Genomic DNA, 72,089 nt, shown 5'->3' on the forward strand with positions numbered 1-72,089 from the left:
GTAACAGTTCTGTGTCCCTCAGTAACAATTCTGTGTCCCTCAGTAACAATTCTGTGTCTGTCCCTGAGTAACAGTTCTGTGTCCCTAAGTAACGATTCTGTGTCCCTAAAGTATCTGTGGCCCTAACTCTGTCCCTAATACAGAGAGGTCTGTCTCTCTTGAATGACCGGAGGCAAATGGAGAATTGTAAGATGGCCGCAATTTATAGCTCCACCATTACACAGTGCTGGCTGGCTGGCTGCTGATTGGCTAATGCGATCACATGTCATGAATGAATGCATTATGGGTCAGCGCGCCTTGTCTGCGCGCCTTCCCAGAGATCCCCGCTCCGTCGCCACACGTCGCCGCCATTTTTGGAAAAATTTCGACTCGCGCATCCGAAGTCTGCTAATTTTCGGATTCGGCGCGAATCAAATTTTTTCGAATATTCGAAACGAATTCCACTTCGCCAAGTTCGATTCGCTCATCTCTAATTGTGACATCACTGCCCAATCTCTCCACCGTGTCCATTCAAAGCCTGTGTTGACAGTGTAGTAGAGCAGTAGCTCAGCACAGTATGCGGAAACTAGTGAAGGTCACTGCCACATACAGTAGATACATACTTACTTTTGGTCCAAGCTTGATCAATGTATGTAAAAGCTGCCATACCATACTTTCTGCCTTAAATTTATATTCTGGTGAGTTTGTTCATCTACTTTAAGAAATGTTTTCCCCTTTTGAGATATATAGTATTTATCTGAAAAGAATTCAGGGTATTTTTTTTTTCTTTCCACTGGATCCAGAAAAAAATTCCAGACACAGAACTTTGTTAATCTCAAACACCTTAAATCAGAATTACTGGACGTAAAGAATTTAAACAACACATTCTTAAACCAATAAAGATTTTTTCAAAATTCTTAGTTTTGTCATTTTTTCTGTTACAACTGAACCTAGAAGTGCTTGCAATGGTCTCTTTGACATGGGTCAGGTTCTTGAATAGCCTCTTTGTAAGACCAGTGGCCACCCTTCCCTCTCCTTGACTGACCACTGGTTATGTCATTGCCCATCTATAGTTTATTCCAATCACCAGTGATGTGATTACACTGTTTTTGCTGTGGAATGTTCTGGGTTACCAATTGTCTCCTGATCTGCCCTGCCCTGCCCTGCTCATTCACAAGAGCATGACTTGTAAAAAGAGCTTGATGTAAACACCCACCTACAACCCTACCCATCGCCATCACTAATCCCAAAGCCTTATTGGACTTCAGTGATCCCTCCTCCCAGATGCTGTAAGTTTTAATTAACTAAATAAAATGAGCTGAGCACCCATACATAGCGCTCTTGAGCACAGCGCTCAACTCAGAAAAACTTTCATTGAAAGAAAACTATGTAACCAATGTAGCAAAAAAGATAACTGAGCAAAAGTAATAAATTGGAAACAAACTAAGTGTAAATAAATAAGTCTAGTGAAAAACATCAGAACAGCTGAACATATTTCACTAACATTGAAGTGTGCCGCTGCTAATAAAGGAACAGTGTATCCACCTGTGAGAATACAAAGAAGGGAAGGGGAAAACAGCGCAAGCACTATGGTGTCGTAATATTTCCTTGAAACGTGTTCTTGTTGCACTGTACAGTCTTCTGAAGTGGCCATTGGGCTGCATTCACACTTGAGTGATTTGTAGCTGGATGCTCGAAGCTCCAAAAATGCTCAAACTTAAAAAAAAAAAAAAAAAATCAATTGTTCTCTATGTTGCCTGCTAGCATGATCAGGTGTGAACAGGCACTATAGATAAAAATCGAGTGTTTAATTTTGGGAGTTTTTGGCGCTTCAAGGTAAAAATTGCTCAAGTGTGAATGCAGTATCAATGCGCAACAATCGTCTAGAGCAAGACCACACTGTCAGGATACCAAGTTGCTGCAGAGCTGCATCGTGGAGCTTTCATATACCCAGCAATCTGGACGCTGAGATTTTGGCAGCTCTCCTGACACGTGGAGAGTGAGCTGACAACCAGCCTGCTCCGCTGCATGTTACATTGCTCTGGATATTTTTCACTGTTGTGAGTAGGACCAATTTTTTTTTTTAACTGCTCAATGCTTTTGACTGGATTACTACACCATAGTAGTTGTGCTGTTTTCCCCCTTCTCTTCACTTGACACATGAAAAGATCAATTTTATAGAAAGTAAATAGCTTAGAAAAAGGACAAATGTTTTGCACATTGCACTATTAACCAAATTAAATACAAAATGATATTGCCCAATTGGCCATATAACATTCTGACCACTTACAGGTACATTTAATTACATTGATTAATTTCAATGGCATCTGAAAGCGGGTAGCATTTATTAAGCAGTAAGTCTCTGAAGATGATGTGTTGAAAGCAGATAAAATGGGCAAGTGTAAGGATTTGTGTGCCTTTGACAAGGGCCAATCTGGGTCAGAGCAACTCCAAAACTGCAGCTCTTGTGCAATGTTCCTGGACTTCAGTGGTCCAAGAAAGAAAAAACAATGGCAGAATCATGAGTGGCCAAGGCTCATTAATGCAGGTGAGGAGCAAAGGCTGTGTAGTCCAATCCAATAGAACAATGTTTCTCAACCTTTTTTCCCCAGTCAGGGCACCCTTTACAATTATAGACAGTCTTGAGGTACTCCATTCTAAAATATAAAAACTATTCTAATAGTTTTATATAACACAGCAAAATCCATACATGTAGGACACCAAACATTAGAGGTGATATTCTTCCACAGTAGATACATTTTTGCACCCTGGTACTGACTAGTATTCCTCAGGTTTTGTCCATCACTGAGCTAATGTGATCCCAGCACTGACTGAGAGGGACAGGGCAGGGTCAAACAAGGATGCCCTGAAGGCAATCAACATCTTCCTTATCAACTGATTTAATTTGTTGTCAGGACACCAGTGGCTAGAAGGTCATAATGATGCACAATGAAAACGTGGCTTTGTGTAATTAAAAGGCAGGCTTTTTTCCAGCCACTGGCTTGTATACATGTTTTAGACATTTTGCCAAGGCACCCCTGAAGAAACCTCAAGGCATTCTGGATGCAAAAGGCTGCAATAGAAGACACTGCTGTTGCTCAACTTGCTGAAGAGGTTATTGCTTGTTCGGAGAGAGAGGTGTCAGAATCAACAGAAGCGGCAACCTACCTTTTTATTTCTGCTAAGCAGACCATCGCTCAGACTTGGAGGACCCTGACTGCTGCCTTTCAGGGTGTCAGAACCTTTTTGACCACCCTGATGCTGAATGAACAAATGTCCAGCATACTGAAGGACTCACATTCTAAGTTCCTAAAAATCTGGGAACCTTGGATTAATTATTCCTTCCCTTCTGTTCACTTGGCCAGTTATGGCCATTTATGAGTTGCCTGTGACACTTCTGAGCCCTCAGCATTCCCTACTCATCATCCCCCCTCAGTCCCTTTCTGTTCTCTCTTTTTTTCCTTCAATTTTAGAGGGTTGCATATGCTACCACTTTTAGCCCGCCAACATTGTGACTACTGTTTAAGATGCTTTTTGTTTATTTGATGATCTTTACTTATTTTTATGTGCATGTGTTTTTGGTCCCTTTGTGGGTATACCATATGCCTGATTGTTCTATGTAAATAATAAATATTATTAAAACAAAAAGGTGAAAGAACACAGTTCTTGGCACATTGTTGTGAATGGGGCTGTGTAGTCGTAGACCAGTCAGGATGCCCAAGGTGATCCATGTCCACAGCCAAAAGCACCTACAATGGGCAAGTGAGCATCAGAACTGGACCATGGCGCAATGGACGAAGGTGGCCTGATTTGATCAATTCAAAAATTGGTTTGAGGAACACAGCGAAGTCTAGTGTTGTCTATGCCTCGATAGCTTACGGTTGGTAATCATAATGTTATGGTTGATAAACTGGTGATTTAGGCTTTCCCAGTGAGGAAAAGACACTACTTTGTTAGGAGGTAGCATGCATCAGATGGCACTCCATTTTTATTTAATTTTGTTAATTATCAAGAGGTTACATGAGACTTAATAAATTGTTTTAACCCTAGTCAAATTGACCCTCCTTTATTACTATAATGTAGGCTTAAAGCATCCTGTGCTGGCAGTATGTAGAAGAGTCTGACCCCCTGTTCACACACAAAGCAGTTGCCCGGCCCTCCAGCAGTTGGCCCTGCTGGGCTTGCTTGCTCTATATCCCTAATCAGCTCTAAAGACAGTTCAGCATGATAATCAGGCATTTGGCATTTCCAGAAGAGGCCAAAGTTTCCTTGTGTGGAAAGACCATTATAAACAAGCATTGTGACAATGCAGAATGATTTCTGTGTCACAACAGAACTGTGTAAGGCCTCAAGCACCTGGCGCTTTAAAAAAACACCACGTTCAGTTTTTTTTGTCTGTAAAATAACCTCTATACCAGCCTGTGTCCATGCATACACAGGCATTCACAGGAGCATTTACAGACAAAAAAAACACCAAAGGTAAGTTTTGAGGGGAGCTTTGGAGCAGAAAAAAAACATGTATGTGCATAAATGTATTTCAATGGCCAGAATAAATTAAAATTTACATTTTACACGCAAACACTATATGTACATACTGTAACTGTACATACATACAGTTGCAAGAAAAAGTATGTGAACCCCCTTGGGATTACGTGGAGTTTTGCATGAATTGGGCATAAAATGTGCTCTGAACATCATCTAAGTCACAACAATAGAAGAACACAGTCTGCTGAACATAATACTACACAAACATTAGATGTTGCCATGGTTTAATTGCACATAACATGGAAACATTCACAGTGCAGGGAGGAAAAAGTTTGTGAGGCCCTAGCTTAATGACTTCTCCCAGAGCTAATTGGAGCCAGGAGTGAGCCAACCTTGACTCCAATCAGTGTGATGATATTGGATGTGTTGCTGACAGCTGTCCTGCCCTTAAAAAACACACCTGTTTTGGGTTTACTGGTTTACAAGCCATTGCCGTCCAAAAAGAATATTGCAGCACATTTGAAGTTTGCAAAGGAGCACCTGGATGTTCCACAGCACTACTGGCAAAATATACTGTGGACAGATGAAACCAAGATTGTGTTGTTTGGGAAGAACACACAACACTGTGTGTGGAGAAAAAAAAGACACAGCACACCAACATCAAAACCTCATCCCCACTGTAAAACATGGTGGAGGGAGCATCATGGTTTGGGGCTGCCTCAGGGCCTGGACGGATTGTTGTCATTGATGGGAAAATGAATTCCAGAGTTTATCAAGACATTTTGCAGGAAAACGTACAACCATCTGTCCGCCAACTGAAGCTCCGCAGAGGATGGGTGATGCAACAGGACAATGACCCAAAGCATACAAGTAATTCAACAAAACAATGGCTGCAACAGCACAGAATACGCCTTCTGGAGTGGCCCAGTCAGAGTCCTGACCTCAACCCGATTGAAATGCTGTGGCATGACCTTAAGAGAGCGATTCACACCAGACATCCCAAGAATATTGCTACACTGAAACAGTTTTGTGAAGAGGAGTGGTCCAAAATTACTCCAGATCGTTGTGCAGGTCTGATCTGCAACTACAGGAAACGTTTGTTTGAGGTTATTGCTGCCAAAGGAGGGTCAACCAGTTAAGTCCAAACGTTCACATACTTTTTCCTCCCTGCACTGTGAATGTTTCCATGTTATGTGCAATTAAACCATGGCAACATCTAATGTTTGTGTAGTATAATGTTCAGCAGACTGTGTTCTTCTATTGTTGTGACTTAGATGACGTTCAGAGCACATTTTATGCCCAATTCATGCAAAACTCCACGTAATCCCAAGGGGTTCACATACTTTTTCTTGCGATATATACAGCAGGAAACATTTTATCTGCTGCTAATGTACTAATGGACCAAAAGTATTGGGACAATTGGCTTCTCAGCTGTTCCATGGCCAGGTGTGTGTTATTCCCTCATTATCCCAAACACAATGAGCAGATATAAGGTCCAGAGTTCATTTCAAGTGTTCTATTTGCATTTGGAATCTGTTGCTGTCAACTGTCAAGATGAGATCCAAAGAGCTGTCACTATCAGTGATGCAAGCCATCATTAGGCTGAAAAAACAAACCCATCAGAGAGATAGCAAAAACATTAGGCGTGGCCAAAACAACTGTTTGGAACATTCCTAAAAAGAAGGAACGTACCGGTGAGCTCAGCAACGCCAAAAGACCCGGAAGACCATGGAAAACAACTGTGGTGGATGACCGAAGAATTCTTTCCCTGGTGAAGAAAACACCCTTCACAACAGTTGGACAGATCAAGAACACTCTCCAGGAGGTAGGTGAATGTGTGTCAAAGTCAACAATCAAGAGAAGACTTCACCAGAGTGAATACAGAGGGTTCACCACAAGATGTAAACCATTGGTGAGCCTCAAAAACAGGAAGGCCAGATTAGAGTTTGCCAAACGACATCTAAAAAAGCCTTCACAGTTCTGGAACAACATCCTATGGACAGATGAGACCAAGATCTACTTGTACCAGAGTGATGGGAAGAGAAGAGTATGGAGAAGGAAAGGAACTGCTCATTATCCTAAGCATACCACCTCATCAGTGAAGCATGGTGGTGGTAGTGTCATGGCGTGGGCATGTATGGCTGCCAATGGAACTGCTTCTCTTGTATTTATTGATGATGTGACTGCTGACAAAAGCAGCAGGATGAATTCTGAAGTGTTTCGGGCAATATTATCTGCTCATATTCAGCCAAATGCTTCAGAACTCATTGGATGACGCTTCACAGTGCAGATGGACAATGACCCAAAGCATACTGCAAAAGCAACCAAAGAGTTTTTTAAGGGAAAGAAGTGGAATGTTATGCAATGGCCAAGTCAATCACCTGACCTGAATCCGATTGAGCATGCATTTCACTTGCTGAAGACAAAACTGAAGGGAAAATGTCCCAAGAACAAGCAGGAACTGAAGACAGTTGCAGTAGAGGCCTGGCAGAGCATCACCAGGGATGAAACCCAGCGTCTGGTGATGTCTATGCGTTCCAGACTTCAGGCTGTAATTGACTGCAAAGGATTTGCAACCAAGTATTAAAAAGTGAAAGTTTGATTTATTATTATTATTGTCCCATTATTTTTGGTCCCTTAACAAGTGGGAGGCACATATGCAAACTGTTGTAATTCCTACACCGTTCACCTGATTTGGATGTAAATACCCTCAAATTAAAGCTGACAGTCTGCAGTTAAAGCACATCTTGTTTGTTTCATTTCAAATCCATTGTGGTGGTGTATAGAGCCAAAAATGTTAGAATTGTGTCCATGTCCCAATATTTATGGACCTGACTGTAATTCCAAGGGGTTCACATATGTTTTCTTGCAACTGTAAAACCTGTTGCTGTTCCCCTTTAAATATATATGAACCAACAAAAGTGCAATAAACTACTAAAATATAGCATAACTCGATATATAATGTCTCAATAAATATATACTGGTCAATAAAAATGCATTCATCTAAAATAATGTCCCACAGTCCCAAAGTCCAGCCACAGGTGAAGAAGTGCTGACTTGAAATCACCCATGAACATCCCTGAGCGCCAACATCAAACATAGCCTTTAACATGAGGACTGAGTAACTGTCATATGTACCCCCACAGGCAGACATTACAACTCCTTAAACATCATACATGGACCATGGAGAGAGGAAAAGGACAGACTCATAGTGCAATACTGTCTCACAGTTTCGTCATAAGGCCCTTTTCACACTGATGCAGTGCAATGTACCCACGGGTTTGGTGCCAGTTAGCTGCACTTTCCTATTGACATCTATTATCTCCTACAGTTTTGGTGCACTCTGGTGTACTTTATGGATCAGTCTACCTCCAATCCACTCTGCTAAAAACAAATGGAAGAGAATCTGTCCTCCTCCAATTAGGCAGATTGAATCAGAGGTAGTCGGTTGTAAATGGACACCCGATCCATTTACACCCAACCGCCTATAGAGCAGAGTGGGCTTGGACCCTGTCAGCTCTGCAAAAGCTGAGCAGACACGAACCTGCCATTCGCCTGCTCTGCTTAGAAGGAAATCAGTGGACAGATCCCCTGCTGAACAAAGCGGATCCATCCTCTTTGAGAGGGGCCTAAAAGGATAGGTCCTTCCTTTTCTTTTTTTTCTTTTTTAATTCTGTTTATTACATTTTGAAGATTGAGATACAAAATAGAGCTTAGTGTGCATACTCTGCCTTAAGTAGGGCTCTCCTTTAGAGAAATTGCCAAGAAAACCAAGGTGTATGTGAGTACAGTTCCATACACCACCAAAAAGCACATGGAAACTGGAAGAAACTCTAACAGGAGGAGGTCTGGTAAACCCAAAGCCACAACAGAATTAAAAAAACAAGCTTCTGAGAGTCAACAGCTTGCATGACAGGCAGCTCACAAGACAACAGCTTCAAGCACAGCTTAGCACTGATCGAAGTAGGCAACTCTCAGTTTCAATTTTGAAGAGAAGACTGTAAGAAAGTCATTGCTAAGATGGCGAAGTAAGAAAAACAGGCTTGCCTGGGCCATGAAGCACTGCCAGTGGACTATTGAAGACTGGAAGATCTTATGGACTGATGAATCAAAATTTGAGATCTTTGGTTCATCACACAGTGTTTTTGTACAATGTCAAGTAGGTGTGTGATACCAAGGGGTAGATTTACGAAAACTGGTACAGCTGTGCATAGTAACCAATTAGCTTCTACGTTTTAGGCCCCTTTCACATGGACATTCCGATTGGGTCCGCCTGCCCATTTTTCAGGCGAACCCGATCGGAACCTCCATTCTCCTCCAAACCCAACATTCCATATTCCTGATATGTGCCTGATGTGCCATGTACTTGTATGAAAAAGTACCCCGTTCTCTTTGTACTGCTTCCATTGTATGAAATCCTTGGTTTCCCTGCCAGTCCCCCTGCTTTCCTTTTAAAAGCTGACCACATTAGGCAAGAGAACAGTTTGGTCAGTTTTTTGGCTGGGGCGGGAACTCTGCTCTCCTCCAATGATTAGATGTGTGCTGACATCAACCCCCTCCAATGCACAGCCATTTACTGAGATTAGCGTTCTGCTGTTTCTCCTCCCCCAGCTCTTATGCAGCTGAGAACAGAGATAATGTGATCACTTATTTTAAAAAAAAGGCGGAAAAGGGGTATTTACAATGTTCTTCTTCTACATCCATACATAAATGTTTTTAATTTCAATTTTAAACTGAATGGGTTGTTTTACAAGGTGGAGGTTCAAACCTTCTTAAAATCCAGATTTCAGTAAAAATGGGGGTGTTCTAAAACTTTTAACCAGTTGTACATACAGTGGATATAAAAAGTCTACATACCTGTTAAAATGTCAGGTTTCTGTGATGTAAAAAATTAGACAAAGATAATTTCAGAACTTTTTCCACCTTTAATGTGACCTATAAACTGTAGAACTCAGTTGAAAAACATACTGAAATCTTTTAGTGGAGGAAGTAAACATAAAAAACTAAAATAATGTGGTTGCATAAGTGTGCACACCCTCTTAACTGGGGATATAGCTGTGTTTAGAATTAAGCAATCACATTCAAAATCATGTTAAATAGGAGTCAGTACAAACCTGTCATCATTTAAAGTGCATCTGATTAACCACTTGGCAACCACGCTATAGCCAAATGACAGCTACAGCGCGGTTGTCCAGTTCTGGGAAGGCATCATATGACGCCCTCCCAGAACACACCCGGTGATCTCCTTGATCGCTGTGTCCTACGGACACAGCTGAACATGTGATGTAATAAAAGGGCAATCACAGCAGTCTTTTACCACATGATCAGCTGTGGCCAATGACACAGCAGATCACCGAGTAAATGCAGTTGCCGGTTATCGGCTGCACTTTCTTCACACTGTCACAGCATGAGGAAAGTACTGCCGATAACCTGCAATTGTCAGAAAACAGATCGGCCCTGATGATCAGTGCTTAGCAGTGTCCCCCCCATCAGTGGTGCCCAGCAGTGTCTCGCCATCAGTGCCATCATTGCTGCATCTCAGTGCAGCCTCATCAGTGCACATCAGTGAAGGAGAACAATTACCTGTTTGCAAAGTTTTATAATAGAAACAAAGAAAAACTTTTTTCTTTTTTTCTTGTTTATAGTGCAAAAAATAAAACTCCCAGTGGCGATTGAATACCACCAAAACAAAGCTATTTATGTGAAAAAGAAAAATGATAAAAGTTTCATATGGGTAACAGTGTTGCATGAGTGCACAATTGTCATTCAAAGTGAGACAGTGTTGAAAGCTGAAAATTGGCCTGGGCACGAAGGGGGTATAAGTGCCCAGTAGGCAAGTGGTTAACCCCAAATAAAGTTCAGCTGTTCTAGTAGGTCTTTCCTGAAATTTTCTTAGTCACATCCTACAGCAAAAGCCATGGTCCATAGAGAGCTTCCAAAGTATCAGAGGGATCTCATTGTTAAAAGGTATCAGTCAAGAGAAGGGTAAAAAAGAATTTCCAAGGCATTAGATATACCATGGAACACAGTGAAGACAGTCATCATCAAGTGGAGAAAATATGGCATAACAGTGACATTACCAAGAACTGGACGTCCCTCAAAAATTGATGAAAAGACAGGAAGAAAACTGGTCTGGGAGACTGCCAAGAGGCCTACAGCAACATTAAAGGAGCTTCAGGAATATCTGGCAAGTATTGGTTGGGTGGTACATGTGACAACAATCTCCTGTATTCTTCATATGTCTGGGCTACGGAGTAGAGTGGCAAGATGGAAGCCTTTCCTTATGAAGAAAAACATCCAAGCCCGGCTAAATTTAGCAAAACACATCTGAAGTCTCCCAAAAGCATGTGGGAAAATGTATTCTGGTCTGATGAAACCAAGATTGAATTTTTTTGCCATAACTCCAAAAGATATGTTTGGTGCAAAAACAACACTGCACATCACCAAAAGAACACCATACTCACAGTGAAGCATGGTGGTGGCAGCATCATGCTTTGGGGCTGTTTTTCTTCAGCTGGAACTGGGGCCTTAGTCAAGGTAGAGGGAATTATGAACAGTTCCAAATACCAGTCAATATTGGAACAAAACCTTCAGGCTTCTGCTAGAAAGCTGAACATGAAGAGGAACTTCATCTTTCAGCATGACAACAACCCAAAGCATACATCCAAATCAACAAAGGAATGGCTTCACCAGAAGAAGATTAAAGTTTTGAAATGGCCCAGCCAGAGGCCAGACCTGAATCCTATCGCAAATCTGTGGGGTGATCTGAAGAGGGCTGTGCACAGGAGATGCCCTCGCAATCTGACAGATTTGGAATGTTTTTAAAAGGAAGAGTGGGCAAATATTGCCAAGTCAAGATGTGCCATGCTGATAGACTCATACCCAAAAAGACTGAGTGCTGGAATCAAATCAAAAGGTGCTTCAACAAAGTATTAGTTTAAGGGTGTGCACACTTATGCAACCATATTATTTTAGTTTTTTATTTTTACTTCCCTCCACCTAAAAGATTTCAGTTTGTTGTTCAAGTTTATAGGTTTCATTAAAGGTGGAAAAAGTTCTGAAATGATTTATCATTGTCTTGTTTTTTTACTTCACAGAAACCTGACATTTTAATAGGGGTGTGTATACTTTTTATATCCACTGTATTATATATATGAAGCTATATCAACGTACATGAACAGTTATATTCAATGTATTAGTGCATTCAGCACTGTCCAGATCATGTCCACGTGACATCTGCAATCGGTGGCAAGAGAGATTCTAGAACTATAAAGGAGCCTTCCTGCACCTAGATATGCTAACTGATTTGTAACCATTGTCAGATAACACATGCCTGCAATAAAATGCCTGCACCCTGGCGGGTGCAAAAGCCGAAGGCACGAATGGCAAATCTATAAAGAGCTCTAGCTGCTTGACAACCACTGGATGAAAAAAAAGAGGCAAAAAGTGAAACAAAATGATCATCAGGAGATGCCCTGGCAATCTGACAGATTTGGAGTGTTTTTGCAAGGAAGAGTGGGCAAATATTGCCAAGTCAAGATGTACCATGCTGATAGACTCATACCCAAAAAGACTGAGTGCTGGAATCAAATCAAAAGGTGCTTCAACAAAGTATTAGTTTAAAGGTGTGCACACTTATGCAACCATATTATTTAGTTTTTTATTTTTTACTTCCCTCCACCTAAAAGATTTGTTTTTTGTTCAATTGAGTTGTACAGTTTATAGGTCACATCAAAGCTGATTTTGAAATTGTGCGACTTACAGTGAAGTTGCATGATTTCAAACTTGGGTGACCTGCCAATTTGAGGTGCGATTTGCGAGACATCTGACACTACTTTAGAAATCGGTACGGCTCCGACCAAGTCAGAACATCACCCATATGACTGCTCTAATAGCAGACAATAGGGTGTGACTTGGCATATGATTTGCAAGTCGCATGGCATGCAAACTGCAGGCCAAGTCACACCTATGTGTAAAGATAGGAAAAGTTCTGATAGAAGCTGCCGTTGTACCAGGGGTGTGTAGATTTTTATATCCTCTGTATATTTAAAGTGGAAGCACAACTGTTTCTCTACATATGCGCAGTTCTGTATTTGGACATTCACTGAGTGCTGCTTCTGTGCTTCTCCATAGCTTTGTATTCTGCTTGTTATCACTTCACGCAGATTCTCTGTCATCTCTGCACATACATATTATTATACAGAATTAATATAGAGCAGTTTGCCATATAAAGGGAGACAGCACACTTACAGGAGGGTAAAGCGGGCCCTGCTCACAAGAGCTCACAATCTAATACTGTAACGTTAGGGGCGGTTTTGTACCAAATTTTTGCAAAAAAAAAGCTCATTTCCATAAGCCCATTTACATGAGGCCTAATAGGAGAGATTCAGTCACTGCATTGTATATCCATGGAAGGACGTGCTCCAAGGTCTTCATACTGCCTGCTGCAGGCGCACAGGGGTTAATCTGCACAATGACTAACAGGCAGCTGTTGTCCCGCAGTGTGATGCAGAAAAGTATGATGTCACCCTGACTACACAGCATGCCTGCCGGTCACAACCATCCCCCTCTTCCTGGAAAATGGACTCCTCCCTCTTCAACAAGTACCCCGTTGTTACACAAACTGTACCTGGGACTGTACCACTACTAACACAAGGGGGGGTGTATCCGCTCCTTCCTTGCAGGAGTGCTTCCCCATCCCCCCCATGCTTCCAGGCTAGAGCTAAGCGGAAGAGGAACTAACTCCCGCCCTTCTCTAGCAGCACGTCACCATGGGGGTGACGTCACCTGCTACGCTGACGTCAGGCAGAGGCCTACCGGACGTCGCGGTGGGTGTCCCCCCCTACGCTGATGAGGGCGCTCTGTCCTGTTTGGAGTCGGCCCTGCTGGCTGCGGCGGCTGCTCGGTTGTGTGTGAGCGTCTTCCTGTGACGGGATCCGGGCAGGAGGCGGCTCCCCGGGGGGACCCGAGACGTTCACCCCGGTGATTGGCTGGAGCGGGTCCCTGAGCTGTGAGTTCACAGGACGCAGGTAATTAGAGCAAACAGCCTGGGCGGAGGAGGAGCGCCGAGCGGGAACAACACCTGGCCGCCTCACCGAGCTCCTCCGTGCTGTGTGTGTGATAGTGGAGGGTGCCTGTGCACACAGGGGACCCCAATATGTGTGGGGGAGCGGGGCTGTCCACACAGGGAACCCCCATATGTGTGGGGAAGCGGGGCTGTCCACACAGGGGACCCCAATATGTGTGGGGGAGCGGGGCTGTCCACACAGGGGACCCCAATATGTGTGGGGGAGCGGGGCTGTCCACACAGGGGACCCCAATATGTGTGGGGAAGCGGGGCTGTCCACACAGGGGACCCCAATATGTGTGGGGGAGCGGGGCTGTCCACACAGGGGACCCCAATATGTGTGGGGGAGCGGGGCTGTCCACACAGGGGACCCCAATATGTGTGGGGAAGAGGGGCTGTCCACACAGGGGACCCCAGTATGTGTGGGGGAGCGGGGCTGTCCACACAGGGGACCCCAATATGTGTGGGGGAGCGGGGCTGTCCACACAGGGGACCCCAGTATGTGTGGGGAAGAGGGGCTGTCCACACAGGGGACCCCAGTATGTGTGGGGGAGCGGGGCTGTCCACACAGGGGACCCCAGTATGTGTGGGGAAGAGGGGCTGTCCACACAGGGGACCCCAGTATGTGTGGGGGAGCGGGGCTGTCCACACAGGGGACCCCAGTATGTGTGGGGGAGCGGGGCTGTCCACACAGGGGACCCCAGTATGTGTGGGGGAGCGGAGCTGTACACACCTATGAGGAGAGGTCCCCTCCAGGGACAGGCTATGAAGGCGACAATCACAGTGGCTTAGTGGTTAGCACTTCTGCCTTGCAGCACTGGAGTCCTCGGTTCAAATCCCCAGCAGGGCTCTACTCTGCATGGAGTTTGTGTGAGCTTCCTTTTACAGGCTGAAGCTAAATTCCACCTTTTGCATAAAGTAATACATGCCCCATATTGAAGAATAATAAAAGTGCTTGCGTTATGTCATTTGTATTGGAGGCTGTAAAGTGGATGGCAGCTGCGATGCTCTGTCTCCTGCAGACAGGAAGTGAACAAATCCCCGATTGTCACTTGAATTAGTATCCTCCTTGGAAGATTTCCTCTCTGTTCCAGGGACAACCTAGACAAGTGGGATTTACTTTCACTTTCCATGGTAAACAGGACAAATGCAGAGGGTGAATCTCACCAATGGGGACACAGACCAACACCTGACAAGGGTTCTAATCTCTCTCCATTCTATACAAAAGTTATGCCTTTAGCTATACTTTCAGCTGGGAGAAGGATCCATGGACTATCAGTGCGGTGATCTCTCTGCTCCTGTGCTCCAATCAGAATGCTTTGGAGGATGGGATGTGCAGTATTTTCATTCACAGATCACTGTCAGTGAATGACATGGCTGTGGGGGCAGAGCCACATATAGTAGTGCTGAATCCAAAGAATGACAGGAGGTGGTACAGAGAAGAACCCTCACATTCTTCTTTCAGTTGGGGTAAAAACAGGCGGCTGAGCCACATTCAGATTGCTCAAAAAACATTTGGCAGGCAGTAAGGAGATGTGCCACCTCACTGCCTGGTTTATCCCTGTAAATGCCAAACTATTGTGCCACAACCATGTGTGTTTTCAGTGCAGCTTCATTCACTTGAATGGGTTTTGCTCAGTGGGCACAGTAGTGCACACTGAAAGTAACAGAGGGTATAATTCCTGCCTCAAAGCAGCATGTGTACACCCGCAGCCACTACAGTTGATGGAGAAGCCATTGAGGGCCAGTAAAAACATGGCTCAACTATATAGCTGTACTGCCCCCCCAACAGCAAGTGTAAACGGGCCCTCTTCACACTTTTGGCATCCCTTTCCCCCCCTCTCAAAAGTGATCTGTGGATGATCGCTTTTCAGAGGGTGGTTGACAGGCGACTGAGGGTGGGGGGGGATGATAATTCACCTCCTCACTGCCTGTTTTAATCTTGAGATGAGCGCTGTACACTTGAAGCGTTGTTCTCTGGTTGAGACTTGGGGTATACTTTTTATTGAGGTATGTGTGCAACTGTGTCCTGTCTGTGTTGCAGCTTAAAGTGATTCTAAAGGCTCAAGGATGTTTACCTTCAAGCATTCTATACATAAAAAAAAAACCTGTGTGCAGAATCCCCCCCAGCCCCCCAATACTCACCTAAACCCCCTCTTGATCCCGTGAAGTGCACTGGAGTCTCGACTATCCTGGGACTCCCTCTCGTCATTGGCCGAGACAGAAGCGGGGGCTACTGACTATACAGTCTCCTTCATACAAACCATGGGGGGGGGTCACAGCAAGTGGGTGGGCATTATGTGATGTAGCACACATTGGGGGGGAACTGCGTTTCCTGTCTGTGTGCATGCGGTCTGAAAGCAGATCCACGCTGCCACAAAACTGATTATCCAGTTGCATGGAAGGCACGCCCCAAAAAATGTCATCATTGTACACAGGGCATGTGTAACACCTCCAAGCCTTCTGCCCTGCTGCAGGACCTCCCTGTCCCAGTACTCATTAATCTGTCATTGCCAAGTACACAGAGAGAGTTCTGACAGCTGGAGCTGTCAAGGAAAAGCAGTCTGGCAATGTTTATCAAACACCATTGCTCAAAAGAAACATTGTTTCATTTTCTATTGGTTTACTCATCTACAGATCAAAGAGATTATTATTATACAGGATTTATATAGCGCCAACAGTTTGCTCAGCACTTTACAATATAACGGGAGACAATACAGCAACAATACAGTTCAATACAATAGGGATTTGAGGGCCCTGCTCCTTGGAGCTTACAATCTAGGAGGGACGGGCTTGTGGTACAAAAGGTAGTAACTGTGGGGGATGGACTGGTTGGAAGAGTAGAAGATTCCAGTATTAGCTGAGGGCAGGATAGGCTTCCCTGAAGAGATGGGTTTTCAGAGATAGCCTAAAAGTGAGCAGAGTAGGCGATAGTCTGATAAATTGGGGTAGAGAGTTCCAGAGGATGGGGGAAGCTCTGGAGAAGAGCATGGGAGGAGGAGACAAGGGAGCTAGAGAGTAGGAGGTCTTTTGAGGAGCGGAGAGTACGCTTTGGGTGATATTTAGAGACAAGATCGGTGATGTAATTTGGGGCAGATTTATAAATGGCTTTATATGTTATTGTTAATGTTTTGAATCTTATCCGTTGGGCAACGGGAAGCCAGTGGAGGGATTGGCAGAGAGGGATGGCAGATACAGAACGGGGATAGCCTGCGATTCGGTAGGCCAATGAGGAGGGTGTTAAAATAGTCAAGGCGAGATATAACAAGGGAGTGAATAAGTTGCTTAGTGGTTTCCGGGGTTTAGAACGGGCGTATCTTGGAGATGTTGCGGAGGTGAAGTCTACAAGATTTGGACAGTGATTGGATTTGGGGCTGAAAGGACAGATGGGAGTCTAGGATTACACCTAGTACCCTGGCATGAGGGGAGGGACTGATGATTGTGTTATTGATCTTGATGGAGAAGTCAGAGGAGGGGGCACGGGATGGAGGGAATACTAAGAGCTCAGGTTTGGAAAGATTGAGTTTGAGGAAGTGGAGTGACATCCATGCCGATATGTCGCTTAGTAGGTTAGTAATGCGAGAGGAGACTGAAGGTGTGAGGTGAGGGGTAGTAAGATAGATTTGTGTGTCATCAGCATAGAGATGTTACTTAAAGCCATGGGCGTTTATCGAGTGACCAAGGGAGGAGGTGTAGATGGAGAAGAGAAGGGGTCCAAGGACAGAACCTTGAGGGAGTGAAGAGGAGGAGGCTGCGTTATAGGTAACACTGAAGGAGCGCTGCGATAGGTAGGAGGAGAACCAGGAGAGAGCAGAGTCTCTGAGGCCAAGAGAGTGGAGTTTTTTGAGGAGGAGGACATGGTCAACAGTATCAGAAGCCGCTGAGAGGTCAAGTAGTAAGAGTACAGAGTATTGGCCATTGGTTTTAGCAGTTAGTAGATCATTAGTGAGTTTTAGTAGGGCAGTTTCAGTGGATTGTAGTGAGCGAAAGCCAGACTGTAAAGGGTCAAGAAGGTTGTTGTCGGTGAGGTGGGAGCTCAGGCGATTGTAGACTAAGCATTCTAGGAGTTCAGAGGTAAATGGCAGCAGGGAGATGGGTCTTAAGTTGTTCAGGTTGGTGGGGTCCAGGGAGGGCTTTTTAAGTATGGGAGTGATGTGTGCATGCTTTAGAGGAGAGGGGAAGGTGCCAGTAGAGAGGGAAAGATTGAAGATGTGAGTGAGGGAGCATAGGATGGAAGAAGAGGGTGACCGTAGTAGTTGTGAGGGGACAGGATCCATGAGGCGGGCTTCTGAGAAAACCTTAGTGACCTCTTCGGTAGTAGCAAGGTAAAAAGAGGAAAGTGTTGAGGGAGGTTTAGTATAAGGTATGCTAAGTGGGACGTATGTCTGAGCAGTGGCAAAGCCCCTACGAATTGCATCAATCTTGTTTTTGAAATGGGTTGCAATCTTGTGAGCAGTGAGTGAGGTACTGGGTGGAGGTGGAGAAAGTAGAGAGTTAAAAGTAGAGAATAGACGACGAGGATTGGATGACAAGGTATTAATAAGAGTGACAAAGTAGGCTTGTTTGGCAGCATGAAGGGAGGAATTGTATGTTAAGAAAGCAGATTTATATCGGGTGAATGCTTGTTGAGATTTGGTTTTACGCCACAATCGCTCCAGCGCACGACTATGTCGTTTAAGATTTCTGGTGTCGTCAGTCTGCCAAAGTTGTAATGGACGGGGGCCTGATGCTTCATTTTGTTAGAGGAGCAAGTGAGTCTAATGTGGATAAAAGCGAACTGTTATAGACCGCAGTGGCCAGGGCAGGACAGGGGAGAGATTCTGTCATAGAACTGGTCAGTCGCAGAGCGGAAAGGAGCAGGGTTCAAGTTGTGAAGGTTTCTGCGGGTAATTATTTGCTGCTTGGAGGGATAGGTGTTTGAAGACAAGGAGACTGAAGGTGGTGAGATTGTGATCAGAGAGGAAAGAGTGGAGGACTGTATACATTGTGCTAATGCAAAAGATGAGGTTAGGTTGAAGAGTTGGGATGTAGCGGGTTATTGACATTAATGGGGATGTTAAAATCTCTGAGAATGATAGTGGGTAGTTCAGAGGAGAGAAAGTAGGGTAGTCAGGTGGAGAGATCATCAAGAAAGCGGGACACGGTTCCAGGAGGCTGATAGATCACTGCAATCTTCAGAGAAATGGGGGTAAAACAGCCAGATGCAGTGCGTCTCGAAAGAAGAGAAGGATAGAGAGGGAGGGTTAGGGAGGACTTGAAAGGTGCTGAGTGGGGATAGAAGCAAACCAACCCCACCACCTTTCCGACCACTGGGTCTGGGTGAGTGGGTCACGAGAAGGCCTCCATAGGAAAGTGCTGCGGGAGAAGCAGAGTCTGCTGCTTGGAGCCAGGTTTCTGTAATTGGTAGTAGGTTAAGGGAGCTAGAGACAAAAAGGTCATAGACAGAGGTGAGCTTATTACAGACAGAGCGGGCATTCCAGAGCGCACATGAAAAAGGGAGGGTGGTTTTTGGCGGCACGGGGACTGATATTAAGTTGAGGGGATTGTGGCTATTCCAGGAAGAAAGAGGAAGCCTGGTGTGGGGGTGAGATAGTGGAGGACCAGGGTTTGGGGAGATATCCCCAGAGGTTAGGAGAAGAAGGTGAAGTAACATGGGATGTACACGAGTGCACATGCCTTCCAGTCCTGGTGTTTGGGTCAGCAGGAGAGTGAAGTATCATCAGGAGGAGATGAGAGCAGTAGTAGGGAGATGGTAGCGGTGAGGGTGAGATGTACAAGTTTTGGGGTGGAGCAGAGGGGTAAAGAAGTGAGATTTTGGGAATGCAGCAAAGTAATATGAAAAGGAGGAGTAGAGGGGACATATTAAAAGGTATATGGAGTGGGACTCAGATTTGTAAGAGATGTTTCCCAGAGTGTTTGCTTGCAGTCTGTCCAGCATGCAGTAGAGTTTCTTGCTGTTGTTGTATCTTCCTGCTGCTTGAGTTCTGCTGTTTAACTGCTTCTTCTCACTCCATCAACGCAGCACTCATGCAAAAGCAGCACCCCATCAGTGACTGTGCCCCCCCATCAGTGATCTCTCCCCATGGGCTGTTCTAAATTTATAGGGAGATGGTCAAATGAGCACTCATCTCCGCCCCAATTAGAAACTGATAATGATCACATGAATAGGGGGGGATGTTTCTCAAACAGACCAGACTACAGTCATAAAACGAGTGCAACTAGAGGTGAGAGCTAGTCAACATATACAAAAATATATATATATACACTGTTTGTTCCGAAATTTACAGGAGTCAATGCGTTGTTCTAGTTAAGAGTGGAGATAGGAGCATTTACCCAGTGAAAACAGCAGGAGTCAATGCGTTGTTCCAGTCAAGAGTGGAGAGGAGATAGGAGCATTTTCCTGTGAAAAGCAGAGAAGGCATGATTAGATTGCTGTGTTTAACTGCTTCTTAGCACTCCATCAAGGCAGCACTCAACACAAAAGTAGCACCCCATCTGTGACTGTGCCCCCCAGTTAAAGAAACCTGACAAGTAAAAACACAAAAAAAGTGTTTAATTTTTTTAAATTAAATGTTCCTCTGTTTAACCCCTTATTAACCCTTAATTTACACTGATCAACCCTAATAAATTCTTTATTCTCCTTTTCCATTCAATTATTTTCCTGCTATTTTTTTCTTTGTTTGTTTATTAACTAATAATATTGACACTTTTTTTTTTTTTTGTTTTGCGCATCAATATTTTTTACTCCTTTTAACATATTTTTACAAATTTCACTTTTAAAAAAAGCACAAAATTGAAAAAAAACACTTTATTTAATTTGTGAATAACTTTGCAGTGCTTTGTATCAGAATCATAATTTTAGTGTCATGTTAAAACAGGACAAATTACAGAATAAAATGCGCACATCTCATTTTATGTGCAGTAACACTATTTTTAAACTGTTCAAATAAAGAAAAAGCGAGTTTTGATACAATTAACTGTTTAAGGATTGTAAAAAAAAATCATTATTGCAAGACAATATAATTACGAAAAGAAATCCTTGTTTGTCCTTAAATAAACCCAAAAACAATATATATATTATATTCTTATCTTGACAAAGTTATCACTGAACAGGCCCATAGCAGAAATGTAAAAATTGCTCTAGACCATAGGGGGTGAACAGGTTTGAGAGGTGAAGTGGTTATGGGAGATACAATCATGCATATCAGCATGGTGTCCTATATTTCCTAGTAGTGATCTCAGGGATGCAAACTGACCCCACCTGCTTGGAACTGCTTCCTAGCTTGACATGGTCAGTTTGATAAGGGAAATTGGAAGGATCACCAGCTATTTAGTGATAACAGATTGCATAAAAACTTTACAGGCTATATTTAACCGCCTCCCGACCGCCATATAGTAATATGACGGACGCAAGGCGGTTCTTTCGTTCTGGGAGGATGTCATATGACGTCCTCCCATTCTGAGTGCACAGCGCGGTGATCGGCGGTGCGGTGTGTCCATCAAACACAGCGGATCACCGATCCACGGAAAGAGCTGAAGAGGTCGGCTCGGTCATGTGATCAGCTGTGTCCAATCACAGCTGATCACATGTAAACAGGGAAATGCCGGTTATCTGCATTTCTCTCCCCACTAGCTGTCACGCTGACAACTCGTGAGAAGAGGAGAGCCGGTAATCGGCATTCCTCAGAGGTGATATGTACAAAGATCATCGGAGCACTGATGATCAGTGTGCCCTGATGATCTGTGTAGCCCCAGCAGCTCCACCTGTCAGTGTTCATCAGTGCCAGCTGTTGGTGCTCATCAATGCCACATTTCAGTGCCACATCAGTGCTACCTTTCAATGGCCATCAGTGCCACCTATCAGTGCCCATCACTGCAGCCTCATTAGCACACATCAGTGAAGGAGAAAAATCACTTATTTACAAAATTCTATAACAAAAACTAAGAAAAAACGTTTTTATTTTCAAAATTTTCAGTGGTTTCTAGTTTGTTTATGAAAAAATAAAAAACCCAGAGGTGATTAAATACCACCAAAATAAAGCTCTGTCACAAAAAAATGATAAAAATTTTATATGGGTACAGTGTTGCATGACCGCGCAATTGTCATTCAAAGTGCAACAGCACTGAAAGCTAGAAATTGGCCTGGGCAGGAAGGGGGTATAAGTGCCCTGTTGGCTTGTGGTTAATAAGTAAAAATAGGCCAACTCATATAAGGAATATTCACTTTTGAGGTAACACATACTTTGATTCAAGGGCAGAATTATCCAGGAACTATGTGTAGGACCAGATTATAAAGATGTGCCTTGTGTATAGTGGCTGTACACAGATCAGCTGCTCTTATTGCCGAGACTCGTTGCCTATGTTACCATGCCTAGTATGGGCAAAGTACAGGTTCACGTTAAAGTAGGTCTTGCATAAGAATGCAGAGATCCCCCACCCCTACCCCTCAATTTGCAAGAAGATCAGTGGAAGCAATAAAACATTTGACAGAAAAAGGTAAAAAAATACATCCCTTGTAACCTGGCTGTTTTCTTGTAGACACTGGTGAGGTCACTGGGCCTGACCATGGGATCCTAGGAAAGCTGGGGTCCCAGTGTATCAGGTGAAGATGAGTCTGTTCCCATAGTATTGGGATCTTTTATGAAGGCCTGTGACACCACCCTTGTTTAGGCAAGCAAGGATGTAAGTGCTAGGGATTGGGGACTGCAACCTGAGCGGCCCTTTTATTTCCATAAAAAGTCTGCGACAAAGGCATTATAATAAGAACCATTGCAATAAACTGGGAGCGTTGTTTTCTTTTATCAGGGTGTCTATGGTCAACTGAATTGGGCCCTACATTTTAAACAATAACATAGCATCACATAAGAAAAGGACCACAAAGTTTGCTCACTACTACAAAGTACAGTTAACCCCACTGTTCAAAAATTACAAATCAGTAAAAACCCTGTTCTTCTAATCTTCTTTCTTAGTTTTTTAAAATATAGGTTCACTTTGAAAAAATGAATAAATGCACATTTTTTTGCAGGTAAAAAAATGTGCATTAATATTTTTTTTTCCTTAGGAGTCTTCAGAGTATTGCACCCACAACAATCCTCAATGAAATGTCAGGCTGCTGCAGACTCTCAGTACAGTTGTCTGCCGGTACCTCCGGTTCGGGCAGTCAGTTGATGAAATGCAGGAAAAATCATTGAACTTCGAGAGCTCACCAGTGCCCCAGCATTTCATTGAGAAATACAACCTGTCTGCCGCAGTGGCAGACAGGACTTGCAGTTCATTCATTCACAGATAACTGTAAATGACTGACGCGGTTGTGTGGGCAGAGCCTCGTAAAATTTTGACAGGGGGTGCGAGGCGTAGATGCCCCACCCACTATCATAGGGGATTGGGGAGGGGGAGCAAGCCTGCTGTTTTAGAAACATGTTACACCCTAATAAACCTAGTACACACTACTTGTTGTTTTTAGTTCAACCCAGCAGGCTGAACGAAAAAAAAACCCAAAGCTCAATAGGAGCCACTGTACTAAGTATCCAATCTTAGTACAGCAATCTCCTATGCTGTGATATTGTGTTTTGACCCCCCCCCCCCCCCCCCCCCCACCAGAACACAGAGTGGCGATTGGGAGCCAAACGGCAGACTTTTTTTGGTAATGCTCCATGGACAGATGCTGGACGAATGGCCAGCTTCTGTCAGACCAGCTGCTGTACACACAGCCAAATATCGTCCAGTTTCTATTGAACTGACTGATTCTGCCCAACATTTGGCCTGTGTGTCCTAGGCTTAAGTATGGGTGTAACATCATACTAAAGGTGAGCATCGTCTTTAAGCATGTTATCCTTACTTTTTGCGTTCCATAACTTTCTATTGCTGTGCACATTACAATGACAACATTGGCATTTGTGTGTGCAGGCAGGGCCCATTTCACCATGGTCATGTGCACTTCATTTTTAAAACTTCATGCATATACGCATTTGTCTCTGCTGCTGGTGCTCCCTTTTACTATGGAAATTGAAGCTTGCTGATGTCCCCTGAAAAGACTGTACCTGTCAGTGCACTTCTAACTGGCATATGTGCTTGTAGTCTCAAGTGGGAGCTTGCAAAAGAAGACAAAATTGTGCATGCTGGCTCAGGGGTATGCACACAGGTGTTCAATAATCTGCATTCAGATCTGTAATTTATGATTCTGAATGCAGCAATATTGATTTATATGGGCTCGTGAGGACTGGTCTACTGTGTAAATAAAAAATGGAAAATTCTGAGTTTGAGGACAGGCATATGGAGCGTTTTTTGCGATGTACACATGTAAACATTTGTGCTAACATTTACATGCAAACAGCGCAAATGTGCTGTACTGGAGCCATCTGCATCCTAGTAACCAATAGGGTACATTTGAAATACAGTCATGGCCGAAATTGTTGGCACCCTTGATATTTCTCCAGGAAATCATGTATTTCTCACGAAACGTATTGCATTAACACATGTTTTGCTATACACATGTTTATTCCCTTTGTGTGTATTGGGACAAAACAAAAAAAGGGAGGAAAGAAAGCAAATTCGACATAATGTCACACAAACCTCCAAAAATGGGCTGGACAAAAGTATTGGCACCCTTTCACAACTGCGGATAAATAAGAATGTTACAAGCATGTGATGCTCCTGTAAACTCACCTGGGGCAAGTAACAGGTGTGGGCAATATAGAAATCACACCTGAAAGCAGATAAAAAGGAGAGACGTTCACTTAACCTTTGCATTGTGTGTCTGTCTGTGCCACACTAAGCATGGACAACAGAAAGAGGAGACGAGAACTGTCTGAGGACCTGAGAACCAAAATTGTGGCAAAATATCAACAATCTCAAGGTTACAAGTCCATCTCCAGAGAACTAGATTTGCCTTTGTCCACAGTGCGCAACATTATCAAGAAGTTTGCAACCCATGGCACTGTAGCTAATCTCCCTGGTCGTGGACGGATGAGGAAAATTGATGAAAGATTGCAACGCAGAATAGTCCGGATGGTGGATAAGCAGCCCCAAACATGTTCCAAAGACATTCAAGCTGTCCTGCAGGCTCAGGGAGCATCAGTGTCAGCGCGAACTATCCGTCGACATTTAAATGAAATGAAACGCTATGGCAGGAGACCCAGGAGGACCCCACTGCTGACACAGAGACATAAAAAAGCAAGACTACAGTTTGCCAAAATGTACTTGAGTAAGCCAAAAGCCTTCTGGGAAAACGTCTTGTGGACAGATGAGACCAAGATAGAGCTTTTCGGTAAAGCACATCATTCTACTGTTTACCGAAAACGGAATGAGGCCTACAAAGAACAAAACACAGTACCTACGGTAAAATATGGTGGAGGTTCAATGATGTTTTGGGGTTGTTTTGCTGCCTCTGGCACTGGGTGCCTTGACTGTGTGCAAGGCATCATGAAATCTGAGGATTACCAAAGGATTTTGGGTCGCACTGTAGGGCCCAGTGTCAGAAAGCTGGGTTTGCGTCCAAGATCCTGGGTCTTCCAGCAGGACAATGACCCCAAACATACGTCAAAAAGCACTCAGAAATGGATGGCAAAGAAGCGCTGGAGAGTTCTGAAGTGGCCAGCAATGAGCCCAGATCTAAATCCCATTGAACACCTGTGGAGAGATCTTAAAATTGCTGTTGGGAAAAGGTGTCCTTCCAATAAGAGAGACCTGGAGCTGTTTGCAAAGGAAGAGTGGTCCAAAATTCCGGGTGAGAGGTGTCAGAAGCTTATTGATGGTTATAGGAAGCGACTGATTTCAGTTATGTTTTCCAAAGGGTGTGCAACCAAATATTAAGTTAAGGGTGCCAATACTTTTGTCCAGCCCATTTTTGGGGTTTTGTGTGACATTATGTCATATTTGCTTTTCTGCCTCTGTTTTATATTTGTTCCAATACATACAAAGGGAATAAACATGTGTTTAGCAAAACATGTGTTAATGCAATACCTTTTTTGTGTGAAATACTTGATTTTCAGGAAAAATATCAAGGGTGCCAACAATTTCGGCCATGACTGTATATAGTGAGCGCTCTAATAGAAGTCAGCAGCTGGAACACATTAGGCAACCATAATGCCTTAAACATAAACAATCAATCTTAAATAATAAAGTGCAGCGCTAAGAAGGATGAAAAGTCAATAGGGTGATAATCTAGTATCACAATAGTAAACTGTAGAGATACGGATTCCCACGGCCTCCACTCTGTCAGAGTAACAGAAATGCGCACTCACCGGAAACGCATGGGTTATGCGCATGTGTGATTATGCATCACGGGCAATGGGTACATCAGAATCCAGGCAGCCAGGCGTCTCCCTCACGGTGGGTCATCACAGACTCCTATAACAGGTCCGGGGGATCCCCTTAAGGTAAGCCAGGTGCTTCAGGAGAAACCTCATCTCAGGATGGCAAAGTGCTTTCTCTATGGGAGTGAAAGCTCCAGACAGGAGCCCCAGAAAACAAATGCCCAAAATAGTGTAGTATGTCCAAAAACTCTGGTTTATTTATAAAAACAGCAGCAGGGCAGTATGCATATTGTACATCATGGATAAGGTAAAATGCATAAGGTGAATGATGCAGTACTGACCCCAATAGTAATGACCGCCGGGCCTCCTCCTGGCTCCGGCGGGTGAATGACGTCACGCTCTGTGCAGTTCCTCCTTAGGCCTTTTGTGCTAAAGGCACATCATCCGTCTCCCCTCTCCCCCGGACCTGTTATAGGAGTCTGTGATGACCCACCGTGAGGGAGACGCCTGGCTGCCTGGATTCTGATGTACCCATTGCCCGTGATGCATAATCACACATGCGCATAACCCAATAGGGTACATTTGCACTATATGCCACCATAACCCATCGGGGCATGTTCTGACACCTTTCTATCAGAACCAACATTAACTTTTTTAGCAATTTGAGCTGCAGTAGCTCTTCTATTGGATCTACCTACATGGGTCAGCCTTCACTCCCCATGTGCATTAATGAGCCTCTGCTGCCCATGACCCTGTCACCACCATCTTGGTGCAGGAGCGCAACCAAGTATTGGGTGGTCTCAGGAAGCAAATGTTCATTTAGGCAGAACAAAGAGTAAATAACATTTTCATGTGCATCGTTAACTTAGTTTTGCAGCCAATGCTGCTGCACATATACACAAGCTGCTACTTTTGCTTTAAAGCACAAGTTACTTTTCTAAAAAAATTTTTACAAAATTTAAAAAATTGTAAATGTACACTGAAAATGTAGCACTTCTTACCACTATTTGTGCACTGAACATGCATATCTTTTAACTCAGAGTAAGTAATTCACTGTGGTTTTCTTCTTTAAAACCCTTGGGACAAGATTTCCCTCTTAAAATTCCTGGCCCTTCTATGCTCGTTCCTTGTGCATTTCAAAAAAATCCAAACATAAATCCTAGGTAATTCAACAGACTCTATATAGTTATCAAATGTTAAAGTATAATTAAACCCAAGAAATAACACATTATGTTTGTTACTTTTTCCTGTCTATGGATTATGGACTTTGCTAATTTGGGAACCATCTCAAAAGCCATTTGGACCGAACACACACACAAACAAAAAGCCTCTTCCTGTTAAAGGATGACAACACTGCCTTTCAGAGTCAGGCTGCATGTACACTGGGCATACCAGTTTTATATAGACTATTATACATAAAACTTGTAGGTACACCTGTGCTATTTATGCTAACATTTACACCAATCTGCCAAAACATTAGGACCACTCACATGTAAAGAGAATAATATTGATCTTCTCTTTAATAATGGCATCTGAAATTGGGTGGGATATATTGGACAGCAAGTGAATGTTATCCCTGAAGTTGATGTGTTGAAAGCAGAAAAAATGGGAATTGCAGTTTGTATGTGGGGATGTTTAGCTGCAGACCAGTCAGGGTGTCCATGCTGACCCATATCCACAGCCAAAATCACCTTCAATGGGCATGTGAGCATCAGAGGTGGACTGCAGAGCAATGGGAGAAGGTGGCCTATTCTGACAAATTGTTTTCTTTTACATCATGTGGATGGCTGGGTGAATGTGCATCACTTACCTGGGGAAGAGATGGCATCAGGATGCAATATGGGAAGAAGGCAAGCCAGCGGAGGCAGTGTGATATTTTGGGCAATGTTGTACTGGGAAACCTTGAGTCCTGCCATTCAAGTGGATATTACTTTGACACGTACCACCTACCTAAATATTGTTGCTAACCAAGTACACCACTTTTCATGGAAACCGTATTCCCTGATGGCAGTGGCCTCTTTGCACCATGTCACATTGCAAAAATGTTTCAAGAATGGTTTGAGGAACACAACAAGTTTGAGATTCATCACAATTCAATCCAGAATTTGTGGGATATGCTGGAAAACTAGGCTGATCCATAGTCTCCACCTTGCAATTTACAGGACTTGAAGGCTCTGTTACTGATGGCTTGGTGCCAGATACCACAGCATGGCTTCAAAGGTGTAATGGAGTTCATGTCTCAATGGGTCAGAACTGTTTTGGCAGCAAAAGGGGTTCTTGGTGGAAAATAGGGGACATAATCAATATTAGGTCGGTGGTAATATAGTAATGGCTGATCCGTGCTTATTAGAGTGCTTTCTGATACAGAAAGATATCCATTCCAAATGGCTTGCAGATATAAAAGCAATGCAGCAAGTCTGCATTGAACCAAATAGGAAAAGTTGTGGTATGTATTTAACCTAAAATATATATACCATTCTTATTTTGATTTCACTTTGGAATCCATAACCAGCTGAAACTTGTTCCTATATTGGGCAAACTGCTCATATATAAATCATGAAGAGAGTGTAATCCAATCCTCTACTGTGATTTGTGGGCTTCTGCTGAGACACACACCTGTTAATCTGTCTGTGGTTTGTTATCCATAGCATGTGTTTAAAACTGTCTCCTAAAAAGCCTATTTTAGGTTTCAGAAAAAAATATACTTACTGGAGCATGATAGTAATGTGTACGATCACTTAACTGTGCATACTGTGAACATTTTTTAGGAGAAGATAACAAATTTTCCAAGTAGAAGTTTGGGGTATGTGTTAAAAAAAAAAAAAGTTCAGTGCTGCAGCATCAGTGTAGGATGGGTTGGGGCATAGCTTGCTCTGGATCCCAGCTGCATGCCAGGCTGTTGGGGGGGATCCCAACATTACTGTCAGGATCCTTCCAGAGCCTGGAGCAGCTCTGTGACAGCAGACATTGGACTTTAGCCCTCTGGTGACTGATTCTGTGTCATAGGAGTGCAAAAATCAGTGCACTCCTGTGACTTGAGAGAAGTGTGACCAAAAAAGCTTTGACTATACTTTTTTTTTTTTTTTTTTTAAAGTGGTTCTAAAGCCTTCAGGTTTATCACCTTAATGCTTCCCCACTGACCTACAGCACAAATACTTCTAAAGAGCGGCAGGGCTGCGTAAAATCACGTGTATATATATACACGTGATTTTGTATCTCCGACTACAGGGCACGTGCCATTAGCAGCTACAGCTGTCAATCACTGGGTCCTGGCACACACTCAGCATGCAGTTAACACTTTGATTGCCCCAGATGTTAACCCCTTCCTACCAAGTGTCATTAGTACAGTGTCAGTGCTTTTTATTAGCACTCATCACTGTATTGGTGTCATTGGATTGTCAGTGGCAGTTCCCACCCAGTGTCAAAATGCCCGCCGCAGTCCCGCTATAAGTTGCTGATTACCACCATTACTTGTATAAAAAAAAATTCCAGTGTATATATACCACCATTTGTAGATGCTATAACTTTCACGTAAACCAAGTAGTTTACATGTATTGGGATTTTTTTTTTTAGCATACGTGTAGCAGAATACATTTTGGCCTAAAATTTATGAATACATTTTTTTATTTTTTATTTATTTATTTTATTTTACTGGATATGTTTTATAGCAAAAAGTCAAAAATTGTGTTTTTTTTTTTTTTTCTTCAAAATTGTCAGACTTTTATTTTTAGTGCAAAAAATAAAACTGCCGAGACAATCAAATACCACCAGAAGAAATGGCCTGGTCAGGGGGTAAATCCTCTGGAGGGCAAGTGGTTTAAAAAAAAAAAAAAAAAAGCTTCAATGTCGCTTCTTTAAGTTTGTACATGGTAAGTCTTCACTCGGGAATACACTGGCAGAACTCATGGCATGGTAGGTCACCAAGGCACCTGAAATATTCTCACTTAGGTAGTGGGTGGTAGTATTTGTTAGCAATGCATACTCTGCGCTGAGTTGTATGGGCACACACATTAGTAAAGCTGTAAGCTTAGGTTTCATTCTCCTATCAACAGCAGAGAAGAGAAAGCATAAATTAGGTATTCGGGGTTATTTTACAACCTTTCATCTATTCCCAAGTAGTTAACATTCCTTATTTGTTCTTTAACGGTAAGTTACACCACATATTTAAATTCTGCGTTGAAGTGCTGAACAGTACAGTTTAGAGTGTAGTCTCAGAGTGAAATAGTTGTGCAGATTTTTTCTTGAGCCACCTGAAAATGAATACCTTTCATTGTTTGTCCAGTATTTTCCTTCAACTTTTAAAATAATAAATTGTCCATTTACAGCACTGTATTTTCTCTATTCATGTATAGTATTGTATTCATTATTATGCGATTTATTTTTTTTGTTACCATATAATGAATATCCTCGGCCAACATTTGAAAGCACTGCGTGAACTACTGATGTTGTCGGGAAACATTCTAGAATTAAACAATAAACGTACTGTACTTTTGCTGTTTGTACTTTACCGTTAAAGCTCTGTGCTTTACCCATGAAGTTTACTCAACTGCCACCCACCTTAATTGTACATACTCTCCATCCTGTTGCTTACCTGCTGCCCCATTCAGCTCTCGGGGTTGATGATGTGTAGCTCCAAGGTGCTGACTAGACTTTGCAGAGAGCGAAGGACTCTGTCCTGTCCCTGTATGACAACAGTTGGGTGTTTGAGCAGCCAATTGCCCAGCATTAGCCCTGTCACACTGGAGGAAGGGGAGTGAATTGCAACCCCCCTCCCCCCAACCAAAACATACACACTTCCAAATACATGGCAGTATAGGATATGTTATTTGGAGTGAGGGAATACAGAAATGGAAAGGTGAGAATGTGAAGCTGGGGAGCACAGCTATAGGCGCATGACCGAAGCAAAGGGTTCACTTTTAAAACCTTTTCAACAGTTTTATAAAAATTTGAACATATGAGCTGGGGGGAAAAGGTATTTCTAAGGTTTCATTTACACCATATGCATTGGTCTGCACTGTGCAGCCTTGCCCAATGCATCAGCATAGATATGGTAATTTGTCTTGAGTCTTACAAGTTGTTTTTTCCTTCAGTGCAGCATGTGCTATGTACTACACCACATCACAACTTAATGCGGTTAATAGATAAATGTAATGCCATTTTATGACCTTTCAATAAAGTTGGAAAAATGTAAACAATGCCGTTCATCATTATAACACATTGGCACCTTTCTGTTCACAGTGCGCACCAGTGGATATACCATCTCTACTGATGTGTACAAACCCTAAACATCCTCCCTCTGGCACATAGTTCTAGGCGCAAATGACAGTGTTGTTAAATAGTTTGTGTTCGAGTAGCTGCAGGTTTAATTTCTTTCTGGGTATGCGATGCACCAGGAAACTGCATGGTAGGGTCTGCAAACCCACTGTATGTGTGTAGGGTGGGGGAGGGGGGGGAGCTGTGTAGGGACTGTCCAGAAGCTACCTGGTCCTTGCTGGCAAACAGTCTGAGAACAATCAACTACATCATCTGCAATGTTGTATACAGCTTGGTCACGTGAGAAGATACATCTTATGTATCACTGTCATGTGTCTCTACTTTAACAGCTCACATGTAAGAATGTAAGAAGTATGCTCTAAAATTAAAATATATAACTATATTTTGTGAAGTGACTCGGTTATGAAAATACAAATTCCATGCTAAAGAAGAGGTGTTACAGTGCATCCAGAAAGTATTCACAGCGCTTAACTTTTGCCACATTTTGTTATGTTACAGCCTTATTCCGAAATGGATTCAATTTTTTTCCTCAACATTCTCCAAACAATACCTCATAATGACAATGTGAAAGAAGTTCATTTTGAAATCTTTGTAATTTATTAAAAATAAAGGGAAAAAAAAACACGTACATAAGTATTCACAGCCTTTGCCATGACACTCAAAATTGAGCTCTGGTGCATCCTGTTCCCACTGATCATCCTTGAGATGTTTCCACAACTTGATTGGAGTCCACTTGTGGGAAATTCAGTTGATTGGACATGATTAGGAAAGGCATAAACCTGTCTATATAAGGTCCCACAGTTAACAGTGCATGTCAGAGCAGGAACCAAGGAATTGTCCATAGACCTCCAAGATAGGATTGTATCAAGGCACAGAAAAATTTCTGCAGCTTTAAAGGTCCCAATGAGCACAGTGGATTCCATCATCCATAAATTGAAGAAGTTTGGAACCACCAGGAATCTTCCTAGAGTGGGCCGACTGGCTGAAATGAGCGAGCAAGGGAGAAAGGCCTTAGCCAGGGAGTTAACCAAGCACCCCATGGTCATTCTTAAAGAGCTCCAGCGTTGCTGTGTGGAGAGAGGAGAATCTTTCAAAAGAACAACAAACTCTGCAGCACTCCACCAATAAGGCCTGTCTGGTAGAGTGGCCAGACGGAAGCAACTCCTCAGTAAAAGGCAAATGGCAGCCCACCTGGAGTTTGCTAAAAAACACCTTAGGTAGGGACTCTCAGACCATGAGAAACAAAAACTCTCTCGTCTCATGAAACAAAGATTGAACTCTTTGGCCTGAATGCCAAATGTCATGTCTGGAGGAAACCAGGCACTGCTCACCACCTGGCCAATACCATCCCTACAGTGAAGCATGGTAGTGGGGATGTTTTTCATCGGCAGGAACTGGGAGACTAGTCAGGTTTGAAGGAACGATGAATGCAGCAATGTTCAGAGACATCCTTGATGAAAACCTGTTCCGGAGTGCTCTGGATCTTAGACTGGTGCGATGGTTCATCTTTCAACAGGACAACGACCCTAAGCACACAGCCCACATAACAAAGGAGTGGCTATGGGCCAACTCTGTGAATGTCCTCGAGTGGCCCAGCCAGAGCCCAGACTTGAACCCAATTGAACATCTCTGGAGAGATCTGAAAATGGCTGTGCAGCGACGCTCCCCATCCAACATGATGGAGCTTGAGAGCTACTGAAAACAAGAATTGGAGAATTTGCCCCAAAATAGGTGTACAAGCTTGTAGCATCATACTCAAAACGACTTGAGGCTGTAATTGGTGCTAAAGGTGCTTCAAGTGCTTCAACAAAGTATTGAACAAAAGGCTGTGAATATTTATTACAGGTGTTTTTTTTTATTTTTAATAAATTGCAAAGATTTCAAAACTAACTTCTTTCACATTGTCATTATGGGGTATTGGGGGTATTGTTTGTAGAATGTCTGATGCCTGGTCCCTTACTACTTTCTATACTTTGCTGTCTTTGGTGTCCTGTATTGATGTTTCCAGTAGAAGCACAGCACACTGCAGTGTGTTTTTTGAGTTTCTCTATTAATATTACCAATTTTAACACTTGCTTTCCTGGGTAATTCTGTAATTTTTTCACACATTGCTAGAAAACCACCTAGAACCCTAAACATTATATATTTCTGAAACTCAAGGCCCTGAAGAATTAAATGGAAGCTGTTGCAATTTTTATTATTTAAATGTTGGGGTGTTTTTTTTTTGTTTTTTTATTATTAAAAGTGGTTCCAAAGGCTTTTAACTTCATACATTCTATGCAAGAAGGTAAAAGACCTTCAGTGTGCAGCTCTCCCCTCAGCCCCCCGATACTTACCTGAGTCAGATCTTGATCCAGCAATGTGCACAAGAGCAGTGGGTCTCTCCCTCATTGGCTGAACAGCAGCAGCAGGCAGCAATTGTCAGTCACAGCCGGTGAGGAGGGGACGGGGCTAAGCTGCACTCTGTGTCTTATTGAGACAGAAAGTAGGGCTTTGGAGCGAGCACACACGAGTGCCCTCATAGCCAGCAGGTTGATATGGAGGCACTCAGCAGGAGAGGGGGCCATGGGCAGGGGACCCAAAAAGAGGAGAGTTCAGGCTGTTTTGTATAAAACCATTTCACAGAGCAGATAAGTATAACATGTTTGTAAAGGCTAATTTTTTTTTTTTTAACCGCCTCCCACCCGCCATACAGTAAAATGATGGATGCAAGGCGGTTCTCTCGTTCTGGGAGGACGTCATATGACGATTTTTAACCTTGCAGGAGAGGAATCTGCACTGCATGCATCCCCCAGCTACTATTTCATTTATTGTTTGTGTAACGGAACCGGAACCTGACCACTCTTGGGTATATTCCGTTATACCGCAGCTTCCCCTGTCCGAATACCATCCATGGACCACACCCTTGAAATCCCTCAGGAAATAGACAGCACCCAGCTCTTCTTAAAACAGGAAGCCAACTCTCTTATTTTTACACAAAACACAAGTTATATACACAGGGCGGGGAAACACAATCAGGAACAGGAAATACATCATCAGCCCGCCCCATCAGTGGGGAGAGCTACAGTATGGGTAGGAAACACATAATCACCCCTCCCCATCCAACCAAGACACAGAACAATGGGGCAGCACATGGCAAGGACAACGGACAGCCATGTGGCCACGAACAAAGGAATAACCACATGGCAGGGACAAAGGACAACACACCAATACACAATAGACCTTCACATACACACCCTGTACACTAACAGGCACAGGGTCACTTAAACATAAGAATTTGGGGAGATGATACAGAGGTCCCCCCACACCCAAAAGTCACTTCCATCACAGTTTGGATCTTTTGCTTTATAAACCTATTCTGCTACTTTTTGAACATGCATCAGAACACAAGTCATTAGAGGAACAGCTGTGACATGAACAAGCAAAGCACTATTCTACCAAGATAGTCGCCCTCACAGAGTTACAGTGAAAAACAAGGTATAGTAAATTATTAATAGGGAAAAAAAAGGTGTATTGGGCTGTGCTACACACAAATTGTGCGTGCATCTGGAGATGCATAAACTGCTTAACAGGGAGCACAGTGGTCTGACAAACATCCTGCACAGTGTCCAATCAACTGGGGGAGCATGAACACTTGGAGCACCATGCAGGGGGAGTGTTCAACAACTGTGCTCTGTGTTAAGCAGCATTCTAATCTCCAGTGTGCTACCATCACAGGACATTTCTACCCTCAACAGCGACTACTTAATAATCTAGAGACACCTACATTACTGTTAATGCAGCCTGACCACAATACAGGAATAGTGAAAACTAGGATGACACCTTTACACATAGAACTGTGTTCTGTGTTTCTGCATATGGGGGGTGGGGAGTAGTGAGGAAATATATTTATCAGTCTGTAGGAATAGGCCTCTGAATGTTTAAAGCTGAAGCAATATTGTTGTGTCATCAGTCAATGTAATCCGGGTTTAGTGAAGGTTACAGTGTATCAACTCTGCTTGTGAAATAAGCTTATAGGAGATGTTCGTGTTTGTAAGCATTTGATGGTGGCATATCACGGGACACTTTGTGGTAATCTCCCTTTCTAAAGACACCCCTTCATCTATGAGATGGTTCTCTGACTTTCTCTTTTCTTTAGACTTAATAAAAAAAAAATGTTGTGAGAGCAATGTAAACAGTCTGTCATTGCTGATTTCTCCTACCTGTCATGTAGACATTCTGGTTTTGATACCTTGAGTTACTGACCTGAAACAAGTATGCAAATTGATTGCATCTACTGTAGGAACTGGAATGTAACAAGAACATAAAGAAAAATATTCTGACGGCAATAGCAAAATAAATGCCATCTATAAAATCTACTGTTTTTTGCCCTACCTTTTTCTGAAGTAACCCAAGTTGGAGAACTGGAAAAAAATAAAGAATCTATGGAAGAGACTGCTAGATTAATGTTAAGTGCAGAAATAAATCATATAAATTCTATTGTGAACCCATCAGGCATTTCTGAGGTGTAAGTGCATGTTTCCATTGACCGTAATAGAAACATACACAACAAAGTGACAATGAGTATGAGTGGGCCAGAGGGTGGGTTAATAAGAGACACAGCCTCATGCTCCTATGGAAGCTGAGAGATGTAAAAGTTTTGATTGGTGTCAGAGCCTACACAGGGTTGATGATGTGGTCAATATGTTCCCCAAACCTGGAAGTTTTTGCAATTAAGCGGAAGGGGGAGTATAATTGTGTTGGTGGTATGGGCTATTTAGAGATTGTCCCTTTGTCATTTTGTCTCTTTTAAAATTGAAAAGTGCTTAAGTGTAACTTTTTTTTGTAACCACATTGGCTAGCTGCCTCCTTTAAATATTCAGAACTGTAAGGTGCAGGCATGAATGTTGGATGCTTGCTCTGAAATTACTTTTGACTTTATTTTTTCCCTAGTCCCCTTGCAGTTCAGGAACACGGCTTTATAGTTCATGTTTCCCCAATGACAATGGCTGCAGTGTCCAAAATTATTGGATGATGTAGTGCCTATGCAGCCTGGCAAAACATGATTTTCACCTACATACCACTATCTAAGGTCTTTCCCCATTTCGGTGAACACGACACTCTCCAGGAGCATGCTTTTTTTATTTATATTTGTTCAACCAGGGGGTTGAAGGAAAACTGAAAGATTCCCACATCAACACAAACGATGGCTGTAAGTGGTGATTGAATACTGGTTTTGCAGCATAACCATTCGACAGAAGCCGATTGTTAAACCAGCTACTGTTGAACAGACAACAGTACACACTGATTGCTGAACCAGCCCTCCAAATTCCTAATTATGTACCGAGCTTTAGAGTACATTTACTTTTGAGTGTAGTATAGCCAGGCATTTTTTTTACATGTACATTTGTCTGAGGCATTAAGACGTTTTTGTTGCTCTATCCACTAAATTTCTTTGTGAATCCTTTTTTTTTTTTTTTTTTTTTTTTTTTAACAAGGCGCGTAGATGGATTTTGGTTCCTTATAGCCTACCATTCAGTAGCTTAGTTATGTGACCTTATTTGAAAAAGCCTGCTATTCTAATACTCTATGAAAGAAAGCTCAAAGCCAATGTATCAGAATGTTTACATAAACATAATTGTGTAAGAGAAAATGTCTAAGTTACTTATCTTTCTTTATAGTTTATTATGGAAGAAGTCTCTAGGAACAGCAACAGTAGTACAGAGACTGTCCAGACCATTTCCTTCTCAGCCTTCCAAGCTGCCCAACTTGCTCAACAGGTACAGCTGACTTTTTTTTTTTCTTTTGTTCTTACTCTGGTGACCACTAGTGTAGCAAGAAAACTAAAAATCTACATACATACACCTTTTCATTAAACAAGCACTCTATCCTTGCTTGTTAATTTTATTCTTTGATTAGCTTAGTGTTGCTTGTTAGTAGTGTTTTAGCCTAGCTAACTGTGCAAGAACAGTGTCTGAGCCCTTGAGTAACAGCATTGTCCACAGTGCACAGATTGTTCCTCATGTTTATAGGATGCAATGGAGAATGGATGGGAGACCTATATTTGCTATAGGCTTCACTAACTCTCATCAGACCACTTCAGTAGTTGTGAGCGTATATTTAATGATAGATATTGCAATAAACCTCATTTGTAAATAGCATTGGGAGAACTCCAAATGAGCTATAACCATTCCAAAGCAAATTAAAAGAAGGGAGAGGCAAAGTCTACCATGAATTGGATGTGTATAGAGGCTTTCAGTGACCACATAGTGACAACTATGTTTTCTCACTAGTAGATATTTGCTCAAGTCCATGAGTACGAATATTTTAGTCATACTCACTAGATTTAGTTTTTCTTATATACAGTGTATTTACTCTTTGGTTAATTGCTTTCTTAACTGCCATCCTATTCTAGATGTCTCTAAGAGGCACAGCTCCCGTGACTGTTGTTCTTCCTGGGGATCAACAGGTCCACGTTCAGGGTGTAATTCAGTCAGCACAGTCATCGGTCATTCATTCTCCTCAGGTTGCTCCGTCAACGGTAATTGCTTCTCACAGATAATCTTAGTCTGTGTTGTGTAGGATTGAAGTCACATAACCAATTAAACATTCTGATTTCTTCATCCGTAGGCTTCTTCAATATCAGAAAGTGAGGACTCACAGGATTCATCAGACAGTATTGATACCCCCAGGAAGGCCCGCATTTTATCTCGTCGGATATCGTATGGGTAAGTGGAGACCCATAACTGTTAGACCTGTCGCTTTAAACAAAGTGCTAGCAGGCTTCAGCACTGCTTGAAGCTTGTTGAAAGCCTGCTAGAAGCTTGTTTAACTTTCCAGCCAGCACAACAATTAGGATCTGTGTTCAACATTTACAAAATTACAGAATGCCTGAAGCCCAGTTGAAAGTTGTTCAAGTTGCAGTGCTGGGATGCTTTGCTGAACTGTTTTGGTGCTATATAAATCCTGTATTATAATAATAATGCAACAACAGTTTGTACAGCGCTTTATAATATAAGGGAGACCGTACAATTACAGTACATTTTCAGTACAGAAGGAATGTGAGGGCCCTGCTCGTGGAGCTTACAATCTAAAGGAGGGGGAGGTGATACAAAAGGTGATGGCTGTGGGGGATGATCTAATGGAGGTGGCTCAAGTACAGTTCTTAGGTGGAGGTGGGGTAGGCTTCCCTGACTAAGTGAGTTTTCAAAGATCGCCTAAAGGCAGACAGGGTGGGGGCTGAGCGGATATACTGTGGTAGGGAGTTCCAGAGGATGAGAGAGGCTCTAGAGAAGTCCTGGAGGCAAGTGTGGGAGGAGGTGATGAGGGAGCTAGAGAGGAAGATGTCTTGTGAGGAGTGGAGCAGGCGATTTGGCCGATATCTGTGGATGAGGTTGGCGATGTAGCTAGGGGCAGTGTTGTGGATGGCTTTGTAAGCTGTGGTTAGTATTTTGAATTTTATATGTTGGGTTAGTGGAAGCCAATGAAGGGATTGGCAAAGAGGGGCAGCAGTCGCTGATTGGTTGGTAAGGTGTATGAGTTTAGCAGCAGCATTCATAATAGACTGAAGGGGGGATAACCTGTGTAACAGTAGGCCAGTGAGGAGGGAGTTGCAGTAATAAAGGCGGGATAAAACCAAGGCGTAGATAAGTTATTTTGTGGTGTCATTGGTCAGAAAGGGGCGGATTTTGGAAATGTTCCGGAGGTTGAGGCGGCAGGATTTAGCCAGTGATTGGATGTGGGGCCCAAAGGAGAGAACAGAGTCTAGTCTGGCATGAAGGGAAGGACTAATAGTTGTGCTGTTGATCTTAATGGTAAAGTCATGAGTGGGGGATCGGGGAGGAGGAAATATTACAAGCTAGGTTTTGGAAAGATTGAGTTTAAGGGAGTGGTGTGACATCCATACTGATATGTCGCTTAGTAGATTTGTGATATGTGAGGAGATTGAGGGGGTGAGCTGGGGAGTGGAGAGATAGATCTGGATGTCATCAGCATAGAAATCACGTCAGAGAGGTTTTCTGTCCCCCCTACCTAGATGAGCAACCGGTCAGAACAGCTGTCCTTCTGTAATCTGGTGCCTCAAGTCTTGTATGCACCTATGTCACAGCAACAGTTTTGTGAATGGTTTGTGTGTTTTGTGACTCCCTATTGGGGAAATTTTTGGATTTACAATGCAAAACTTTAATAAACAGAACGTAAGAAACATTATGTATATTTGTAAAATAGGAGATTTCTTTTGCTTGCCAAGAACTGTTACTTGCTGTATTTTGTATATGTTTTACCAGTAAGAAATTACATAGTTGGGAAAGTTGAATAAAGACTCTGGTCCATCCAATTCAATTTGAGTGTGTGTATGTTTGTCACTACCATTTTCCATATCCCTTTACATTGTGTTCGCTAAGAAACACATACTGTACAAGGCTGTATGCACACTGCAACAGAGAGCTGCAAGATCAATTAATTGCTCCAGCAGTTCTCTGTTGCTGGTTGCGGTAGTGGGCAGTGTGGTTCACGATTTAGTGCATCACACAATTGTTTCCTGTGTGCCCCTGCGGTGACAGTGCAGTAAAATGTCTACAGTGGAGGTATGGATTGAGTATAAAACTCACCCAAACAAAACCAGATTTTATCAGCTTGGCACCAGAGACATCACATTATGGTTTTTTTTTTTTTGTTTTTTTTTTTTACATAATTTTATTACAACCCCTGGCAAAAAGTATGGAATCGCCACTCTTGGGAAATGTTCATTCAATTGTTTAACCAATTCAATACCGGGCAATTTTACACCTTCCTGCCCAGGCCAGTTTTCAGGTTTCAGCGCTCTCACACTTTGAATGACAATTGCACGGTCATGCAATATTGTACCCAAACTAAAATTTTATCATTTTCTTCACACAAATAGAGCTTTCTTTTGGTGGTATTTAATCACCGCTGGGGTTTTTATTTTTTGCTAAATTAACAAAAAAAGACCAAAAATTTTGAAAAAAAAAAGTTTTTCTTTTTCTGTTATAAAAGTTTGCAAATAAATAATTGTTCTTCATAAATTTAGGCCGAGATGTATTCTGCTACATGTCTTTGGTGAAAATAACCCAAATTAGGATGTATTTTTTAGTTTGTAGGAAAGTTATAGAGTTCACAAACTATGGTATAGATCTGAATATTGATCAATCCTGAAGTACTGACAGCCAATCTAATTTCTTGAGGTCCAAGAATGTCAGAACAGTACAGATATCCCCCAAATGACCACTTGCAGAGTAGACAGTCCGACATACTTCATAAGAGGCACGGCGAGTTTTTTGAAGTTGTATTTTTTTTGTCATAATTTTTGGGAAAATTGAAAAAAATTAGTTTCACTATTTTTTTTTTTTTACATATTGTATCCAGTGCATTACAGCGTCATCATATAACTGGCATGGCGGTGATCAGGGACACTGGTGACAGTATGAAAAAAAAAATTATATATTTTTTTTATTTTTTTATTCGTTTTTATTTTTTAACTTATTTTTTTTAAGATTTTTTTTTTTTCATATTTCACTATGACCAAAGTAGTACAATGTTACCATAGTAACATTGTACTAGTTTGGGGAAGTGATCAGTATTTATTTTTTTACACAATTTGCTTATAGCAAAGAATTACTTTGCTATAAGCAAGCATTTACCTGAATGACATCGATTCATTCAGGTTGTTTTTTTTTTGTTTTTTTTTTTTTGTGCTTAGCTGTGATTTGGCCACAGCTAATCACATGACATGTGCATGTGATTAGCTGTGACCATTTACAGCTAGGCAGTAGTATACAATGGATGGCATGAATGAAGCCATCCATTGTATACAACTGTCATGTCACCTGCTGTGATTGGGAAAATATTATGGAATCACCATGTACTTTTCAGTTCTAAAACAAACATCTGCATCAGATTACTTCTGCTAATTAGTCTACAGTTAAAGAGGGCTTGCACACCTTGGTGAGCTGTTGCACCCAGCTGATTGACATGAAGCATGGCTCCAACACGAGAGATGTCATTTGAAACAAAGGAGAGGGTTATACAATTTCTTCAATAAGGTAAATCATCACGGAATGTTGCAAAAGATGTTGGTTGTTACCAGTCAGTCTCTAAAATCTGGACCAAGTACAAATCAAATGGGAAGGTTGTAAAAGGGAAGTGTACTGGTAGACCAAGGAAGACATCAAATAGTTAAGATAGAAAACTTAGAGCAATATGCCTTGAAAACAAAATGCACAACAAAACAAATGAGGAACAAATGGGCAGAAATTGGAGTCAATGTTTGTGACCGAACCATCATTAACAACTAAATATAAAAAAAACAAGGTTACAGTGGGCTAAAGAAAAGCAATCATGGACTGTGGATGACGGGTTGAAAGTGATATTCAGTGATGAATCGCATATCTGCATTGGGCAGGGTGATGATGCTGGAACTTTTGTTTGGTGCCGTTCCAATTAAATGTATAAAGATGTCTGCCTGAAGAAAACATGCAAATTTCCACAATCATTGGTGTTATGGGGTTGCATGTCAGGTGAAGGTAGCGGGGAGATGAGAGTAATTAAATCTTCAATAAATGCACAAGTTTATATTGAGATTTTGGACACATTTGTTTATTCCATCAATTGAAAGGATGTTTGGTGATGATATCATTTTTCAGGATGATCATTCATCTTGCCATAGGGCTAAAAGCAGTGAAAACTTTCCTTCAAGAAAGACATAAAATGTCAACAGCATGGCCTGCAAATAGTCCAGACTTCAATCCAATTGAAAATCTATGGTGGAAATTAACGAAAATGGTCCATGACAAGGCTCCAACCTGCACAGCTGATCTGGCAACTGCAATAAGAGAAAGTTGGAGCTGGATTGATGAAAAATACAGTTTGTCGATAGTTAAATTAAAGCTGTTATAAAAGCTAGAGGTGGTGCAACAAAGTACTAGTGGTGTACTGTAGTGTGTTTTCTCATGATTCCATAATATTTTCCTCAGAATTGAGTGATTCGATATTTTTTTCCTCTGCTTGATCTGCAAAAACAGTTGCAATTGACTACAGTTTTCTTTCTTTAAGTGTTTCTTAAAGCTGGAAGGTTGGAATGTTAACTGAAAATAGTTTTGAGGCATGTATGTGATTGTTTTTTTTTTTTTTTGTTTTTTTTTTGTTTTTTTCTCTACACAATTAAACAATTGAATGAATATTTCCCAAGAGTGGTGGTTCTACTTTGCCAGGGGTTGTACAAACATATAAAAACACTATACAAGAATGTAACATAAAAACAGAATGCTGCTGAGCCGATAAAGTCTACGTGTTTTATTTGAGTGAGTTGTATACTTTATTTATTACAGGTACTTTATATATCGCCATGAATTTTTGCAGCGCTTTACATATATTTTGTATATTCACATTGGTCCCTAACCTTGAAGGGGTGTACAATCTAAGGTCTCTAACTTACATTCATACATACGCATACTATGGCCAATTTAGACAGGAGCCAATTGACCTACCTGTCTTTGGAGTGTGGGAGGAAACCGGAGGAAACACACGCAGGCACAGGGAAAACATGCAAACTCCAGCCAGGTGGTGCCGTGGTTGGCATTCAAACCCACGACCCTAGTATTGCCAAGCAGAAGTGCTAACCATTTAGCCACTGTGCTGTCCACATCTTAATCCATACCTTCTCTATAGTACTTTGGATGTGGCTAATGGAAGTCTATATTTTGCAGGAAACCATCTTTCACTGCAATGTGTGTGAATTCACCTAGTTTTTTTTAATTTATCTACACTCCCCCACTGAGGCAACCAAGTGTGCAAAAGGAGTTCCACATCCTTACTGCTCAAGTAGTAAAGAACCCCCTCCTCAGTTCAAGATTGAACTGCTGATTGGCCACATGTCTTCTTTGTCCTGTCTCAGTAGTGCTACCCGTTATCATCCAAGGGACTGGAAACTATTCCTTTGAAGCCCCCTCTCCTCTTCTGGCACAGGTGGCGGGCTGCAGGTGCTCTCTGTGCTGGTCAGCCCTGCAGGGTCTCCTTTACCCCCCTGCCCCCCCCCCCAGGCCTAGGTGATCTGCACACAATCTCCCCCCCTTCTTACTTGCAGGGTGCTAATGCTCAGGTGAGGTCTGCAGCCTATCCCTAGGTGGGTGCCATGTGCCATTCCAGTGTATGCTGAGGGTATGGGGTGGTCCTCTGTCTCAGGTGACACCCAGCATATGCAGTGTGACCAGCAACCATGTTCCGCTTTGACCATTTTGCCAAGGCCTATAGGGTGGCCATTTTGGCGGGGACTGGCTTCAGCAGCCATATTTGGGGGTTCCTTCCCTTGTGAAGTCTGTTGCTCTTCCCTTTGGTCTGGTCTCAGCCCCCGGGGTGTTTTACCACCTCAGGCTCCGGGCCTGAGACAGTGGGGGATTACCGTGGTGGGCCAATTGGATGACCACCTCCCTTTGGGGTGTGTCTTTTTTTTTTTTTTGCTCTCATGAACAACGATGGGATCACTGTATGCACTCTGCAGGAGTTTGGCTGGATTCTGAACTATGAAAAGCCTTCTCTGACCTTGACCAGGTGTCTGGAATACCTGGGTCTGATTCTTCCGCTGAACAAGGTTTGGAAACTCCAGACTGCTGTTCAGTTTCTGCTCTCCTGCAGGTTGTATTCTCTGTGGTTCTGCATGCAGATCCTGAGCCTCATGGCATACATATTCAAGGCAGTCTCTTATGCGCAGTCCCATACAAGGCTTCTGGAGAAGGAAATCCTGTGCAAATGGGACAAGTCTCCTGCATCCCTGGACAGACAGATCTGCATGGGACAGTCAGGCAAGTCCTCCCTCCTCTGGTGGCTTTGATCTCTGTCTCTTCTGAATGGGAATTTTTTTTTCTCCCTCTCCATTGGACAGTAGTTATGACAGATGCCATCTTATCTAGCTTGGGGGGTTCTGGGGCTGAGGTTGGCCAAGGCCTGCTGGAAGACTGAAGTCTTGGCTACCTATTAGTATCCTGGAGCCATGTGCTTCTTAAAGGGCGACCTATCAGGATTCAGACGGACAGTGTCACGGTGGTGGCCTATGCCAAACACTATAGCGGAGCGAGGACCTCTGTGGGTGCTGGAAGCCTTACACATCCCTTGGTGGCTGATACTTCATGCTCTGTCCTGCTCTGCTGTTTCCATTCTGTGCATAGAAAACTGGCAGGTGGACTACCTTTAGCAATCAAAGTCTGCAGCAAGGAAAGTAATCTTTGTACCCGGACAATTTCTATCAGCTTTGCCTTCAATGGGGCACCACAGACATGGATTGGATGTCCCGTCTCAATGGACACTCTGGATTTGCTGGCGGATGCTCTGGTGGTGCAATGGAGTGTTTTTTTCATCTCATTTACACCTTTCCCCCTCTAAAATATCTCCCTTGTGTTGCAGAGAATAGAAGCTGAAGGGATTTCGGTCTTTCTGGTGACTCTGGATTGGCCATGTTGACCCTGGTACGCCAATGTGGTGTGGCTGATCGTGGATGCCCTCTAGCGGCTCCCAGAGGATTTTCTGTCCCAGACACTGATTTTCCACCCTACTTTACCATCGCTGGCTTTGATGGCCTGGCTCTTGAAGGCGTGTAAATCCACCTAAAAAAAGGTTTGCCATTGTACTTGGAAGTCTTATATTTTATAGTGCAAGGCTGTGGGCTTTCGTCCATTTTACCTTTTTGGTGGCTCAGATTTTTGGTGGCTCAGATTTTGTCCTTTCTCCAAAGGGGTAGTAATCGAAGCTTGACTTGTGTACCGTTATGGGCCAGATTTGTGCCCTTGCCATTTTCTTTCAATGCCTTCTGACCATGCACTCCTTGATTTGTACCTTCATTCGAGGGGTTCGACCTGTAGCTCCTCCAGTGCAATATCAGTTGCTGCAATGGGACCTGAATCTCATTCTTTCGGTTCTCCAGAAGCCCTCCTTTAAGAATAGTAGGGATCTTCCCTTAGTAACCCTTTCCCAGAAGGTTGCTTTTTTGGTTGTTACCACCTCCGCATGTCAGAACTGGTGGTTTTGTCTTGTAAGTCTGTCTATGTGGAGGGATACACTTGGAAAAAGTTTCTTCGTCCACATTCCTCCTTTTTGCCAAACGTGGTGTCCGATTTTCATCAGAATGAAGATATGGTTCTTCCATTCCTGTGCCTGTGACCTTCCTATTCTATGGAAGTTGTGCTTCATATCTTGGATATGGTTTGGATGTTAGGAAATTGGGGTGTATTTGGCAGCAGTGGCTTCCTTCCGTGGATAGAATTCTCTTTTTTTTGTGATTGCGGTCAGTCCACAAAAAGGTTCTTCTGCCACTATTTTGCTTGGATTGAGTAGACTGTTGTCCAGGCCTATGTCATTAGGGGTCAGGATCCTCCCTTCCCCACCTGGGCGATTGGTGCCTCTTGGGCCTTCTGACATCAGGTGTCTGTGTCTCAGGTTTGGAAGGTGGTTACCTGGTTGTCTGTGCACACCTTTTACTGAGTTTTACAAAGTTGTTTGGGCACTTTCGGGTGCATGTTTTGGCTGTAGGGTTTTGCTGGTGTATGTTTCAGGTTCTTTGATCCTCTTCTGGGGGGTTCTTAAGTGGTTTTGCACCATCTTATCTGGCTTCCCACCCCTCAATGAGGCACTGCTTTTGGGTGTCCTTACTGGCAAGACTTCTGAGGAGCTGTGTCCTTCAATGATCATAAGAGTAAACAGGATTGTTTGTTACCCACTGTAAAATCCCTTTCTCTGCATTCATTGAAGGGCACAGCACCCATCCCTCTGTCATGTTTTCTTGGTGCTGCTTGGTGACAGATTGAGCTGCCTATAGCAGATGGGGGATTTAACAGCGCATAGGTGGTGCTGTGCTCGCGCTCCCTCCTCCTCCCTTCTTCCTCCCTTCTTCCTCCCTTCTTCCTCCCTTCTTCCTCCCTTCTTCCTCCCTTCTTCCTCCCTTCTTCCTCCCTTCTTCCTCCCTTCTTCCTCCCTTCTTCCTCCCTTCTTCCTCCCTTCTTCCTCCCTTCTTCCTCCCTTCTTTCTCCCTTCTTCCTCCTCCTACCTCCTCCTTCCTTTTTGGTTTTTTCCCCCCTCGCCTAGTGTCATCCTGAAGGTGCCACTATAACCCTATGATCTAGACTACTTATGAACTGTGTCCTTCAGTGAACAAATCCAGTTATCGTATCTCCTCTTAAGTACTTCTTCTCCAGGGAGACTTTGTTTAGTTTTTGTAGTCATTCTTGTGGCCCACTTCCCTCTTACTAGCTTTGTTGCCCTTCTGTTGACTCCCACCAATTCTAGGACAACATTTCTGAGGACTGGTGACCAAATCTGAACAGCTTACTCAAGATGTGGCAAATCCAGTGTTTTGTAAAATGGACAAAATATAGTTTTATCTTGAGTGAATACCCTTTTAATGCATGCCAATAGTCTGCTAGGCTTGCTTTCTTCAGCTTGGCAGTGCATGCTGTTGCTGAGTCTGTGATCTACTAAGACCCTCAGATCCTTTATAATCCTCAATTCTCCAGAGGTTCTCTACCTAGCGAGAAACTTGCATGCATATGGTCTAGCTCTCAAGTGCATTACTTCACATTTTTCAGTGTTTAAACCCACAGCAGTAAAATCAGTCTCTATATGCAGTAAAGCATGCTTGTTATACTCACTGTGGAACCTAAGGGGTTAATCCTTTGCATTGTGTAAACATACTGATCCTTTTTTCTCTGCCCCTCCTCTTGTTGAAATTACCACCTGATACAGACTGAATCCGTAGTCGCATGCACATGCTCAGTTTGGTGTGTATTGCTAGAAAGGGTTTTTTTTTTTTCTTGGGAGAGTGTGTGTGATGAGCACAGGGCCAATCGGCACCATCTAAACAGAGGGTCAAGGGGTTTCACATCCTCCTAGAGCAGAAAGAAAACTCCTACAAGCTTTAACCAGTGCTCTGCTGAAGTCCCAAGACTGCTCTGATTGCTGATGAGAAAAGGTATTTAGCAGTTTATATTTACTAAAATAATTGCACTTCCATGTTTTGTGTACTGTGGGAGACCAGATATAGTAAATAACGGGTCCTGGGTTTAGTATCACTTTAAACCTCACCTGCTATATAGCTGCCTACCCCTCTCTTTTTACTAGGTCTTCTATATAAGATTCTATATCTTGTTGTAAAGTTATTGTCTGGTTTAGCTTTGTTTCATCAGCAAATGATGAGATTGAACTAGGTATTCCAACCTCTATATTATTTATGAAAAATCTAAACAGAATTGGTCCCAGGACAGTGCCCTGTTGGACACCACTCACAACTCTAGGCCAGATAGAAATTATGCTATTGATCACCACCCTTTGGGCGTGCTTGTACGACCATTCTTTTATCCAGGTACATACAATATCGTCAAACTCAAAAAACCTTAATTTGTAAATTAAGCTTTTGTGGGATACTATATCAAATTCGTTCGTGAAATTTAGATACGTTATGTTCACAGCTTACCTCCTAGAATGTTGAAATGTCGGTCTGCCAAGAATGGTGTTTCATAAATCTATGTTGGGTAATACTAGTGATACAATTTTCATCTGAAAATATTTGGATATGGTCCCTTGCAGTTCCTTGTTATACTTTTGTAGTTGTACTTGTAGTTACAGACTGTTGATGTTAGGCCTGCAGGTCTGTAGTTTCCAGGCAAATTTCGAATATTGGTACTGTGTTTTGCTTTTCTGCTGGTACCATTCCAGGCAGAAAGCTATCCTTAAAATAAATTAGGAATACTTTAGCTACAACATTAAGTTCTTTTAGAACTCTGGGGTGTGAGCCATCTGGTCCTGGTGATTTATTCACATTACGTTTTTCTACTCTAGGTCTAGAGAAGTACGTTTTCCTGTGTATTTACTTTTTCCGCTCTTACTTACATTTCAGGTTGTGAAATGGACCATGGTATTGATGCTATTATAAAGGGTCTATGTCTTTTAAGTTTTGTTTTTTTTGTTTTTTGTCTTTTTAAAGGCAAATTTTGAAAGATCTCTCTTCTGAAGACACTGGAGATAGAAAACGTGAAGACGGAGCAGGAGCATCAACTGTTACGCCAATGTCTGCTGCCACTACAATATATCAGACCAGCACTGGACAGTATGGTGAGTATTAGACTATAGAATGGTTGGTTCATTAAAGGGAAAGCATATGTTTTCAGTGAGCACCTTTTTTTTTTTTTTTTTTTTTTTTTTTTTTTTTTTTTATCCAAAGCTAAAATAAATAGTTTGCTCTTTAGGTATACTTTTAAGCTGACCTCTAGCCTACATAACACCTAAATATCTTCTTACAATAACTATGAAAGCTGTTTTACCTGCAAAAAGATTAACATTTCTGTCTATCCATTCCTGAGATATAGATACCCCTCCAGTCAGCAGAGCCATCATGGTGGTCTGAAGTTTCTCTACAGTTTAAAAACAAACAAATAATTAAAAAAAAAAAAACAACCTGCTCACCTCAGCTTGCGGTTATTGAAGGAATATCAACAGCACAGTGATAAGTCATCCCTCTGTGCATTCTCTTTCCTTCTAATTAAAATGTTCCTTGCCAGCTTACTGCAGCACACATGACCAGCTGACTTGGACAGATTTCACTTCACTGTCTGTCCTGTACAGCGAACAGGATGTGAGAAGAAATCTTATAAAGTGAGCATATTCCCTCTCAGGGAATTTGCACTGGAACACTTAAGATTTTCCCTGCTATTTGTTTTCTTGCAACAGCCTAAAATTTTTTAATTTTAAAATAAAAAATAAAAACAATTTTGGATTTTCCTTTGTTTTCCTTCCTAGTGACGATGGTATCCAGGACAAGTGTAGATACATGCAAAATAATATTACTTTTAAATGGTCTGTGTTCTCTGACATTAGAGTCTCCCATTATGGTCTTAACTTGTGTCGTAACTACGACGACTAAGGATGAGCAGAATGATTTTGACAAATTCAGGTTCACTGTGAAACTTCTTCTTTTGCCTTTGGAATCATTGAGAAGGCAATTCTGATAAAATTTCAGCAAAGTGGGGTAAACTCAGTTTCACTGATACTACTCTGCTCATCCCTACCCAGGGTCCATAACACAAATAACATACCTTAACAGCATATGCGTGGCAGCATATTTATAGTCCAGTATATGGGTGAACTACAGTGCCGTGTTAAAGACCAACTTAAGTCATGCAGTTTAAAAAAATTGATTTCAATTAAATTGTCAGTTTATATATTCCTTCTTGTTTAAATCAATTGCATTTGTTTAAATACTAGATTTCCTCTTTCATGGAGTTATATTCTACTCCATTTTTTTTTTGCATGTTATGAAATATGCTAAAACAGCAAAAAAAAAGTACCCTTTAGATCAGTGGTTCTCAACTTTGACACCAGTGGATGTATAGTTCTAGAAGCAGGTCTCCTGACCTAGCCTAGCCATCCTGTCACTGGTCAGTTGCTACCAATGACACGGTCTAAAGTCACACCACAACTGAATATTATTTAAAGTAACAGCATGTTTCACCAATAAAATAAATTTTATATTGGGTAATGGGGCCCATCTCCCATCTGTAGCCTGTCAGGCAGCCATTGCCTATCTATGGACACAAAAAAAAACGCTGGCCCCGCAGAGACTGCAACATTGACTGGGTGCCTTCGCCAAAGAGTTGCTTCCTTGCTGCTGGAACACAGGAACAAGATATTATAGCTGGGAATTGCACTTGAGAACTAGAGGACACTAGCTTAGGTTCAAACAGAAACTGTTTTTTTATTAAACGTTTGCACAGAATTTATACCACACAAAATCCGATTAAGAGCTTGATCACATTATCCTAAACAATGCAAACTTAAAAAAGTAATATCATTACTATATCTAATGAACAGCTAACAGTAACTTAATTGAACAGTGATGTAATTAACAGTAAGCTAATCAACAGCCAGACACCCAGGCCAGCTTTGATCAGTCAGGGGACCCACCCCAGACAGTCCGGCAGCCATAGCCCTGGTTACACAAAGTACATTACACATATGCTGTATTTCAGGTGTTTGTCTTTCACTTCTGTAATCTGTCCACTAGAAAAGTCATCATAAGACTAAACTCATACAGTGTTCCAACAGTCTGAAAAAGTGGAATTAATGTATCGTCGTAGATTTCTTGAGGGATATTGATAAACATTCCTGTCCCAAGTGGAGGAGCTTCTCCAACCCAGTCTGCAGGAAGGCCACCATATTTCCTCTGACCAATAACTTTTACAAGATTAGTATTATACCTTTCCATCCACTAAGGTTTAAAAACCAACCAGGGCACCCGCAAGATTAATGCTATAAGATCAGTTGCCAACTCGCCTATAGTTAAGGGTGGTGTTCTTGGGACCTAAAAATACATTGGCAAAAATAAGTCCGTGCAAGCAAAGAGCTCACATTTAACCACTTGCCAACCACAGATAGCTGAATGATGGCTTCACTGTGGCCGGCCAGTTCTGGAAGGGCATCATATGACATCCTCCCAGAACGTGCCCTCCCGCGCACCTCCGCGGGCGCGCACCCGGCCATCTCCGTGATCGCTGTGTCCTACGGACACAGCTGATCACGTGATGTGGTAAAAGGCCAATCACAGCTGCCTTTTACCACATGATCAGACGTGTCCAATGACACAGCAGATCACCCGTAAATGCAGTTGGCTTTTATCGGCTGCACTTTTCTCATGCTGTAACAGCATGAGGAAAGTACTGCCGATAACTGGCAATTGTCAGTGGAGGGATCGGCAGCGATCATCAGGGCACTGATGATCGGTGCCCAGCAGTGCCGCTCAGTGCCACCTATCAGTGCCCATCATTGTTGCATATAAGTGCCCATCATTGTTGCCTATCAGTGCTGCCTCATCAATGCACATCGGTGAAGGAGAAAAATTACCTGTTTGCAAAATTTTATAATAGAAACAAAGAAAAAAACTTTTTTTTTTCAAACTTTTTGCTAATTTTTTTTGTTTATAGCACAAAAAATAAAACCCCTAGAACCTAGTACATATTACCAAAAGAAAGCTCTATTTGTGTGAAAATAAGGAAAAAAATTCATATGGGTACAATGTTGCATGACTGCGCAATTGTCACTCAAAGTGCGACAGCGCTAAAAGCTGAAAATTGGCCGGGGCAGGAAGGAGGTATAAGTGCCAGGTAGGCAAGTGGTTAAAGAGGTCCCAAAGAGAACTAAACTGCGGCTCCAGAAAATGCAAACTTATTGATGATATCAAAAAATATATTAAATGCAATAACACCAGACACAATTTAAAAACAAAATTACGTTGTCATAAGAGATACAGCCTGGGGTTCACAGGCATACAATCCACACACAGATACTAGCAACAATGCAGATTAAACAGCATTGTAATTGGATTGGAAGTCTGCAGCAGCATAATTAAAAAGATGTTAAAACAAGGGGTCAATATAATGAATCAATCCAAATCCCTGTATATTAGATCTGTGACTTGCTATGGAGGCTGGAACCATGAAATATAGTGGCAATCCTGTATTTGAGGTGTAGAAAACACTCAAGGTGTGTAATAACTCAACTCAATCGATGATCCACCTCAGTTCTAGATTCTGGTCCGTGGCCAGCTAGACATGCTAGAACTTCAGACTAATGATGAAACAGCCACAGAAACAAAGCCAGCCATCAAAATATAGTGTCAGTCGATGGGTGTATGATGCTGCGCCAACATCCTTCAAAGCAACGCCACAAATAAAGACACACACAAGCAAGTAGCAAAAGCAGTATGCGAAAGAGTGATATAAATGATTTTGAGCAGCACTGCCGCCCTGTAGCAATAGTTCTGCTATTATGAGCAGCACAGTGGCTAAATGGTTAGCACTTCCGCCTGGCAGTACTAGTGTCGTTTGATTCGAATCCCAACCACCACATCACCTGCCTGGAGTATGCATGTTCTCCCTGTGTGTTGCGTGAGATTCCTCCGGGTACTCCGGTTTCCTCCAACACTCCAAACACATGCTGGTAGGTTAATTGGATCCTGTCTAAATTGGCTCTAGTATGTATGAATGTGAGTTAGGGTCTTTAGATTGTACGCCCCCTTTTTGCACAGTGTTGTAAAATATGGCACCATATTGGGTCACTGTAAAAGTTTTTGTTTTTTTTTAATTTTTTTTAGTTTTTAGTGCGATTGTCTCAATATTTAATATAGTTTCATTCTGTACCTTTTAGTAACTATTGCTCCCAATGGAACACTTCAGCTTGCTACAGCTGCAACAGATGGTGTACAAGGGTTGCAGACATTGACTATGTCCAATGCTGGCAGTAACCAGACTGGTACAACTATACTACAGTATGCTCAGACATCTGATGGTCAACAGATTCTTGTTCCCAGCAACCAGGTGGTTGTACAGAGTAAGTAAATCCCATGTCGCTGTGGTGCAGCAAATCATGGTTAATCACCCAAATTCATAGATGTGGATTATGTTTTGCCCAACACTGTTTCATTTTTGTGCTTTTCAGCTGCTTCAGGAGACATGCAGACTTACCAGATACGGACTACATCAACCACCACCTCGCTTCCACAAACTGTGGTAATGACATCACCTGTTACACTGTCCTGTCAACCCCCAAAGACAGATGACCCACAGTTAAAGCGAGAAATAAGATTAATGAAAAACAGGTGAGAAAATAAGCAGAACAACTTCATCTGTGCAATTTCTTCTCACTGTAAAATTTTGCTTTCTTGCAAAATGGCAGCAAAGGCTCATTAGAAGTTGCATGCTTGGTGGGCGGAGGGGGCAGTGACATATCAATTGCTAACAGTGCCCAGTTTTAGCCTGCAAGAGTTTTGCAGTTTCTCATATTCCTTAACCACTTGCCCTCCAGAGGATTTACTTCCCTTCCTGACCAGGCCATTTTTTGCGATACGATGCTGCATTACTTTAACTGACAATTATGCAGTCATGCAATGCTGCACCCAAATGAAATTTATATCCTTTTTTTTTTCCCTACAAATGGAGATTTTTTTCGGTGGTATTTGATCGCCTCTGCGGGTTTTTTATGTTTGTTTTTGTTTTTTGCGCTATGAAAAAGACCGAAAATTTTGAAAAAAAAAATATTTTTGACTATTTGCTATAAAATGTATCCAGTAAAAAAAATTTAAAAAAATCAAATTCCATCATAAATTTAGGCCAAAATTGTATTCTGCTACATGTGTTTCCTAAAGAAAAAAAAAATCCCAATACGTATAAATTAATTGGTTTACGTGAAAGTTTTTTATAGCATTTACAAATGGTGGTGTATGTAATACTGGAATTTTTTAAAAAATTTTTTTTAAATATATATACTAGTAATGGCGGCAATCAGCGACTTATAGTGGGACTGCGGCGGGTATTCTGATACTGAGGGGGAAGTGACTAACTGCCTCTGACATCCCCAGTGACACTAATACAGTGATCAGTGCTAATAAAAAGCACTGACGCTGTACTAATGACACTGGGCAGGAAGGAGTTAACATCTGGGCCGATCAAAGGGTTAACTGTGTGCTGTGTGTGTGCTTGCTATGTAAGCATGCTGCTTTGTATTGCTCTGCTATGCAGAGCAATACAAAGCAGAATGTTGGTGCTGACAGGGGAGAGACCTGTATTGTTTACATACAGGCCTCTCCCCTGTCCGTGTTCCTTGGCAATCGCTGGATGCCGGTGGGGAATCTCTGGCCAGGACCCGATGATCAATAGCTGTAGCCACCAATGGAGGTGCGGGTAGGGTGGCGTGTGCACCCCCTACCCGGAAATACAAACGTACGTATATCTACGTGATTTTGAGTAGCACTGCCGCCCTGTAGCAGTAGTTCTGCTATTATGCCACACACCGGCTAAATGGTTAGCACTTCCGCCTGGCAGTACTAGGGTCGTTGGTTCGAATCCCAACCACCACACCACCTACCTGGAGTTTTCATGTTCTGCCTGTGTGGGTTTCCTCCGGTTTCCTCCCACACTCTAGGTTACTTGGATCCTGTCTAAATTGACCCTAGTATGTATGAATGTGAGTTAGGGACTTTAGATTGTACGCCCCTTGAGAGTTGGGGACTGATGTGAATGTACAATATATATGTAAAGCACTATGTAAATTGACAGAGCTATACAAGTACCTGTAATAAATAAATAAAGGATGGTCGGGAAGTGGTTAACCTAAACAAACTATAGATCCATGTGGTTTTGAATTGAATTCTACCATGTCTGAGCCTTCGCTGTAAATCTTTCTTTACAGCTTTGTGGTCAGAATGCAAATCAAGATTTACCTATTAAACATGATCCAATTTTTCTTTAGTTCTCAAAGTTGTCATTGTGTCTACATGTTTCCCTTGTGCCATGTTTTGTGTCTAATAAGATTCAATAAGTGTACTTATGATGTGTCCTTCACTTGTAGGGAGGCTGCCCGAGAGTGTCGGAGAAAAAAGAAGGAATATGTTAAATGCTTGGAGAACAGAGTTGCAGTGCTTGAAAATCAAAACAAAACATTAATTGAAGAGCTAAAGACTTTAAAAGATTTGTACTGTCACAAAACAGTTTAATCTTTTTGTTAGTTTATCTACCTTTTTAGATGAGTTTTTCTTTTATACCAAAATTTTCTAAATTTTACATGAGGCCACAGATGAAGCCTTTTTTTTCTATTTAGTCTTCAAACTTTTAAAGAGGCAGCGAACTGAGATTGGCCACCATGTGCTAATTTTGGAATATTTGATTGTCAAAGGTAAAATAAAAGCTATATATATTGAAAAGAACTTCATTTGTTCATTAGAGAAGAGTAATTTATGAATTATGTGTTAGACACAGGTCTCATATGATATAGGCTCAGCGACCTATGGCTGTCTGACTTTGTAAATGAAGTCTCTGAGCCAGCAATATGCTGGGATTTTTAGTACACCAGATGGAGAGCCATGACCAGCCCTACCTCTAATAGTAATAGAATTATTTAAAGCGGACCTATCAGACACAATGTGTCACTTTTTTTTTCCTTCTCAATATTTGCTTGAAGTTGGCACCATCTGGCCAGATAAAAGTTGGGTGAGACTGAGCTACCATGTACTTATGTGTTTCTCCATTCCTCTGGAGGAATCTTGTTTTGCCCCACAGACTCCATGGAGTTTATTTACTAAAGCTGGAGAGTGCAAAATCAGGCTTACTTCTGCATAGAAACCAGTCCGCTTCCAGGTTTTATTGCCAAAGCTGAACTAAACTAGCTGAGGTTAGAAACTGATTGGTTTCTATGCAGAAGTGACCCTGATTTTTTACACTCTAGCTTTATTAAATAAACCCCCATCTGTTTTTTGAATGATAATCCAGTTTGGTGCTCTGAGCATTTCATGGGTAGTCAATTAAGGGAGATATGAACAATTGCTGTTCCTCATGAAATGTTGGCGTGACAGTATCAATACACTGCATTTCAGTTTTTACTCAGCCTCTAGTACTAATGGTAGATTATGCAATTTGACATGATAGGTTCGCTTTAATGTGGTAAAAAAAAGAATTGACAGAAAGTGGAACATCTTTTCTCATGTAACAGTGTTTTTTTTCCCTTCCACTTTCCTTTTTATTCCAATTTTTTATGTAATTGTATGTACATATTTTACCTTTTTTGGTTAGTCACAGTTTCAGGTTAAGGCTTACTTTACTATAAAGTAGAACTTTTACAGTAACTGCTCATTTTGGCTGGCAATATTGTAATTATGTTTGTGGTGTTTACTTTATGAAGTATCCATCAGGGTTTTAAGGGGATTTTTTGACTATTACATTTGTCACCTAACTTAATAGCCAGATGACTCTTGAATTATCCAGTTGACCTGTTGCTGGTTACTGGGAAGTAAAGAGTAAAGTTTTGAATTGTGTTCAAATTTTTTGGCTACGAGGTATGATTTACATTTCTATAAATAAATAATGTGTGATTATTTACTTAATTGCATTGCTTCCATGTTTTTTAATTTATTCTAGCACCACAGAAAGAAGTCCTAATTTAGCTAGCATGTTTGCTTAAACTAGATTGTTGATTATAAAACAGAATACAGTCGCTGCTGTGCAAAACTGTAACCACAATATTCCCCATTGAGGTCAGCATTGAAACGCTAATCTTTGGCTACGAAGTAGAACCACTTGTCACTTTCTCCAAATTGCTCATCTACAGGGGTTGGTAAAGATAATGCAATACATATCTGGCTACATTACATCTAGTGTAGCTTTTACCAGCAGTTTGAGTTTTAAAATACATTGTTGCTATATGAGGATTTCAGCACAGTGAGAACTTAACTGTTTATATTACCTGAACTAAGATATGGAATATTTTTCTGTCTATGGATAATTTGATTTCTGGGACCACAACATTAAGATCATCCAGCCATTCCACTTAATTTTAGATTGCAAGTCATCCCATAGGCCCCATGCACACAGGGCATTTAACCCTGGTGCATGGGGCCCCTGGTGTTTTAGCTGCAGCTGGAGGGCATTGGTGTGCATCATTCAGCCCCACTGCCGGCAGCCTGTCAAACCCTGAGACACTGATAGCTGCTGGGGCTGGATGGGGCACCTAGTAGTATGAATGTTTAGGTCTGTATGCACCCAGGGATGAATACCCAGAAATATCAGCCTCTCAGCATATGAAAATGCTCTTTTGAGTCCATTCAATTCTCTGAAGCCCTGATGATGAGTGAGGGGTTTTTTTTTTGTGCAAACTAATGAATTCAGACTCTAATATCCTTTTGGTCTGGCACTCCTTCTATTGGTGCTTGCATTTTTTTTCTGTAACCTGCAAGGGTACCCACTGGAGGGAAGGCCTTTCTGTTGTGAGCAGCCTAACCTGAGCCAGTGGGTTCTTTAAATGCTTTTGTCCTCTCACTACTATGTAACTCACATCAAAGTCCTAGCACCTCTTGGTTGATTTTTACTTCATTGGAGCTGCTCAGTTTGACAGGCTGGTGTCAACGAGGCTGGACAGTGCACCTGTGCCCTCAGCAAAATGCCAGAGCCCCATGCATCAGGGCTAAATGTCAAGTGTGCATGGGACCTTCTAGTGCTGCATAAGCAATGACCAGAATCTGGTGGTTTGCGACAACGTTGATGTTTTTAATGTGATGAGATATGTAGACATGTTGGTTTTCCAGTTTTTTCTTTTTTATCTGGAAAACATGTGAATTGAGGGAGACAGGAAGTATAAAGATTTAGTCCGGCTCTAATGCCACCTTTCAGCTTTGTATAACCCCTGCAACCATAATGCCATTTGTTTTTGCTAATTTCCTAGGAGGTTGCATGCTTTTTTCCTTTAATTAAGTGACTTGGTACATCCTAGAAACATTTTTTTCCTCCAATGTCTTTTACCAAGACTTTGCTTGAGCTAGTCTCTGCACAATAGTTGTCTGGATTGGTGTATCCTCAGAAACAGCGGTGGAGGCCATGCTTGGAGCCCGCTGGACTTAAGATTGTTGGCCTAGCCCGAAATGTGACCCACTGGGCTCAGTCATGCAGGCTTCACGGGATCTTTACACCCTTCCTGCCTAAACAGTGTTCTCCCTTGATTTAATCTCATGTCGTGAGATGAGTTTTCTATCTGGATTATTTGTCTAGATAAGGAGTTCCTTAATCCTTCTAGGATCAGGTGTGTAAATGCTTAGGGTCTTCTTACATAGACCTGCTGGTCTACCTTTTACCACGACCACCTTTCCTTGGTTTCTTCTCTGGGACTGTTCATACTAAGGGCTTGACTAGTTGACCACATCAGCTTGTGGATTTTTTCCCTCTGAGTATTGGATGTTTTTCACCTGTTTGTGTAGATTTTAGTTGCTCAGCTTCTCGCTTGATCCAAGGTGTAGCGCTTCTTTTCATGTGGAATTCTTTTTTTATTGGTGACCATTTTTTCTTCTTGGTGTTGGACATCAGGATGATTCTCTGTGTTCTTCCTTTGGTCGTGTTGGTGGCTTCACATAGCAGGTATGGAGTTTTGCCTCATCGGGTGACCGATTCGGGCTTAGGTCCTTGAGCTGCAGTGCGTCCACAGTCCTATTTCTTTTGTGCCTGTTAGTAGTGTTGCAGTTGCCCACCCTTCAAATCTACTGCTTTTGGATGCCCCGAGACTATACGATTTACTGTGTTCCTCAATGGACAAAAAAGAAAATAGGATTTTTGTATTTGTCACTTAGCTCTTGTTGGGTCTTGATGCAGTTACTAATTCATATAGGTAAGGAGATTTATTGTTCCTTCCAGGCAGTAATCCAGCTTTTGCTCCTTGAGCCACAACAAAAATATGATTTTGTACTTATTGTAAAATCCTTTGTTTGGAGTCCATTGAGGTACAGAGATCCAACACTCTGTGCTACAAACTGGGGCATGCTGGTTAGAGGAGGGATTAAGCATTTTGAGATGAATACAAAAATATTTTGTTAGAAGACGAAGCAGTAAAAGCTGGATCACTGCCTAGATAGATTCATTAGTAATTGCATCAGAATGAACTAGAGCTAAGTGGTAAATCAAGACATTACTATACTTTACAGACGGGCATATTTATAAAGCATTTAATGTGACAGTCACCAAACATTCACAGGTAATTAATCATTAACCGTGTTTTAAAATACATGCACAGAAAGATTCACCTGAATTGAATATTTGTGTCACATTCACTGCTTTATAAGTAAACTCCTATGGATAATAGTTTAGATTTCAGACTTGTTTGTTGGTGCTGTTAGCACTATACAGCATTTTCGTCCATGCTGATGTTATATTTATAGTTCCTGTTAAGAAAAATTATTAAATTTAAAGGAGTCTCTCTCTAGATATTTTGATTTGTGAAAGTCTCAGCATTTGTAACAAATAGCACCCATATTGTTTGTAATATGTGTGTAATAATTTTGTTTGCCTTTCACGTTTTCATTACCATTTCATTCTAAGAACATTCAAGCAGCAGGGGAAATATGAGGTGGAAACCTCTGCACTATGTAGAGTCTGTGGAGAATCCTGTGCAAATGAACAAAGGAATGGGTGTTCGACCAAGCAAACCTCCAGCTGCAATGTGAAGTGCAAATGTGACAGTTTCCTCCTGATTGTTAACAGCCAGTGACTCATCACCCCTTGACACATTCAGCTGTCAAGCTGTCAGGTGAGGATTGACAGACAGGTGAATGTAAACACTGGGGCTAGTGTAAAAAAAAAAAAAAAAAATGTGTCCCTCTTTAAAACTCATTCCAGGTCCTTTTAGATCTGATATGAATTTTAAGGGAGACCCCACAAAAAAAAGTGTGAGGTCCTCCATGTCTAGTATGCTTTTAAGGGGTAACCCCACACAAAAAACAACAAAGAAAAAGCATGGAGTGCCCACTAAAATCCATAAATTAAAAAACACAACCTTATTTGGATAGCCAGGAAAGGGGTGCGGGATAGGCCTGCAATTCCTCCTTCTGAACCATATAAGACCAAATGCCCTCAACATGGATATGGAAGGGCCCCCTGCCAAAGCACCTTGTCCTTTCGTTGATGAGAACAATGGCCTCTTTCCACAACCCTGCCCCAGTGATTGTGGGGGTCTGTGGGAATGGGCTTATACTGGCTACCTCTCCTAAGTGAATGAGTATAGTACCCCTACTCATTTACAAGAAAAAAAGTAATTTTGTAGATAAATACACGCGCACACACTTTTTGACAAGTTCTCTAATTTAAAGGAAAAAAAAATCCCACAGTGTATATACACTATATTGCCAAAAGTATTGGGACTCCCCTCCAAATCACTGGATTCAGGTGTTCCAATCTCAGATGAGAATCATGAAGAATGCTAGACATCTGTTCATTGAACAACATAGCATTCATCCGGTTCTTCACCCATTGGAAGGTTACCGAAGGGGTTCTCCAAGCTTGAGCTATAGCACGTTTGGCCGAAAAGAATAAGTAGGATGCCAATTTCTGTTGAGACCTAGACAGACCCAAAATTGGGCAATGCAGGAGGGCCACCTTTGCATCCCTATGGACTGTAATATGAAATAGCGTTTGTAGCAAACCAAAAACTCTAGACCAGAAGCCTATCAATCGCTGGCATTACCACCAAATGTGCAAGACATCCCCGCGTAGACCACAGTTCCAGAAACATCTATCTCCGCCAGTCGGATTAAAGTGAGCAGTCCGAGCCGGGACCCAGGACCACCGCAGTAGAACTTTGTAGGCTGCCTCAATAGTGTATTGAATGAACATTTCACCACCATCCCCCAGGCCCTACGCCAATCCTCCGCCGCAATTGAAACACCCAGATCTCGCTCCCATTGAGAGACATAAGAAGGGTGGTGAGGAGGATCTACTGTTAAGGGAGGCATAAATTACATAAATGAGACCAGGGGACCCTGGGGAATGCTGACAAGCCTGCTCAAAGGGCATTTTGCTGTAAGGATATGTAGCGGTACGACGGAGGGATAGGACCCAGTGGCACAATTGCAAATACCGATAATATTCCCGTGGCGGGACCCCCCTTAATTCTCGAAGAGACTCCCAAGATAGGACGAGCGCTTAGAAAATCATGTACAATAACAAAGCCATGGGAGGTCCACCAAGAGAAAGAAAGGGGATGTTCTAGGCCTGGCGGAAATAAAGGATTATGCGCAATTGGCAAAAGAGGTAGGAATGACTAAATCAAATTACCTGAATATTTTACAGAATCCCAGGTTCTTAAACTGTGAAGCATGATAGGGCTCAAATCCGGAGGGTGCAACTTAGGCGGGAGCCAAAGCAATGTAGTTAAGGAAAGCGGAGCACAGTTGGGTAATTCTTAGAGTACCCATACCGGGATATCTGTCGTGGTATGAAGCATAAACAACTGGGAAATCTGAACCACCAAATATCTAGAAACGTGTGGCACTCCCAAACCTCCCTGTAGTCTGAGTATACAGAGTGGCTCTATGCACTCTGGGACGTTTATGAGCCCAAATAAAACTGAGAATCCGGCTCTGTAGTACACAAAGAAAAGACGCAGGGACATGAATAGAGAGAGTACGGAAAAAGTACAGGATCTTCGGCAGGATAATCATCTTAACAGCATGTATCCAGCCAAACCATGATAAGGAAGCTGCCAAGAATGAAGGGAAGTAACAGAGCGCAATAAGGGATAATAATTAGCCAAAAATAAGGCAGAATAGGAGGAAGTAAGCGTAACGCCAAGATAAGCCAGAGAATGGGATGCCCAACAGTAGGGAAATTGTGTCTGCAACCGTTCAACCAGGTCGGCAGGGAGCGTAATATTCAATGCCGTGGTTTTAGACAAATTGATGCTGAGGCCAGATATAGTCGAAAAACTGTCCAATATGACAAGGGGATTGGGGAGAGTGAAGAGGATGGTTAAAAACCAAAAGGGCATCATACGCATTAAAAGTTGGCCTTGTATTGAGTGCCGGAATAGGGGACACCAGAAATATCCGGGTGATTTTGAATGGCTGCAGCTAAAGGTTCAAGAGCGAGAACAAAAAGAGCAGGTGATAATGGGCATCCCTGTCTCGTGCCCCTGAAAATAGGGAAGGATTAGGAAAAGAAACCTGCATATTTAACAGAGGCCGAGGGAGATGAATATAAAGCCGAGATCCAAGCCAGAAATGCGTCACCAAACCCCCATCTAGACAGCGTATATGTCAAAAATTCCGAAGAAAGTGAATCGAACGCTCTATAAATGTCTAGGGATAAAAGAACCCTGGTATCCTGCAGCGATGTAAAATATGAATGAGATGTATGACTTTACAGATGTTAGCAGCTTGTCACCCCTGAACGAAGCCAACCTGATCACGATGAATAAGTGAGAGTAAATACTTATTAATTTGGGTGCTCAGAATCTTTCCCAGAATCTTCAAGTCCACGTTTAGCAGCGAGATCGGTCTGAAAGCTTGCGTTTCAAAGGCGTCTTCAGCTTTCTTATGGATCATAGTAATATGCGCCTGAAGAGACTACAAAGAAAGCCGGGAACCCTGCTTCAAAGAATTGAAAAAGGCCGTCAAATGAGGAACCAGAACGGTTGCAAATTTTTTATAGTAGAGCCCAGAAAACCCATCTGGGCCTGGAGCCTTGGAGGCCTTCAAAGATATGATGGCTTGGTAGAGTTCAGATTCAGAGATATCCGCATTCAGGGCATCTCGGGCTGCATCGGATAAAGATGGTAGGTGTAGCTCAGCAAAAAAGCTATCAGCATGTTCAGTGACAAAGGTGTTTGGTTTTTGGTAAAGAGAGGACAAAAAAATCCGCAAATCTATGAGTAATCTTCACAGGGTTCGAGGTAAGGCCACCGCCCCTCATGTGGAGTTGAACAGGTTTATGCGTGCGACCAAGCGAATTAAGTTTCTTGGCCAATATTGGCGCCGATTTATTGGCGCATGTATAAAACCTATGTCTGGCCCAACGTAAGGCCTTCTCAGCTCGTGTAGTGGAGAGAAGATCAAGTTCAGCAGCCACCACATCTCGAGCTTTCTTATTGGCCGTAGTCGGCAGGCTTTCCAAGTAACGTCGAGCTCAGTGAATTCAAGCGTGGTTGCCACCTGTGCAGCAAGTCCATCTGTGAAATTTCCTTTCTTCTAAATATTCTACAGTCAAGTGGTATTATAACAAACTGGAAGCAACTGGGAACAATAGTGGTAGGCCACATAAAATGATAGAGCAGGGTCAGCACATCCTGAAGCATACAGTGCGCAGAAGTCGCCAACTGTCTGCAGAGTCAATAGCTAAAGACCTCCAAACTTCATGTGGCCTTCAGATTAGCACAACAGTGCGTAGAGAGCTTCATAGAATGGGCTTCCATGGCCGAGCAGCAGCATCCAAGTCTTACATCATCAAGTGCAATGCAAAGCTTCAGGTTCAGTGATGTAAAGCACGCTGCCACTGGACTCTAGAGCAGTGGAGATATGTTCTCTGGAGGGACAAATCACGCTTCTCTGCCTGACAATTCGATAGACGTGTCTGGATTAGGTGGTTGCCAGGAAAACACTAGTTGCTTGACTGCACTTTGCCTAGTGTAACTGTAGAGGGGAGATTATGGTGTGGAGTTTTCAGGGGTTGGGCTTGGCCCTTTTGTTCCATTGAAGGGAACTCTTAAGACGTCAGCAAACCAAGACATTTTGGACAATTTCATGCTCCCAACTTTGTGAGAACAGTTTTTGGGGATGGTCTCTTCCTGTTCCAAAATGAGTGTGCACCAGTGCACAAAGCAAGGTCCATAGAGACATGGATGAGCGAGTTTGGGGTGGAGCAACTTGACCGGCCTGCCCAGAGTCCAGACCTCAACCCGATAGGACACCTTTGGGATGAGTTAGCGCGGAGACTGAAAGCCAGGCCTTCTCGTCTGATATCAGTGCCTAACCTGGAAGAATGGTCAAACATTTCCATAGGCACACTCCTAAACCTTGTGGACAGCCTTCCCAGAAGAGTTGAAGCGGTTATAGCTACAAACGGTGGGCCAACTCCATATTGAACCCTATGGACTAAGATTGGGATGCCATTAGCATTCATGTGCATGTAAAGGCAAGCATCCTAATACTCTTATATATCTTAATATAGTGTATTTGAAACAGCAACCTAATCCTTTTTACACGTACATGGTAATAGAGCCATCTGCAGGTTATAATGTGAAACTGTGAATCCATTGTTTGTTAGCAAATGTGTGCCCATTCATTGATTTGGTTAAATACTGAATTCCTTAAAAAAAATCCTGTGTTAGGAATACAATGTATTGTAGTGAGTGTAGAGGTTTGAGGAATGTAATGTCTAGCATTGTGTACATGTGCATCAGTTTATGGCAATTTAGTTAGGAACTCAGACTCCTCCTGCGTCAGGCCCCTTGCCTGCCACAGAGCCCCAGGACTCATCCTGAGCTGGGGCCCTTGCATGTGCTCAAGCTGGGCCCCCGGACTCATCCTAAACTGGCCCTTTTGACCTTCTTTACTTTTCCCCTGGAGCCCTTTACTTTGTTTTTTGAGGACATTCCCAGACCCTTGTGGTTTTAGACATATGTCACAGTAAAAGGGTTAGCTTTGCCTTTAATTAAATTTGCCAAAAAACTTTATGCATTACAGCTTTTTCAGTACATTATTATGCCCTTGTATTCAACCAATAGGTTCTTTTAATAACCAGTTGGATTGGTGTCCTTTATAATATCCAGTAATATAATTATAAAAGTAGTATAAAGAAACCCTTAGCGACACATGTTCTAGGATTCTGTATACTGTATGGTGTTTTATTTTTTTTTTTTGTTTTTTTTATTCTATTTTTCTATAGGTTGAACTAGATGGACTTTTTCTTTTTTTTAAACCTACAGTGCATCCAGAAAGTATTCACAACACTTAACTTTTGCCACATTTTGTTATATTACTGCCTTATTCCAAAATGGATTAAATTCGTTTTTTCCCATAACATTCTACAAACAATACCCCATAATGACCATGTGAAAGAAGTTCGTTTTGAAATCTTTGTAATTCATTAAACATAATAAATGAAAAAAAACACATGTACATAAGTATTCACAGCTTTTGCTCAATACTTTATTAAAGCATCTTTAACCTCAAGTCGTTTTGAGTATGATGCTACAAGCTTGGCACACCTATTTTTGGGCAAATTCTCCCATTCTTTTTAGCAGTACCTCTCAAGCTCCATCAGGTTGGATGGGGAGTGTCAGTGCACAGCTATTTTCAGATCTCAATCGGGTTCATGTCGGGCTCTGGCTGGGCCACTCCCGGACATTCACAGAGCTGACCCGTAACCACTTCTTTATGTGGGCTGTGTGCTTAAGGTCGTTGTCCTGTTGAAAGTTGAACCGTCGCCCCAGTCTAAGGTCCAGAGCGCTCTGGAACAGGTTTTCATCAAGGATGTCTCTGTACATTGCTGCATTCTTCTTTCCTTCAATCCCGACTAGTCTCCCAGTTCCTGCCGCTGAAAAACATCCCTACAGCATGATGCTGCCACCACCATGCTTCACTGTAGGGATAGTATTGGCCAGGTGGTGAGCGGTGCCTGGTTTCCTCTAGATATGACACTTGGCATTCAGGCCAAAGAGTTCAATATTTTTTTCATCAGACCGGAGAGTTTTGTTTCTCATGGTCTGAGAGTCCCTCAGGTGCCTTTTGGCAAACTCCAGGCGGGCTGCCATTTGCCTCTTACTGAGGAGTGGCTTCCGTCTGGCCACTCTATCATACAGGCCTGATTGGTGGAGTGCTGCAGAGATGGTTTTTCTTCTGGAAGGTTCTCCTTTCTCCACAGAGAAATGCTGGAGGTCTTTCAGAGAGTCCACTGGGGGCTTGGTTACCTCCCTGGCTAAGGCCCTTCTCCCTTGATTGCCCATTTTGGCCGGGTGGCCCGCTCTAGGAAGATTCCTGGTGGCTCCAAACTTCTTCCATTTATGGATGATGGAGGCCACTGTGCTCATTGGGACCTTCAATGTTGCAGAAACATCTCAAGGATGATCAGGATGCACCAGAGATCAATTTTGAATGTCATGGCAAAGGCTGTGAATACTTATGTACATGTGTTTTTTTTTTTTAAATAAATTGCAAAGATTTCAAAATTAACTTTTCATGTTGTCATTAATGGGGTATTGTTTGTTTAAATGTTGAAGAAAAAAGTGAATTTAATCCATTTTTGAATAAGGCTGTAACATAACAAAATGTGGTAAAAGTTAAGCGCTGTAAATATGTAACACTGTATCTTCTTTTTAGGGTTATGATCCATATTCAGTTCACATAGTCTGTCAATTACAGAATAAATCTGAAAGGAGAAAGGCACAAAGGTAAGCCACCATACTTGTCTTTGCAAAGCTTTCCACATCATGACCCACAAGCTAGATTCCTAGGAAAGTCCTGTACTGCAGCAGGCTCCAACTTGGAGACCCTGCCACTAAGTGAGGTGTATGAAGTTTTAAGCTACCCCTCATTAGCAGAACCTCCATCACCTGCTACAGTCACCGCTTCTTCTGCCAGGTGGCTACTTCTCCATCATGTGATGCTCTTTACACAGCATTAGTTGAGTTAACTTGATATGCACTCTTTAGCTCTTCTTAAATGTGAAGGTTAATTGTAATGTTTACTCTTTTACTTCTTAACCCAGAGGGTTAATTATGGCTGCTGTCACGGTTTCCTTGTTCTGGATACACCATGGCTGCACATATAGCTGTGTTTCACTTAATTCCTCTATCGAAGGTAAATTACAAAGGCAACTTCTCCTTTTGAACAAGAACTGAATCAGTTTTATGAAATACAGTCATGGCCGAAATTGTTGGCACCCTTGATATTTTTCCTGAAAATCAAGTATTTCACACAAAAAAGGTATTGCATTAACACATGTTTTGCTATACACATGTTTATTCCCTTTGTATGTATTGGAACAAATATAAAACAGAGGCAGAAAAGCAAATATGACATAATGTCACACAAAACCCCAAAAATGGGCTGGACAAAAGTATTGGCACCCTTAACTTAATATTTGGTTGCACACCCTTTGGAAAACATAACTGAAATCAGTCGCTTCCTATAACCATCAATAAGCTTCTGACACCTCTCACCCGGAATTTTGGACCACTCTTCCTTTGCAAACAGCTCCAGGTCTCTCTTATTGGAAGGACACCTTTTCCCAACAGCAATTTTAAGATCTCTCCACAGGTGTTCAATGGGATTTAGATCTGGGCTCATTGCTGGCCACTTCAGAACTCTCCAGCGCTTCTTTGCCATCCATTTCTGAGTGCTTTTTGACGTATGTTTGGGGTCATTGTCCTGCTGGAAGACCCAGGATCTTGGACGCAAACCCAGCTTTCTGACACTGGGCCCTACAGTGCGACCCAAAATCCTTTGGTAATCCTCAGATTTCATGATGCCTTGCACACAGTCAAGGCACCCAGTGCCAGAGGCAGCAAAACAACCCCAAAACATCATTGAACCTCCACCATATTTTACCGTAGGTACTGTGTTTTGTTCTTTGTAGGCCTCATTCCGTTTTCGGTAAACAGTAGAATGATGTGCTTTACCGAAAAGCTCTATCTTGGTCTCATCTGTCCACAAGACGTTTTCCCAGAAGGCTTTTGGCTTACTCAAGTACATTTTGGCAAACTGTAGTCTTGCTTTTTTATGTCTCTGTGTCAGCAGTGGGGTCCTCCTGGGTCTCCTGCCATAGCGTTTCATTTCATTTAAATGTCGACGGATAGTTCGCGCTGACACTGATGCTCCCTGAGCCTGCAGGACAGCTTGAATGTCTTTGGAACATGTTTGGGGCTGCTTATCCACCATCCGGACTATTCTGCGTTGCAATCTTTCATCAATTTTCCTCATCCGTCCACGACCAGGGAGATTAGCTACAGTGCCATGGGTTGCAAACTTCTTGATAATGTTGCGCACTGTGGACAAAGGCAAATCTAGTTCTCTGGAGATGGACTTGTAACCTTGAGATTGTTGATATTTTGCCACAATTTTGGTTCTCAGGTCCTCAGACAGTTCTCGTCTCCTCTTTCTGTTGTCCATGCTTAGTGTGGCACAGACAGACACACAATGCAAAGGTTAAGTGAACGTCTCTCCTTTTTATCTGCTTTCAGGTGTGATTTCTATATTGCCCACACCTGTTACTTGCCCCAGGTGAGTTTACAGGAGCATCACATGCTTGTAACATTCTTATTTATCCGCAGTTGTGAAAGGGTGCCAATACTTTTGTCCAGCCCATTTTTGGAGGTTTGTGTGACATTATGTCGAATTTGCTTTCTTTCCTCCCTTTTTTTGTTTTGTCCCAATACACACAAAGGGAATAAACATGTGTATAGCAAAACATGTGTTAATGCAATACGTTTCGTGAGAAATACATGATTTCCTGGAGAAATATCAAGGGTGCCAACAATTTCGGCCATGACTGTATATCTGAAGTAGTACATCACTTCCTAGAGTAATTCCTTCACATAAATGACAGTCGCAGCACAACCAAATGTAGCGTGATGTACAGATTGTACTTTCTATTAGTGGAACCTGCCTACACACTACTTAAGCTGGCCATACACTACCAGCTTTTTGAATGAATTTTTATATGAACATTCATACGAAAAATCTCAGTACATTTGCTGGTTTGACGAATGTCATTTGAAAGTACTTTTATGTTTGCTTTTCACATTCAATTTTGCAATGAATGGACTTTACCAAATGAAAATCACATACAAGGTTAGAAATTTGTCCATTCAAGAATTTTTCAATCTGTTTTCTCCAATTTTCTTGTCCCTGCAGTTGGAAATGAACATCGATTTGACCCCACTAATGATTAAAAATGCAAACAAATGTTCTAAAACTAAGAATTACAAATTAAATTCTACTACTGTATGTCCAGTCCTCTGTACATTACAGAACCTCCTCCCACCCCCACCCCCCAAACTTCCATTTGTTTGAAACATTCTTGTGCAGTGTTCTGGGCACATTATACATCCCATAGTCTCTAATTCACCCCTGGAGCGGGCAAGAGAAGGTGGCTACATTCTTACATACAGTGAGAGCAAAGAGAACTACCTTCTAACAGGAAGTTGGATCACAGCAGCAAAGAAATTTTGTAGATTTGGACAAGGGTGGGAGCAATAGAAGGTATTTTATTCAATTAAAGTATCATTAAACCCAGACTATAAAAAAAACTCATTGCATGCCATACAACAGACTGTGCATACTCACAAAGCCACTCAAGCATTTATTTTGATTGGTTGATCCTGCCTTCAGCTGTCTCTCCTATCTTCTCTGTGTCACCACTGCAGGCTGAGATGGTGTAGACCAGTCTTTTTCAACCAGGGTACCAAGGCATCTGGTGGTACCTTGGCAAATGCCTAAAAATTGACCAAAAATTGTACACAAGCCAACAGGTGCATCAGGCCTGTGTTTTAGTTCACAGGCCACAAAGCCACATGTTTTCATTGTGCACCATTACACTGCTCCAGCTGCCTGCCTCCTAACAACCAATGACATTATTGGTTGATATAGAGGACGTTGCACAGCATCCTTGTTGTTTGCTCCCCTTCCCAGACCTTTTCCATCACCACTGGGGTCACATTAGAGAGAAGAGAAACATTAGAATACTAGTGTGAAAAGGTGTGTTTGCTTTGGAGGAATAAATCTCCTCAAATGTTTGGTGTCCTACGTGTTAGGGTATTGCAGCATTTTTTAAAACTATTGGTTAAGTGTTTTAAATTTTAGAATGGGGTGCCTTGTGAGTATGCAGACATTTAAAGGGTGCCTTGACTTACAAAAGGTTGAAAAACACTGGTGTAGACCAGCTAGTGTCCTCTACTGAGCATGCTTCAGTTTCAGTTCTTTTCTAAGCTGTTCATTTCCTCTTTCTTCTTATTTGTGCAGCTCACATGAGTAGAGTCACATATGAGGGCATATACACTAAAGTAAATGACACTCCCCTCCCTGTTCCTCTGTGTCCTTCTATTGCTAACCACTATGGGGGCAGGATATAGTTTGCTTATTGATTTATATTCACTAAAAAAACTTTTAATATAAATTAGCAATAAATATATCAAATGTAATTACTAATACCTGTAAAGCAGGGGTAGGCAACCTTAGAGAGGTGGCAATCTACCTGTTAGGGCCAGTGCATGCAGTTCAGGAAAGGTGTGATCAGTATACGTTTCCTGCACTGCAAAGCGCACTGCCTTTGCGGTCTGCTGTGGCTGCCAATATATTGTTATTGGCACCCCAAACACAGATGGCAAACACAGCGCGTTTGCCTGCACCAGATCACATGGTATTGTAGGACCACGCATCCATTAGCACAATTGTATATCCTTTTCCTGCAATACAGCAATAGGAAAGTACTAGTCTTTTCACTGATCCAAATGCCCTTCTACTGGCTGGTGTCCAACCCATACAGAACAGTCCATAAGTGGTATAGTGATTCATACACTTGGGAGCTGCAGCTCTGTATATTTCCACCAGGTGGCAGGAACACTACAATATGTAAAAAAAAAAACAAAAGAGCACAATTGCACTTGTGTGAAAACATTATTGAATGAGAAACATAAAATAATTGACTCACATGATTCCCATATATGCAGTCGTATTATTATAATTATTATTCTATAGGGTTTATATAGCGCCAACAGTTTGCTCAGCACTTTACAAAATGAAGGTAGACGTTACAATACAATTTGGAACAAGAGGAAACAGGGCCCTGCTCATTAGAGCTTACAATCTAAGAGATCAACCATATCCTCTCCATCTTGCCCCAGCAGTCCAATCTGAGCTAGATGAACAGGTAACTGCATTGTATAAAAAGGCTATGTGCCTTGTGACAGCCTCCAGATCAGAAGAATAAGTGTTATCCTGCAGCCGCTGACAAGCAGATCATGCAGGACCTACTGCACATGCACCCAGAACCATGTTAGATTGGAGCCACTCGCAAATAACTATTGCCAGCAGTGGGTGGATAGCAAATATGCACGTGCTGCCGTGACCAGGGCTGTGGATAAGGGGGTACCGCTAGTCGTCCTGTATGGGGCCCAGGCAGTGGGCTGAACCAAGTGTGGGCAGGAAAGGCAAGCGGCACTGCGCGGGGGGGGATTGACAATTACTGGAATCTATCCCCTGTATGGTTCTCTCTGCAGCAGCTGGAAGCTGGATTATTTTCCTCTCCCTCCTGCTGGCTTTCAGCTGTTGCAGAGAGACAGATACAGGTTTTAGTAATTGCCCCCCTGCTGCACCCATCACCCTCACTGTGCACAATACATTTCCCCCTGCTGTTTAGGCCACCCTGAGTGCCCCTACCCCTGCAGTGCTGACGGTTTTCCACCAGCAGCTGCAAGCACACAATGGGATCCTTCAGGATGGAGAGCGGGGGAATGGTCCAGTAAACATGTCGCATTTACCAGCTCCTTCCTTTTTTGAATGAGCACAATGAATGATTGGTATTGATCATTCATTGTGTTCATTCACAACTGAAGCACAGTAAACTGTGTTATTGGGGGGAGGCCCTGTCAGGTTGGCTGTATGGTTTCCAACAGCAGCCCTGGCCGTGACAACACATCAGTCATTCCTCATATGTGAGCTCTACTCCCAGGACACCTTTCTCTCCAGAGATACAGAGATGTGAAGTGCGGCCACCTGCTCACTCCAGTGCATACTCTTCACTGCTCTGGAAATGGCGGTTTGGCAAGCCCAGAGCGCAATCGACTGGTAGATTGCGATGGATGAGTTGCCAATAGTACAGTAACATAGAGCCTTGGATGCAGATGCTGTCTTAACAAAGTGAAAGCTAGTGTCAATCATCTTTGACTCTGCTTTTGCTATGTTAATGAACAAACAGTACACATTTGATGTTCAATAAAGATTTACATGGAGCGGTAAAACATTTTTGGACATTTTATAATTTAATTTGAATTGCTCTTCTGAAATACTCTAGAGACCATATTGTACATCAGCAGAGTAATAGAAGCCCCCCCCTCTAAGGATCTTTCCCTGCAGATACCAGAAAAAAGGGAAAGGTCGTATGACCACACAACAGCGCTGCAGCAATAAGGTACTATACAGTGACATGATATATGTGATTTATGTGAATGAATTATGGCAATTACAGTTCTTTGTTTGGTATCACGTTAAGGATACTGTGTATGCTTGAATAGATTTTTTTCAGTGGCTGAATGCAAGCAGCCTATTGGAATCCAGCAGCTGCCACCATCACAGTAGGTAGCTCATCCTAATGTGACATGTGGCTGCATGTGACCAGCCTGGGCGCACACTGCGTCTGTGTCTGTACAGCCACTGCATCTTAATAGGCTTGAATGGCTGCTTGCATGTACCTTCTGGAGGCTAAAGACACCAGAAAAATGGCCCATTCACAATATATAGGCCTCAAACTCCCGTGTGAATTAGACCCTTTTAAATGTTTTGGTTGGTGTTCCAATTAAAGACCCCCCAGAAGTCTCGCTGTGAAGGTTCCCAATATCTTGGACAAATAATAGTTGATTTGAGCATCATGTGACAACCACATTATCATGTATAGTGTAAATAATCCTTTTCAATGAGACTTGGATATCACCTCATGAAAACTCCCATGAGTCAAAATTGACAGTTGTGGCACTTGGCAGTCCGTGAG

The 72,089-nt window shown here is 42.3% G+C and overlaps 1 protein-coding gene across 1 annotated transcript; it reads left to right on the forward strand.

Annotated features, from left to right (window-relative positions):
- The first annotated feature begins 13,234 nt into the window (after nucleotides 1–13,234).
- On the forward strand, nucleotides 13,235–55,960 carry ATF1 (activating transcription factor 1). The gene is made up of 8 exons (XM_089652040.1): nucleotides 13,235–13,493; nucleotides 36,720–36,818; nucleotides 37,454–37,579; nucleotides 37,669–37,766; nucleotides 48,020–48,147; nucleotides 52,234–52,416; nucleotides 52,525–52,684; nucleotides 54,433–55,960. The coding sequence occupies exons 2-8, from the start codon at nucleotides 36,726–36,728 to the stop codon at nucleotides 54,575–54,577; spliced, it is 933 nt and encodes a 310-aa protein (XP_089508166.1). The 5' UTR covers nucleotides 13,235–13,493; nucleotides 36,720–36,725; the 3' UTR covers nucleotides 54,578–55,960.
- The last annotated feature ends 16,129 nt before the right edge of the window (nucleotides 55,961–72,089 follow it).

The sequence above is a fragment of the Staurois parvus genome, unplaced genomic scaffold (genome assembly GCF_062004578.1).
Source record: "Staurois parvus isolate SC_StPar_1 unplaced genomic scaffold, SC_StPar_1.0 ptg000669l, whole genome shotgun sequence".
Taxonomy (NCBI): domain Eukaryota; kingdom Metazoa; phylum Chordata; class Amphibia; order Anura; family Ranidae; genus Staurois; species Staurois parvus.

Coding starts and splice junctions, on each gene's coding strand:
- ATF1 (XM_089652040.1), top strand. CDS start 36,726: ATGGAAGAAGTCTCTAGGAACAGCAACAGTAGTACAGAGACTGTCCAG. Junction 48,148..52,233: donor GACCAGCACTGGACAGTATG/GTGAGTATTAGA, acceptor TGTACCTTTTAG/TAACTATTGCTCCCAATGGA. Junction 52,417..52,524: donor CAACCAGGTGGTTGTACAGA/GTAAGTAAATCC, acceptor TGTGCTTTTCAG/CTGCTTCAGGAGACATGCAG.